Raw genomic sequence first — 72,089 nt, 5'->3', positions numbered from 1 at the left:
GAAAGACTTTTTAAGCGTAATTCCAAGGGTTGAAATTAAAAAAGGAAAAAATGAAGAGATTTGACTGCATTAAGGAATTAATAAAAGCCAACACATATCCACATTCAAAAATTCTCCATGGAAAATATTATAACCAATGTTAAAAATGGAAATTAGAAAAATAATCTATAAAACAGATCGTTTCTAGTCTGCAATCATGTGAAATTCACTCCATTGCCATTGTTTGTCACATGCATTTCAGGTGAAATCTCAGTAAATATGTATTGCTATGTTTATTTGTATAGCTTTGTGCCTATCCAGCACTCATTTGGACCCATTTATAATAAATTTATCAATGAATTGTTCAGAATCAATAATGACTGATAAACAGTAGTCATTAATGTGAGACAAATTTAAGGCTACTTCCTCCCATTCCAGCTCCCACTGGAGTGCATTATTATTTCTGAGAGAAAGCACTGGCTGTAGACAGAAATAGAAATAGAAAAATTGTACTCCACTCAGTGAACAATATTCTACCAAGACACCTTACATGAATGGAATGCTTCAAGAGACACACCTTATGGGGCCTTCATGTTTTACTTCCTAAGAGACTCTTCTTTTCCTGTCAGGTAATGATCCCATCTTTTGAGCTTTGGATCATTAAATTTTCTGTGTTCTGTATCTTAAATTCACTAAAGAATTTCTTTTCTTCCCCCTCCTTGTGTGTAAATGACTCTATATTGATTGGTTGAAAAGTGAAAACTCCTGTCATTCCTTTAAACATTTTTCATGCAGTTTAAACATGAATTGATGGTTCAGTATTTTGTAAGTATGAGAAAACACATTTTTTGAACCTGAAATAACTGCATTATGAAGATGCTGAAATATGTTATTCTGCTTTCATAAATATAAGCAGATTTAACATTAAGACAGTTTTTGAGAATAATCTTTCATTGTACAATAATAACATTTTTTTAAATGAATGATGGGGCTATATATATATTTTTTTTTAGTGTTTGGCACTTCAATTTTATTATTATTATACTTATTTTTAGTATTTTACTTTTTAAAATTTTTAAATCAAAGCAAAACAATATAGTACCAAATACCATAGGGAAAGTCATGAGCATTGAAATAAATTTCTTGGACTGTTTCCAAAATTTCAGATGATATTGAGACTTTGGAGATCTTTGTGACAGCCTCTTCTTACCTGTGATTATTAAAAGAAACAAAAAACAAAAAAACAAAACTTAGCCCCTCTTGAACTGAGTCCATGTTTTGTTGGGTAGATTAGGTTTAGGAAACATGTTATAAGAGTCAAAACTTATCATTTCTTTAAATTAATAATGTAACTGTAACTTGAAAACTAGGGAATTGAATAAAATAGTCCAGCGGCAGATAGATGGACAAATCAGACCCAGCACAAAATTATGACACTTATTAGGAAAGATGCTTATTAAGTAGGAGAATCAGCTCCTCTCATACCTTTCTTTCTTCTATTTCAATAAAAGCTTTATGGTTAAGAACCTCCTCCTCATCACAAATTTTATATGACTCAATGTAACAATAAAACAGTAATAAAAATTACTTTCTAATTACTGCAAAAAACCCAGAGCAAACAGGCAGGGAAATGGCTTCATTATTGCCTAATTTAAACCATAGAGCTTCAGTAGTCCCTGTGGTTCTAAGTTCAAATCCCAGTTCAGTGCACCAAGGGAACATTAACAGGTTAAGGACGTAGTGTTTTTGTTTTATCAACTCCATTTACGGACTGGCCAGCTCCACTTTAGCACTGTCTGTTACCAATGATCTCTTCCCAGTCCGTCTTAAGTTAGCAATCTCCCTTGTACCTAAATGGATAGGTCAACAATCTATGTGACAATTTTCATTGTTATAAATGGCAATTTCATGTAGTTCCACCTAATAATGAGAATGCAGACAACAGAGGAATTTTTCATTTTTAAGATTTTGTTTATTTTAGAGAGAAAGAGGGAACATGGAAAAGGGGAGAAGAGGAGGGAGAGGGAGAATCTCAAGCAGACTCCACACTGAGTGCCCAGTCTGACGCTGAGCTGTATCTCAGGAACCTGAGACCAAGAATTGGACATTTAACTGGCTGAGCCACCCAGGTGACCCAGGTGAATTTTTTTCTTAAATGTTGTCATTCTGATAGATATAAATACATCCATTAGACAAATCCACATAGGATACTGGGTTTTCCTTGAATTTCCTTTTCCAAATGACTGGGTTTATAAAGCGCTGATACAAAATTTGAGGTAAAAAGAACCTTGGAAAATATACACTTTACAAAATGCTTCTGAGTAAAATTTCTCTTTCAATTTTTGTAAAAAACCCTAGGACCTCAGTATTATCTTCTGCATTTTCTAGCTGAACTAAGATTCAACTTTATTCAGATTTCTTTGTCCATGCTCACACCTGCTGAACTGTACTGCTATCATGTGCAAACCCATTGAGATAGACTTCTAATCTTAACTTCATTTCCTAGATGAAAAAAAAACAAACAAAACAAAACTAAAATCAAAAGAGGTTACACCCTTAACCCAGGTCACATTTTCTACTCTGCTCCAGTTCTCTTCACAGCTGGGTCTAAAATAGATTAAAATGTCAGAGCAGTGTTCTTTCCCATAAATACGTATTTAGCTCAAAATAGTCTTCTATTTATTCTTTCAATCACATCAGATGATAGTATCTTAATTATATGCAATTTTGTGGTTCCTATTTGTCAACTAGGGCTCTTTAATGTTACAAGGAGTCAAAAGCAATAAGAACAATGGAAAAGGTTTAAATAAACAAAAAAAAAATTGAATTGAGTCCCTCATCAAATTTTGAAGTCCATAGATAGGACAAGCTCCGTGTTTGTCTTGATTTAATGGTTACAAGTTGACGAAGACCTAATTTCTTTCTCTTTCCAAGTAGGGCAGATTTTTTTGTTTGTTTGTTTGTTTTGTTTTTTTCTCCTAAGGCTGGATTCTCACATATGGTAACAATACGAGGCTTTAAATTCATGACTTCTATTAGCTCTTTCTGATGATCAAGGAATATCATTTCACTAGAGTCTCAACAAATCTTCTTTCATGGTTCACTTTAATTGGGTCAATGCTAATTGCTGATCAATTCTTATAGCCCCAGTACTCTGTATGTTAAATGGCTTAGTCCTGATTAGGTTAGTTCAGATTCTAACTAAAGGCCCTAGTGTGATCTGATTGAAGCAATCAACGTTCAGCTAAGGAACTGGGTCAATGTTATTCCCATCCCCACCCACCAAACAAACAAAACCAAAGAGTGATGCTTAACAGGAAAGGAACAGAAGGATTGTTGTTGAGATGTAAAATGCCAGCAAAGCCATGGCCCAGGAAATTCACAATGTGACAGTGATCCTTTCCAAAGGAGGCACCCTGGGTAACTTCTGGAATCTTTGTGTTATTGTTCTTATGTTTTAACCTTTTATTTTATTTATTTTTCAAGATTTTATTTATTTATTTATTTATTTATTTATTTATTTATTTATTTATGTGTGTGAGAGAGAGAGAAGAGAGAGCATGAGCAGGGAGGAGGGACTGAGACATAGGGAGAAGCAGGCTCCCTGCCCAAGCAGGCTCCCTGCCTGCTCAGATCATGACCTGAGCAGAAGGCAGACACTCAACCGACTGAGCTACCCAAGCACCCTCTATGTTTTAAGCTTTTAACTGTGAAATATAGTTTACACACTGAGAAGTCCTTTAAATATAAATGTATGACATTATTAATCATTGTAAGTAGAACATTGGTATAACCTTTATCTAGGTCAAATAAAAACACACTGTCAGACCTGAAGATGTTTCCCATGGGCACCATCATAACCACAAATCCTTTCGACTTCCCTGAAGGTTACCATTATTACACGTTATGGTAACCTTGTCCTTGCTTTACTTAACACTTCTACTGTCTACCACCTTAGTGTGACTATAACTTAGATTTTCCCATTTGTAGCACTTTGCAGAAATCAAATTGTACAGTGTGGGGACTGGCTCTGAAAGTCTGTAAAATTCCTTCATGCTGTTGTGGGTGTGTTTTCATTCCAGTGAGTAAAGCTATCACATTTGATCTTTACATTTTACTGTTAATGAACATTCATGTTAGCTACCATGAACATTCTTGAATGTGTCTCATGGGACACACTTGACTTCATTTCGGTCAGATATATGCCTCTAGATTTGGGTAATGAAAAATATATCTGTTTAGCCTATTAGATACCGCCAAAGGGTTTCCCAAAGTAATCTAACCATTTTATTGTCCTGCTAGCAATCATGGAGTTTCTTTTCTTCCATACCCATTGCTAAATCCTGATACTGTCGGGTGAATTTCAGCTGTTCTGGTTGTAGCTTTATTGTGTATATTCCTGGTTAGAAAAAGATCTGTTGGTCTTTTCTCTGTTCTTTTCTGTTAAGTGACTGTGATGTACTTTGCATGATCTTTTTCTCAATTAGATTATCTGATTTCTTTTGTACTTAGAGGTTTCATATATTCTGATATGAGTTACTTGACGATTTTTTTTGTATTGCAAATATCTTCTCCTGTTCTTTCATTTTCATTTTCTTTATGCTTCCTTTGACAAAGAGTTCTTAATAATGTAGTCAAATCTACCAGTCTTTTAACTTATACTTACTGATTTTTGTGTTCTACAAAACTACCTATGATAGATCAAAAACTCTTTAAATTATTTAAGTTTTACTGCTTTATTTTTTTCTTTGACATATATAGTTACAACAAACAGAATTGCTACTTGTGTATGTATTGTGATGCAATATTATTTTATATATCATTTTCTATTTATCTTTACATATTATCTCCAATGCCACAGCACCAGTTTATGGGGGAAAATCTGTTTTGGCTATTTTAGATAATGCTGCAATAAATATGCAGGTTCTCTTCAAACTAGTGATTTTGTTTCTTTTGGGAATATACTGAAAAATGGAATTGGATCATATTGAAGTTCTGTTTTTAATTATTTGAGCAAAGTCCATGTTTTCCATAATGACGTAGCAATTTATATTCCCACTAAGAGAGCACAAAGGTTCCTTTTCTCCACAACCTTGCCAACACTTACCTCTCATCTTTTTGACAATAGCTATTCTAACAAGTGTGAGGTGACTTCTTATTTTGGTTTCGATTTGCATTTCCCTGATGATTAGTGATGTCGAGCACCTTCTCATGTACTTGCTGGCCATTTAAATATTTTCTTTGAAATAATGCTTACTCAAGTTCATTGCAGCATATTTATAATAGCCAAGACATGGAAACAACCTAAGTGTCCATTGATGGATGAACTGATGAAGAAAATGTGGTATGCATACAGACCACGGAATATTATTCAGACATAAAATGTAGGGACATCCTGCCAATTGTGACAACATGGATGGAACCTGAAGGCACTTTGAGTCAGACAAAGAGAGATCAAATAATGTACGATCTCACTTTATGTGAAGTCTAAAAAAACAAAAAAAAGAAGAACTCATACAAAGAGAGAACAGGCTGGTGGTTGCCAGAGTGGGGGGAATTGGAGGAGGATGGAATGGGTAAAGGTGGCCAAAAGGCTCAAACTTCCATGGGGTGCCTGGGTGACTGAGTCAGTTAAATGTTAGACTTCTTGATTTTGGCTCAGATCATGATCTTGGGGTTGTGAGATGAAGCCCCTAAGGGACCCACCGTAGATGGGGAGCCTCCTTGGGATTTTCTCTCTTCCTCCCTCCCCACCCCTGCTCCTGCTCTCCTGCTCTTTATCTCTCTCTGGATGGGGGCAGGGAAGTGGGGCGGGGGTGGGGTGCGAAGCACAAAGTTCCATTCCTAAGATAATTAAGTTCTGGGACTTTAATGCACACTGTGGTGACTATAGTTAACATTATTGTGTTTTCTGTTTGAAAGTTGATAAGAGATTAGATCTTAAAAGACCTCATTGTGAAAGAAAAAACTTGCAACCTGTGAGGTGATGGAAGGATGTCAGCTAAGTTTACTGTGGTAACTATGTTTATAGCTATATATACAATGTTATATGTTAAATATATTTCTATAAATCTGAAAGAAGGGCACCTGGGGGACTCAGTCAGTCAAGTGTCTGCCTTTGGCTCAGGTCATGATTTCAGAGTCCTGGGATTGAGTCCCCCAGCAGGGATTCTGCTTCCGCCTTCCTTCCGTCCCTTCCCCCAACTTGTGTTCTCCCACTCTCTCTCAAATAAATAAATATTTTAAAAAACTGAAAAAACTCTATTTTCCAATCTGCAATGCTAATAGTTCATAACTTTATATTCATATATGTGTGGATCTGTTTGGAGATCCTCAATTCTGTCCTGCTCATTTGTTTTTCCCTCGTTTGTTAGTTGGCCACTTTAAAGACTACAATTGTATAATAGGATTTGATATTGGGAACACCGAGTCTTCCCATCTAAGTTTCTATCAAAGGTAACATAGGTCTTCTTGGCCCACAGTGTTTTCACCATGGTTTGTAATCAGCTCATAAGACTCTACCATAAAACCTAAAAAAAAAAAAAGAGTCTACCATAAAACCTCTAATGATCGAAGATACATTGAATCTATAGGTCATTTGGGGGAATATTTTCTTCATTATAATACTTGGAATTTCACTGCATGAATGTGGTTCATTTTTCTTTTTTCTTAGGTCTTCTTTAATTTGAAAGAATTAAGTGTTATTTGGTAGTTTCCTTCATACTTTATACCCAACTTAAAAAACTATTAGTATGGCTTTGATGTGTTGAAGCTATTGAAATACTATGCTTCTTGAATTCTCATTTTTGCATTTTGCTGCTAGCATATCCGTATGATTTATAAATTGTCCCTGTATCCAGTAGTTTTGCAAAACTCACTAATTTTGTTCACTCATCTGTAGATGATTTTATCAGTGCATTAGATGTGTCTCCTTAGGAATTTCACATTTTTTCCCCCTGTGGAAGAAATCAGAGATGATTACCTGATTTCTTCCCTTTCACTATTCATTCATCTACCCCTTCACTCACTCACTAATTCATTGTTTTATTGTACTGGCAAAATCCTCAAACACAACTAGAGCTCAAGTATTGTAGCCAAACATCCTTGCCTTGTTCTGTGTCTCAAATGAAAAGTTTTCAACATTTCACCATTAAGGAGGATAACTGTTTGAGGTATTTCTATGTGTGTTGATCACATTAAGAATATTCCTTTCTGTTCCCAAATTGCTAAGATGTTTTACTATGAGCGGATGTTTATTTTTTTACCAAATATGTTTTATGCTTCTATCAGATAGTCATAAGATTGTTCTTTTTATTTTGTTTATGTGAAGAATTACACTTTTTGATTTATTACCTTTTTTTAGGTAGATATCCTCTTTATTGGATTTTTCCTCCCCCCAGAAGTAATAATCAAAACAGTAAACAACTGGCGCAGCAGAGGCACCAATAAATCAGAATGGACAAAGTCTATACACATGTAGGGCAGAACTGGCATGTCAGCACACCTCCACCTGTTAAGTACCATAACCTGTACCTGGGCCTGTGGTCACACCTCCTTGTTTATGACTTTCTTTCTTTGCTTTTTTTTTTTGCATATACTACCTTTTTTAAAAAAAGATTTTATTTATTTATTTGAGAGAGAGAATGAAAGAGAGAGAGAGCCTGATGAGAGAGGGAGAAGCAGGCTCCCTGCTGGGCAGGGAGCCCAATGTAGGACTCAATCCTGGGACTTTAGGATCACGACCTAAACTGAAGGCAGTACCTTAACCAATTGAGCCACCCAGGCACCCTGCATCTACTACTTATAATCCAACCTTTCATGCCAGCATGCCAGGTATAGACTGCTGAACTCACTCACACTAATTTTTTTTTTTTTTTGATAATATTTGTTTAGAATTTTTGCACTTAAGTTTATAATGGTGGACTTTCATTTTTTTAAATATATACTTTCCTTTTAAAATTTTCATGAAGCAAAGTGAAGATAATATGAATAAGTGAAGATAATATTTAAATGCTTTCCTATTATTAGAGGTGATTGTGTAATTTGCAGATACTTTGTCTTTGAGTGTTTGGTAGAACTTTTTAGGGAAGCCACTGGAAACTAGAAATTGTGTGTGGGGTGTGTGTGTGTGTGTGTGTGTGCGTGTGTGTGTGTGCGTGTGTGTGTATGCAGGTATATATGTATGTAAAGGTTTTTGATGAACCTGAATAATTCAAATGAACAATTATAAGCAAATGCAAGTTTGCTATGTTTTTGCAAGTCTGTCTTGGTCTTGATAAATTACATTTTTAAAGAAATTTGTATATTTCATAAATATTTTAATTCATTGGAATAAACACATAAGTTTGTTCATATTGTCATCTTATTATTTATAATGGCTGCATGATCTGAAATGATGTATTCATATTCATTTCAGACATTGTTTTTTTGCATTTCATTCTGCTTTCTTTGGGTTTTTTTCTCCTCTAACATTTTGAGATTTTTGTAGCTTGTTTCTTATTCTAATATATGTATATAAGGTTATAAATATCCCTCTAAATGCTATTTAGCTGTACCACTCTTTTTGATAGTGACATCTCTCTTAGCATTCATTTTAATTTTCTTTGACCTGATGGTTATTTAGAGCTATACATTTTAATTTTAAAACACCTGTATTTCTTTATGTTATTTATTCTAATTTAATTAAATTGTGATCCAAGAAGTTACTGCTATGGTTTCAATCTTTTCAATATTTTGAAACTAGTTTTATTCTCTAATAAAATATTCAGATATTTTACATGTGCTTGAATAGAATGTATATTTTATATTTATAGGTTCATTTGTGGGTTCATAAACATCTATACGTTTTTATTAGGGGAAGTTGACTGCATTGCTTAAATTTCATATATTTCAGCACTATTTTTGACAGCTTACTTAATCAGGTGCTAAAAGAGGGAATATAAATTGCTGATATAATTCTGGATTTGTTTTTACCTGCTTGTATTTGGTCAATTTTATGTTTTATATAGTTTAAGTCCTCGTTTTTAGGTGCATACTACTTCAGATTTGCAAAATACTTCTGCTGAATCCATTATGATAAATAAAACAATTCCATTCTTAATCTCTGATATGCTTTCAACTTAATTTATTTTTTTTTAATGAATATTTGTATTTTCCTGTAGTTGGAGTTTAAATGATGTATATCTTTCATTTTTCTTTGACTTTCAAACTTCCCGCTACCTTATGATTTAGGCATATTTCATTATAATAGCATAGAGCAGTTTATTTTATTTTATTTAGTCTAACGCCTTCCTTTTCATTAGAACTTTGAGTCCACTTTACATTCAATGTAAATATTTAGATAATTTTTTTAAAATCTACCATTTTACTCTCCATCTCTTCTTACCTCTTCCGGGTTCCTTTTTTCTCTCTTTTCTTTTTTCTTCTTTTTTTTTATTGACTTCTTTTGGTTAATTTTTTTTCTTTCCTTTTTAAAAATTTAAAATCAATTTAGTTAATATTTACTGTACTGTAGTTTCTTACCTTAGTTAGGAAACTTAGTTCCTTAGTTTCTTAGTTAGGAAACCTTCCTTAACTTAGGAAACTAACCCTTAGTTAGTTTCCTATAGTTAAGAGTCTCTTATGGTTTGTCTTCCTCTCTGATTTCATCTTATCTTATTTTTCTTCCCTTCCCCTATGTTCATCTGTTTTGTTTCTTAAATTCCAGACGTGAATGAAATCATATGCTATTTGTCTTTCTTTGACTGACTTATTTTGCTTAACATAACACACTCTAGTTTTATCCATGTCATTGCAAAAGGTAAGATTTCCTTCTTTCTGGTGGCTGAGTAATATTCCATCCTTATCCATTCAACTGTTATCCATTTTTATGGGTATGAAATCTTTATCCATTCAACTGTCAATGGACATCTGGCTCTTTCCCTGTTCTGGCTATGGTGGACATTGCTGCTAGAAACATTGGTGTGCATGTGCCCCTTCGAATCACTATGTTTGTGTCCTCTGGATAAAAATCTAGTAGTGTGATTGCTGTATCAAGGGTAGTTCTCTTTTTAACTTTTTGAGGAACCTCCATACTGTTTTCCACAGTGGCTGCGCCAGTTTGCATTCCCAGGTTTAAGAAGGTTCCCCTTTCTCCACATCCTTGCTAACAACTGTTGTTTCCTGACTTGTTAATTTTAGCCGCTCTGACTCACGTGAGGTGGTTATCTCATTGTGGTTTTGGTTTGTATTTCCCTGATGCTGAGTGATGTTGATCTTTTGGCCAATTTTTGTATTTTGATGTCTCCTCTTGTACTCTGTGAGAAAGAAAGAAACCTCCCCCTTTATTTTAGGATGCAACAGCTAAAGGACTGGACCTTCAGTGATACCATCCCCTCTCTCCACCTGACCTCTCCCTTCCCAGTGTGAGACCCTGCCCAGGTGAAGCCCTGTTCTGGATGATTGGAGGAAGCTGCAGGCCAGGAGGCAACATGGGGAGATCCCCCTCCACCTTAGGAAGCAGGGAGTGGGCCTAAAAATTATCTTTTCCTCTTAGCCCACCTTGCAGGGGGGCCAGGGGAAGGTCTGCCCCCTCTTTCCTTCCTAAGTGAGTGACATGGTTTAGTAAACCTGTCTTCATTTTGGAAAATATTTGTGAATAAGTAGTTTCATATGAAAAAAATTTTAAAAAAGAGATATAGATTTACAGTTGACCCTAGAACAACATTAGGGTGGGAAATGTTGAAACCCATGTGTTCAAAAATCTGTCTATAACTTTTTACTCCCCCAAAACTTAACTACTAATAGCTTACTTTGGACCAGAAGCCCTTATCAATAACATAAATGGTCAATTAATACAAATTTTTTTGTTATGTGTATTATATACTGTGTTCTAACAAGAAAGTAAGTTACAGAAAGAAATGTTAAGAAAATCGTAAGGAAGAGAAAATACATTTGCTGTACTATACTCATTTATAAAAATATTGTATATGAGTGGACACACACAGTTCAAACCTACATTTTTCAGGGTCAACTGTACGTACATCTACATTTATGGCTATCATCCGATACATATCTACATACTGTATATACAGACATAGATATACTCATAAACCCACATATATCTATAAATACACATATTTGTGTATGCATACATATATTTCCTCACAAGACATTTTGCCTTCATTTTTAAGTATTTAATGAGTCACAATTTATATATATTTATATGTGCATTTACATTTTTTAATTACAATAATATTTTTCTATTTTGATTATACTTAATTGTATTCCTGAATTTCTTGCCTTTAATCTGAAATTGTATTTTTCTCCCTTAAAAATTATGTTTTGGGGAGCACCTGGGTGGCTCTGTGGGTTAAAGCCTCTGCCTTTGGCTCAGGTCATGATCCCAGGGTCCTGGGATAGGCCCTGCATCAGACTCTCTGCTCAGCGGGGAGTCTGCTTCCCTTCCTCTCTCTCTGCCTGCCTCTCTGCCAGTTTGTGATCTCTGTCTGCCAAATAAATAAATAAAATCTTAAAAAAAATTATGTTTTTGTATATCTTTTAGTATAAATGCAGTGGTTAATATTTTCCTAGTGTTTTTTTTTTTTTTTCCTCCTGAAAATGTCTTTATTTTACTTTCATTCTAGAAGTCTATTTTGTCCACGGTATTTATTTCTAGGTTGGCAATTATCTTCTTCTCACTGTAAAGATATTGTTAACTGTATTTTGGCCTCAACTATTTCTGTGGGAAGTCATTTTTGGTAATGATTGTTCCCTTTAAGCTCTTCTATACTTTATCTTTGGCTTCTTTAAAGATTTTTTTCTTAGTAATTTATGTCTTACAGTTATACTATAAGTGTCTCTAGATGTGCTTTTTTATGTATTTTAATCATGCTGGAGTACTTAGGGGTACTTGAATCTCTAGAACAGTATCTTGTGACCAGTTTCTTTTTTTTTTTTTAAGATTTTATTTATTTATTTGACAGACAGAGATCACAAAGTAGGCAGAGAGGCAGGCAGAGAGAGAGGAAGGGAAGCAGGCTCCCTGCTGAGCAGAGAGCCCGATGCGGGACTCGATCCCAGGACCCTGAGATCATGACCTGAGCCGAAGGCAGCGGCTTAACCCACTGAGCCACCCAGGCGCCCTCTTGTGACCAGTTTCAAATGCTGTTTCTCATGTCTACAATAACAAAATATGGAAAGAGTCCAGATGTCCATCAACAGACAAATGGATAAAGAACATGTGGTTTGTGTATATGTGTGTGTGTGTGTATACACACATACATACACACATATGAATATATGTATATTATATATACATATATCTACATATATACATACACAATGGACTATTACCCGGCCATCAGAAAGAATGAAATCTTGCCATTTGCAACAACATGGATAGAGCTAAAGGGTATGATGCTAAGCAGAGTCAGTCAGAGAATGACAAATAGCATATGAAATACTCAAATGTGAAATGTAAGAAACAAAACTGATGGGCATAGGGGAAGGGGAAAAAATAAGATAAAATGAAATCAGAGAGGGAGACAAACCATGAGAGACTCTTAACTATTGGAAACAAATTGAAGGTTGCTGGAAGAGAGGTGAATGGTGGATGGAGTAGCTGGGTGATGGGCATTGAGCAGGGCACGTGATATGATGAGCACTGGGTGTTATATGCAACCGATGAATCACCAAATTCTACCCCTGAAACTAATGATACAGTATATGTTAATTAAATTGATTTTTTTAAAGATTTTATTTATTTATTTGACAGAGAGAGATCACAAGTAGACAGAGAGGCAGGCAGAGAGAGGGAGGGAAGCAGGCTCCCCGCTGAGCAGAGAGCCCGATGTGGGACTCGATCCCAGGACCCTGAGATCATGACCTGAGCCAAAGGCAGCAGCTTAAACCACTGAGCCACCCAGGCGCCCAATTAAATTGAATTTAAATAAAAACCTAAACAAAAAACAAAACAAAGCAAACAAACAAAACAAATGCTGCTTCTCCCCTCATTCTCTCTGGCCTCCCAGTGAGACTCAGTCCAACTAAACAAAAGTCAGTTTTTCTCACCTTTTTCCTTTTGTTGGTTCTTTTACAATAAATCATCTTTTTTCCCCCTAGTAGTCCTTTAATCTGAATATTTTTTTTGGATCTATTTAGTTATTAATTTTCAGCTACATTTTCTATCTGTAGTCAACCCTACATTCTGAAATCATAGTATAAATTATTGCAAATTTTTTGTAGACTTTTAACATATATATTTGTCTGTTCTTGTACTCTTTTCCAATAAATTACTTGAATTTTTTTTCTATATTTGAACTTATAGTAGCAATAATTTTAATATAAAAATGTACAGGTAACATAGTTTGCCTAATTATTTAAAATTATGTTCTTTACAACTCCAGTATTAGAGGCTTTGTTAGTCTATTTCTATGGCAGATCCACTTTGGTTGATTGGCATTTGTCTCTCTTTTGTTCTGGTTATTTTTAATTGTGTGCCATTTATATAAGTTGCTTATAGAAATTGCTTGTAGAAGTAACTTTAAGGCCTAGGTTGATGTTATAGAAAATAATCTTTGAAAGGGAAATTCTGCATTTCTTCTAGGTTTATGGTTATCAAAACATTAAGTAAAACTTTATTTCACTTTTAGTCATTGATGGAGCTTTTCTCGGTTAGATGATTTGAAGTTTGAATATAGTCTTGGCAAATGCTTGCTTCACTTTTAGCTCTTCCTTATCAGACTATTCAAACCTTTGGCATTTTACCTCAAAATACATAAACACCCATCTCCTTCTGCTGGCAGACCCCAAAATGTACATTCGTATCTCTAGTACTTTATGCCAACAGACACTGCACAGTTCCTCAGGTGTTTTCATGGAAAAATAGTCTTTCCAGATGCTGAGCTCACCATTCTGAAGGTTTGCTTTCTCTTGTTTCTTGACTCAGTAGTTCATCCCCAATTTGTTAACTGTCTGATGCTTTTGATTCTTCTGTGCACGTCTTATTTTTATTTTTTCAGTATATTAACCTGAACCAAAAAGTGTGTGTGTGTGTGTGTGTGTGTGTGTGTGCACAGAAGATATATACTATAGAAATTGACTCAACGTGATTATGGAAGTGAGAAATCCCAAATCCTCAGTTGGCAAGCTGGAGACCCAGTAGAGCTGATGGTGTAAGTTTCAGTCCAAGTCTGAGTTCCAAGGCAGAAGAGGACTGACATCCCAACTCTAAAACAGAGAGAAAGAATTCTTTACTTGAAGGAGAGAGACACAGTGAGAGAGGGAACACAAACAGGGTGAGTGGGAGAGGGAGAAGGAGGCTTCCCATGCAGCATGTGGAGCTTTGACCCCAGAACCCTGGGATCATGACCTGAGCTAAAGGCAGATGCTTAACGCTTAATGACTGAGTCACCCAGGTGCCCCAGAGAGAAAGAATTCCTTACTAATCTTTTATTCTATTCCGCCACCAAAGCATTAGATGAGGCCCATCCTTCTGCTTTATTTGATCTACTGATTCAAATGTTAATCTCATCCAGAAACACTCTCATAGACACACCCAAAATAATGTTTAGTGAAATATTTGGGCATTCCATGGTCCAGCCACATTGCCACATAAAGTTAACCACCACACCAAGGTTTCCAAGTTGTCCTGAGGGGGAGTTTGTCTAAATTACCTCATCTGTCATTACTAGAGTTGGAAGTCTTTACAGAATCCTTTAAAAATATGGATACACTCAGGGGTGCCTCAGTAGCTCAGTCATTAAAGGCTGGACTCTTGATTTCAGCTCAGGTCATGAGCCCAGGGTCCTGGAATGAAGCCCCACATGGGGGTATGGTGTACCCTGCTGAGTGGGGAGTCTGCTTCTCCCTCTTCCTCTCTCCCTCCGCCTTCTCATGCTCTCTCTCACTCACTCTCTTAAATAAATAAATAAATAAATAAATAAAATATCGATATGCTCTGTTTTCAGGAATTTATTTTATGGACTGAGACACACTGATAGAACCATGGCAATCTCCAACCATCCAGCATAAATGAAATAAAAATGTCATTGAATTCTACCCTTTAAATGCTCCATGAAATAAACATCTTTTTTCTCTTTCAAAGCTCCCCTGAGACTAAAGAATTCTCAAACTATGATCTATAAATCCTATTTGTAACATTTCTGCTTAAACAGATCATTATTGATTCATAATCTTTGAAGGCTGACAGTACGGCAGAGCTCCTTGTAAAAGAAGAAGTATATTTCAGTACATATTTTTTTCCTTAAAAATGCACTATGCTTTTAAGTTTCATCTACCTAATAATGTTTCTAACAAATATAGGTGATTTTGATGTACTTTATTCAGAGGTAACATTGTCCTTTAACGACTAACCTTAAAAAATAATTTGTACTTTGATCTTGGAGGCAGGAGTCCTTGATCTTGACCTATCAGTTATTATGAACATCCACTGTTTTTATCACTTGCCACCTAAATCCTTTTTACTCTCTGTTCTGTGTCTATGCACTCAGAAACTTTGAAAAGTAAGTCAAATTTAAGGTCATGAAATTACAGTTAAAGTTTATCACTAATGATGAGAAGGTAAATAGACATCTAATTTGCATTCTTTAAATATTAATGTGTAGTGGAACTAAGTTCTATAGCTTCAAAATGAATAATAAATCGACTTTCACATAATATTTTAGTCAACCTTTGTAAAATATCTCATCATGTAATTATAAATTGTTAGCCATGTAACACTCATTATAATTTACCATGGGAATACTTCTTCCCTGAGTGTCACTTTAAGACTTTAGGAAAAAAAAGTATACTATCAAGAAATAAATTTTTCCATATATTTGAAATATGTACACAAATACTTAAAATATGGATATTTACTGTATTCCCAGATAGACACACATCTTCAATAGAAAATACATATTTTAAATAATACTCTGCAGAGTATTTTCCCTGCAGTATGCTTTATCAGTAATTTTCAATGGGAGCAAAGTAGCTTATCTGCCTTTGAGAATCACTGCCATTTGGTATATGTGGGTCCTATCCCACACTTTTTTAGTACTGATAAAGAAAAAAAAAAAGATTTGGACCATTGTTCTATAATTACACAGTTACACTTCTGGGGACTTAAGTCCTGAAGTTTGAGTTGATCAAGAGGTGTTTCATTTAAAATCAGATCACAATCTGACTTGAGCGTACAAAGTCACAAATACATATATGGGTACATATTTTCTTGAATCATTTCAGCAGTAAGTGAGAAATGAAATAGTGTTGCAAGGTTGCATGAATTGGTTGCAAGCAGCATCTATCCTTATGACCTGGCTGATCTTCTGTGCAGAAGCAAGTGTGTAGGCTGAGGAGACTGGGTGGCACACCACCTCACCTGGCTGACCAGAAGAACCCTGTCGTAATTGCTACACTGACTCTGTAGGCTCCAGCTACATTTACCTCAAGGGAAATTTTTTCTGGAAGTGTTGGTTCACCCTGAAATTTCATCACAGAAATCAAACTGATCTAAGCTTTACCATTTGGAACAGGCTACCTTGCTTCACATATTGCGTTTCTAATTAAAGTACTGATGGTGATTTATAAAGACACTAAGAACTTTAGTGGGAGACTTCTTTGTGTAGTAAATGCCACTTTTATTCTATGGGAAACACTGATTTAATTCTTAGTGGGACAAAAAAGACCATACAAATGTCAAGATGTTACCCTGAGGTAAAACATTTGTTTCCATTTCTTCCAGATTACTGCCTCATGGATCTTTCACATAGAAAATCTGTACCTGTGCATTACATACCCACTTACCATTTGTGGAATTTTTGTGTACATTTTGAAGATATTTCTGAGCATGCCCTAACTATGTATCTGTATTTTTATTCTCTAAGAATTATTCATTGTTTCCACTCACCTTTAAGTAACCAGTAACTGATTGCTAAGTAGTCAACTGGCATTTTATTAGTTTTAATTAAAGTGATTTGATAAAACCATGTAAAAGTGCCTCATAAAATTCTTTAATAAAGATGGCTCCATGATTTCAACTGAAAATTAGAACATTCCTAACAACCATTCCCATCACCCACCCTCACTCCCTACTAAACAATAAATTAGCTATCCAGTGTAGCTGTGCCCAGAAACCAGATATATCTCTATGGAGCAGAAGCCTAGGGCTGGAGTTAGAGGCCACCTGGACACTGGGACTGACATAGGAATTTCAAGAACAGTTCACGTCTTTGGAAAAGATGGGTTGCAAAATGGGGAAGAGAATCAGAAATCCCTGTGTAAAGGAGGAAGCTGGAGCAGGTCCCTCAGTCTGTGAATGAAGGCTGGAAATGATGGCGACCAAACTTTGGCACACCCCTGGATGAGAAACCACTATCATGAAGGTAGTATAACACAGGGAAGATTTACACAGCCCTCAGATTGACAGGCCAATTCAAGGGGTGACAGGTCTCTGTTACCATCATGTTATCTGGTGCTTTACTGGTGGCTCTGAAAGTCTGGATAAAGGTAATGCAAAACTCCGAAGAAATGAAGACGTGAACAAAACAAGAAAAGAAAAGTTCCACTCAAGGTTATAACCGATTAAAATTTAGAGACAAACTCATATTATATGAAAGTCAACTACACACACATATATATGTGTATATAAATATACACATTAGTTATATACATTAGTTATGTATGTTATGTAAGTAGATATATATACATTAGTTATTTATATTAGGTAATATTTCATATAGAAACCATATCTATATCTATTTTATTTTATTTTTTAAAGATTTTATTTATTTATTTGACAGACAGAGAGCACAAGTAGGCAGAGACGCAGGCAGAGAGAGAGAGGGAGCAGGCTCCCTGCTGAGCAGAGAGCCCAATGTGGGGCTTGATCCCAAGACCCTGAGATCATGACCTGAGCCAAAGTCAGAGGTTTAACCCACTGAGCCACCCAGGCGCCCCTCTATATCTATTTTATATGCAAAATCCAAACCAAGAGAAATTGTTCCCAAGGAAAAACAACTAATGGACATAGAATATGACTCTAAAATCATGTTTACAATCTTTAAGAAAATCAAGGCAAGAGCAACTTCCATTAAAAAAGTAAAATAAGAAAAAGAAAAAGAAAAAAAGGACAACGGAATGACAACAGCAGCATAGTTTAAAAATCTTTCCAGATCCCTACGCACTATGTTAGGCCAGACAGCTTCACTATGTACAAGATAGTAAAGTCTAAGACCCAGGAAAGCTGCCTACAACAGTATGCTTTGATAGGGTAGCCTTGTGATCCCCAAATCACAGGAAGGTGGAGACAAACCTGGGATAACATGAGTCGTTTCTGCAACTCTGAGCAGAGAAGTGGGTGGAAAGTAAAGTGACTTCTAATGTTCCTGTGAGCCAGAAGACTTAACATCCAGTAACAGTTAATGTCCAAAAGTGAAACATGAGAAGATGAGGAAGGCAGAGAAACTGGCCATGAATTACGCAGGCTCCAGTGTGCAGGTGAGTGAAGGATTCTATGGACAGTTGGTGCTGGGGCAGTCTGGGCCCCCAAAGCTCTAAAATGATCAAGTTAAATATTCCACAAGGAAAAGCCCATGGGGAGGTGAACTTTCTGTGAGTGGAATCCATATAAAAGGGACAGAAATCGTATGGGCAAAAGAGAAAAAAGGATCCAGACAAAAGTTGGGAAGAAAACTGTGTTTGAATATTTCAAAAAAGTTTGAAGCCACATTTTTGGTACCTGTTATTGTGACAATAAAAGGAAATTCCAGAATCTAGAACTATAAGGTGGTGAAACCAGAAAAGTTGCCAAGATCCACGTCCTTTTCTAAGAATAGAGGAAGTCACCTCACTTAAACATGAACAAGTGAAAATATTATAGTTGGATCCCACAAAAGTTTCATCTAAAATATATGAAGAATAGAGAGTATAAGAGTTCCAAAAAATGACAGTGCTTTACCAGAAAGACAAGACTTCAAAGCAGAGGCAAACTGTAACCTAATATGTCAGAGTGAGTTAGAATAAATTATACAAACAGTAACATGTATGAAAGCAAAGCCCATCTTAGAAATACTCAGAAATGAGAAGATTGAAGAAAAGAGAGATTTGAAAAACAACTAAGGAAGATTTTCTAATGAAATAAGTAAAAACCATTTTTTGAATAAGGATTTAACTAGATGGAACAAGAGTGAATTAACACGAGGGTTAATGCCATAAGATGAATAAGACATATATAAAAATGATTTGACAGGAAGCAATAGCAATGCAAGATAGCATGTGAGTGAAGGGACATACTAAGAAAAGAAGGAAAGCAATGGAATGGGACAAGAGGCAAAAACTATAATCCAAGGAAAGTCTGCTGACATAGATATGACTTGGAAGTAAGCGTGTATTGAAAGAACACATGTCATACTTGGGAAAATCAACTCTGAGTCGCCAATACTGATGCATATTTTGGTAAAATTTTTGAATTCTAAGGTAAAAGGGAGAACTCAAATCATCTCAGGAAAAAGTCTAAATTGCTTTTAATTTGAGTGACCAGATAATTTATTACCCAACCCAGGAGATGGAGAGTAAGAGGAATGAACACACAGGGCAATTGTTGTAAAGCAGGAATGTCCTGGAAGAAAGGAACATTTGATCCTCCTGTTCAGAAAAGAGAGAAAATGGAATCGACATCAGATTTTTTGACAGCTATAGTTTGTGCCCCAAGAATATAGCATAGTGAATTTCCTTCATCAAGGAAATAAAATAATAACTAAAGATTTCATATCCAGTCAGATTGACTTCAAAATGCCAAAATAAACATGAACTGAGGAAGTATTTTTCCCTTGACTCACTTCTGATATACCAAAAGATCTATACAGAAGAGACAAAACAAAATAGTTCACATAGACTACAAAAAAAAAAAGAAGCCAAACGAAGCATTTGATCAGATAAACATGGATTTTGCTTATTTAAGTCACCAATTCCAAAGATTTTCAGATAGCTAACAAAGTGAAATCTGACATTTCACCATGTATAAGAGACATTCGACTCATAAAACAGTACTTAGAAAGCTTAAATATAAAAGCATGACAAATATAAGCCAAGACTAGGTAAATGAACAGTAAAGCAGGAGTTTCATACTTGATAGTAGAATTCAGACCAGGAACACCTGAAAAAGCAAAGGTCACTTTATAAAGCTGAAAGGTGGGGCACCTGGGTGGCTCAGTGGGTTAAAGCCTCTGTCTTCGGCTCAGGTCATGATCTCAGGGTCCTCGGATCGAGCCCCACATCAGGCTCTCTGCTCAGCAGGGAGCCTGCTTCCCTTCCTCTCTCTGCCTGCTTCTCTGCCTACTTGTAATCTCTGTCAAATAAAAAATAAATAAATAAAAATAAAGCTGAAAGGTATAGTTCACAACGAAACTATGACAATTACTATCTTAGTCACTATCGCTCTCATACCTTACCTGCAACACCGTTCTTCGCGGAGAGAATACGGAGCTACACATGCTAGGACGAATAGAATCGAATTAACAATACAAGAAATTAACACGTCTCTCAGTCCAATACAGATCAAGGAATAGAGATCTAAACAACGTAATGGACAATGCAGGTTTTATAAATACGTATCAAAGCTGCAATACAAATAGAGAATATCTGTCCTTTCTAAGTTTACGGTAACGATTACCCTAGTTTTGACTGCAAAGAAAACCTTAATGAATTCTAAAGGATGCAAATAATCCAAAGAACATTCTCTGACCAACATAGAGTATGATAATCAATTTTAAATAAAAGGCCTTTTTCTTAGAAATTAAGGGGGGGGGGACTATTAAATCTATTGTGGGAGAGTTCCCACCTCGCAGGTACGCTGCAGGCTGTCCACCCGCTTGGCGCAGGGACGAGAGAGCGTCCGAGGGTCCGTGCAGTGCCTGGGGGAGTGGGAAGGGGAGATGTTGTGAGCCTTGTGCCCTCCCGCCAGCGCTCCAGCCTGTCCCGGAGCAGCAGGAGGGGCACTGCCCGAAGGCTCAGAGGATGGAGGTGTCCCTGAAGGGTTACCCACACTTCAAAGCACTTCTAGTGCCCTTGCCTACGCAGATGGTGACGATCGACTGGAAGATGTTTAGTATCCTTACCAACTCCGCGTTGCTCCTTCTGCCCGCAGCATGAACCACCAAGTTCGCATGGTCCGGACAGAGCTTTTCAGTGCCCCGCTTGTGGGGTAAGAGACAGTGGTATTCAGGACCTAAAAAAAAAAAGCACATGCTCCTGGGTTCAGGAATTAACCCATTTCAGTGTGACCGCTGTGGGGAAAACTTCGCCTTGGAAAACACAGCTTTGTAAGCAACTGCTCTGTTCAAATGCCGGTAATTGGCCAGGTATCCTCCACCCAGAACTGTGAAAGCACTTTCCCCTTGGTCTCTTGGTGGGCTGGCAGAGAAAGAGGAAAAAGAGCCAGAGCAGCCAAAGACCTGTGTTTTTGCCAAGGCAATCTGAGATGACCCCCCGCAACCGCCCAATCAGAGCTGTCTTCTATAAGCATTGAGTGATTTCATGATTTGGCTTCATTTCTGGTTTTTGGAAAGTGCCTCTGCTTGGTCTTAAATTTAATTTAAATTAAATTAAAAATTTTAAACAAAAAAGAGTTTGGGAGAGAGTTTTTCATGGCTGAGAGACTGTTTCTGTAAGTTCACAGTAACATATTGTTGAAACATAATTGAAACTAGAGGAGACTTCAGGAGAACCAGGGGACTTAACCCATACATCAGTTTCTTACTCCATTGTTACAAGTAGGCTGAGGAGATCCGTGGATAAAGAGGAATTCAGATGATTATTGACCTTCCTGAGATGGAAGAGTTGAACACAACTAATTACAGCACAGAATTCGACAGATGGTCTAAACAGGTGTTTACTCCCATACACAGGGCATTGTACAATATTTTGTAATGCCTGATGGTTTTGGAAATACTTATGGTAAACTGTCTTAAAAATTATTAGGGGAGGTACTTCTGAAACCCAATGCATTCTTTTTTTGTGTGTTAACTGTCATTTCTGTTATTTTTCATGGCTAAAATTGGCTATTGGGATAGGCATTTCCTCAACTGTTTTAGGACCACTACAAATAATCTTTCTTCTGTGAAAGAAGGCAGAGAATCATGATCAAGAATAGTCAGGCTGTGCATGAAATGTGACAGGGAGAGGAAAATGAAGTACATACATTCTGCTTTACAGGAACTCTTGCAATACTGCTTTTCTGACTGAAACTGTGGTTTACCTGGTCTTTGGATGGTAATGCTTAACTAATTAGGTCATTGCCCAAATTGTTTTTCTCTTGCCCCATGAACAATACTTTCTCTTACAAATACTGGCATGTCTTATGAAGGAAAAATTTTGGATCTTTTCTATATTTTATGTATAGTTTTATGTATTGTTGGAGATGTTTTAATTGTGCTGACTTAGACAAAATAATCCTCTATTAAGGCTAAAACCCAAACAAACACAAATCCAAAATATATTCTAGGGGAAATAGAATTCAATTATCACAGAAGAAATAGAGAAAATGTTTTACGAGCTCCTTCATAAAACCCAGCATGATTCATTTGCTTTCACAGGGAAGTGTTTTATATGGATTTTCCTCATGTCTGTGGTAGATGCGTTGCTGGAAAAATGAACTGGTTTCTCTTCAACATGCTATTAGTCCTGGACAGTACCTAATATTATTCCTTTGTTTAATAATTTCCAGTTTTTTTTAACACTGAAAAATTTAACTTTTCTCATTTCTGTTTTTGTGAATTTGTTTAAGCTTTGATTCTCTAAGTGGCCATGTCTCTACAGTAAAATTTGGAAATTACTCTATTCTTCAGTGCCCCAGTGACTGAAAAGTATAAATAGGTTTAGTGTATGGATGTGAGGTTCTAGGTGACCCATGATATTTGAGAAAATATTTCCCATAGAAGAATTTTCATGCATCCTGCATAACAGTAAAATGTCTCCAGAATATACATGTATGTAAAAACTCCCATGATTATCCATTTTTGTTATCAATAAATGATATTTTTTTTAAAGATTTTATTTATTTATTTGACAGAGAGATCACAAGCAGGCAGAGAGGCAGGCAGAGAGAGAGGAGGAAGCAGGCTCCCTGCTGAGCAGAGAGCCCGATGCGGGGCTCGATCCCAGGACTCTGAGATCATGACCTGAGCCGAAGGCAGCGGCTTAACCCACTGAGCCACCCAGGCGCCCCTCAATAAATGATATTTTGAAGCATTTCTTATACAATGGATTTTCAAGGTCTGCATATAGATATGTTATTGGGGAGATATATTTTTGCTTGGAACTTTTCTAGGAATTTACTATTTTGGAAAATTGTGTCAATAACTGCATATTTGAACCACCAACTCAAGAGATCCGTGTTAGCCTTCATTTTTTGTTGTCACATTTGTGATTATATATTACTATATTTTTGAAAACTTCTTTCATAAAGTTTAAGTTTGACATTCTATGAATAATTGAATTTATTTTTATATCTTTGTCCACAGTTCTTCCTATGCCAAAACATTGGTTTTAATGAAGCAAGGAAACTGTCAAGATTAAGTAAATATTTTGTATTTAAAATATTTAAAATATTAAGTAAAATATTAAGTAAATATTTTGCCCACATTTATCAAAAATTTTTGAAAAGGCTTATCTTGCTTCTGACACACAGAGGGAAACTATTGAATATTATCTTTGAAATGTTTGAAAGTCTTCTAATCAGCAAAACAAAAGCATCAATTTTATGTAAAAAATAGCAAGAAGTAATAACTCTGATAAGCCATGGAATACTGGAGGAAAATTAACCTTACTAAATGTGAAAAGGGTTATTAATACATTAATAAAAAATTCAAGTGAAGTTATATCTCTGTCCAATCAAGCAATGATACTGTTTTTAAGAAGAATCAATGAGATGTTAAAACATTTTACAAATAACCATGTAACAGACTATAGTACAACAAATTTTTATTACAACTCATTGAAATCATCCTATGTTACAAATGAAATTTAACTAATAGCATATATAAGTTGTCTAAGGAATGAAAAATTCACAGAGGAAATGTTATTTTAATGTAATTATTTATGATGGATACAATGGGGTTGCTAGTATACACAGTCCTTACAAATTATTTCATAGAAAAATAATTCCTTTAACAAATGTCATTGTTTCTATAACAGAGGAAACCACAGTTATAATTGGTGTACAACATGGATTTACAGAACCTTGGGAGATAACATCAAATATTTTACTTATTTATGTCATAAAAGATCTTAGTAAAATACTTGACAAATCATGGAATGACATGACATGAGTGCTATCAATTAATACAACATCAATCCTTTAAATGACAGATTATTTGGTAAAGTCCAGCAACAATGAGGAAGATATTAACATCTCTTACATAGAAGTAAGATGGGTCTGTAAAGGAAATTGCTTAAATATATAATGTTTATTATAACAATGACATTTTATGCCCTTAGTTAAAAATTAAGGATGCTATTTTCACTTCTAGTTAGAATGTATAAAATGTTAATAATTGTCACTTTTAACAAAAAGAGAAAGAAAGATTAATGGATAAAATAAAGTCATACATTTTTTTAAAGATTTTATTTATTTATTTGACAGACAGAAATCACAAGTAGGCAGAGAGGCAGGCAGAGAGAGAGAGAGGGGGGAAGCAGGCTCCCCGCTGAGCAGAGAGCCCAATGCGGGGCTCAATCCCAGGACCCTGGGATCATGACCGAAGCTGAAGGCAGAGGCTTTAACCTACTGAGCCACCCAGGCGCCCCAAGTCATACATTTTTTATGACACTATTGAAACACTGTGGGTGCAAGAAAGTTTTGGTTGATTAAATAGAGAGAAGTACAAATCCTTCACATGTTAGCAGAGAACCATGGCATCATCGATAGATTAGGTATACAGAAAAGTGGGTCTGTCATCCACTGGAGATTGGAAGATTTGCAGGACAGAGAAGACATAAATCAAGCTTTGAGTGGCAGCATAAGCTAGAGGGATAGGTTGATATCTAGAGCGCCCCAAAAGGGAAAATAAATAGCTTAAACACAATGTTTCTCTGCCACTCTCTTGTCAGACTGTAACCAAGGAAGCAGTAGTGAAGAAGTAGTAAATCAAAGAGAATTTATGTAATGTTGTGTATTCTCCATGTGCTTGGATTCTGGGGTCCTGACAAAACTGAATACAAAGTTGAAGAAAAACTATCTGAAACTGGAACAATTCCCTCTCGGCTCAAACCGTAGAAGATCAAAAGTTTAGCCTTTTGGTGATGCTGGCATAGAGTTTAAAGACTTCGTTCAGTTTAAATGTACTCAATAAAAGTGTGGCCAGTTTCAGATCAGATTAATCATGGAGGAATCAAAATAGTCAACTCCTTATCATAACTGCCAGCTACAGAACAAGGCTTGTGATTTCTGTGAACACAATAAGTACAATTTAAAAATGTACTCCATTCTGCACTTTTTAAATCTTTAAATAAAATCTGGAATAAAAAAATTAAAATAAATAGAAAGAAAATAAGCAGAAATAAAATAAACACATAAAATAAACAGAAAGAAAACAAGCAAATTCTGAGTATCTAGTCATCGGAATTAATGCAAATTAAAGGATTTTAAAATAAGTATTAATTTTTTTAAATATAGGAAGGAATAGGTGAAGAAATACAGAATTTTATAAGAGAAATGAAAACTCTAAAAAGGATCAAATAGAAGTCAGAAAATAATAAAATACCTACAACTGCATCAGAACTGTTGGAGCCTTAGAGATTTGGCAGAAATTGCCTGTGAAACCATCTGTAGTTCTATGGTGAAATTTTCTATGTCATCCAGACATCAGTTCTTTAGGCTTTCTACCTCTAATGGGTTAATTGTCTTAGTCTGTATTTCAATAAGAAATTATTCCCTTCCCAGAGAGGGAGGCAAACCATAAGAGACCCTGAATGATAGAGAACAGAGGGTTGCTGGAGGGCAGGGGGATAAGGGAGGGGCTAAATCAGTGATGAGCATTAAGGAGGGCATTTGTGATGAACACTGGGTGTTATAGTATGTGTAAGTGATGAATCACTAAATTTTGTTCCTGAAACAAATACTACACTACATGTTAACTAACTTGAATTTAAATTAAAAAAAAAAATCCCTTCCAATGTGATGTTCACACTTATGTGCATAGAAGTCTTCAAAATGTCTTGATCTAAAAATATATATATATTCTTCTGTATCAATGGTTATTTGCCCTTCTTGCTTATTTCTTATTTTGTATTTTTGTGCTTTGGTAAGATATTTTTAGAAATTAACCAGGTTAGGCAGTGACCTATATATTTAATCATACTTTTCAAACACCAGGATTTTGATTCATTCGTTATCAGGTTTACTCTTTTTCTATTATCTGTCACTTTGGTTTTCCCTTTTACTATTTTCCATCTTGTGCCTTTTTCTGGTGTACTTTGTTGTTCCTTTTCTAGGTTTTTGGGCTGGGAGTTTAATTCACTTATATTCATTTACTTTTTTTCTTTACTTGCAAAAGTGTATAGTGCCATCAAATTTCCTCTGGTCAATGCTTTTAATATATCCTATAGGTGCTGACATATTTATTTTCCATTATCATTTTTTGTTAGAAATTCAATCACTTTAATACAAACATTGTTTAATAGAGGGTAACCATTGATATTTTTAAGCAAAAATTATAAATATGTGCTATGGTTTACTTGGAAGTAAACCATCTATGATTGTAGCACAAATAATGGGAGGACATATAAATGGAATTATAATATTTTAAGATTTATTCAGTCTGCAAAGAGTGATATGATATTAATTCACAGCAGATTGTGATAATTTAAGGGTGGTTGTACAATTTCTATAGTACTAATACATAAGCAAAGAAAAAACCCAAAGTGATACAGCTAAAAAGTAATAGAGTATATAAAAAGAATATGAAAATAAGCATTTGAATAATCAAAACAAAGCTGTAAAGGAGAAAATAAAATAAATGGTAAACAAACCACAAATTCAACCACATATATAATTGCATTACATATAGTTGGACTAAACAACTAAAAAACAATTAAAAGTCTAATTAAGAAGGTAGAGATTAGGGAGGAGTCAAGATGGCGGAGAAGTAGCAGGCTGAGACTACTTCGGGTAGCGGGAGATCAGCTAAATAGCTTATCTAAAGATTGCAAACACCTACAAATCCAACGGGAGATTGAAGAGAAGAAGAACAGCAATTCCAGAAACAGAAAATCAACCACTTTCTGCAAGGTAGGACTGGCGGAGAAGTGAATCCAAAGCGCCGGGAAGATAGACCGCGGGGCGAGGGGCCGGCTCCCGGCGAGCGGCGGAGCAACGGAGCAAAATCAGGACTTTTAAAAGTCTGTTCCGCTGAGGGAATCGCTCCAGAGGCTTAACTGGGGTGAAGCCCAGGCGGGGTAAGCGCGGCCTCAGGTCCCGCAGGGTCACAGAAGGATCGGGGGTGTCTCAGTGTCGCAGAGCTTACCGGTATTAGAACGGGGAAGCCGGCTGCAGAGACAGAGCCGAGGAGTGACTCTCAGCTCAGGGTTGAACCTTGAACCGGTCGCAGGCTCGGTCAGCTCGGAGCGCGGCCGGAGGCCAGGGTGACGAGAGTCATTTGGCACTGTTCTCTGAGGGCGCACTGAGGAGTGGGGCCCCGGGCTCTCGGCTCCTCCGGGCCGGAGACCGGGAGGCCGCCATCTTTATTCCCGTCCTCCGGACTCTACGGAAAGCGCTCAGGGAACAAAAGCTCCCGAAAGCGAACCCGAGCGGATGACTCAGCGCGGCCCCGGGTAAGGGCGGTGCAACTCCGCTTGGGGCAAAGACGCTGGAGAATCACTACAACGGGCCCCTCCCCCAGAAGATCTACGGGAAACCCAGCCAGGACCAAGTTCACCTACCAAGGAGAACGGCGGAATTCCAGAGGAGAAGAAAGCAAAGCACGGAAATCATGGCTTTCTCCCCATGATTTTTTAGCCTTGCAGTTAATTTAATTTTTTTTTCTTTTTCAATTTTTTTTTTCTTTTTCTCTTCTTCTGCTAAATTTTTTTTAACTTTTACCATTTTCTTTTTTTCAACGTTTTTTAAATAGTTTATCTAATATATATATATTTTTTCCTCTTTTTATATTTATTTCTTTATCGGCTTTCTTTTTTTAATAGTTTTTTTTTTCTTTCTTTCTGAGCCCCTTTTTATCCCCTTTCTCCCCCCTCACAATTCAGGATCTCTTCTGATTTGGCTAAAGCATATTTTCCTGGGGTTGTTGCCACCCTTTTAGTATTTTACTTGCTCCTTCATAAACTCTTATCTGGACAAAATGACAAGGCGGAAAAATTCACAACAAAAAAAAGAACAAGAGGCAGTACCAAAGGCTAGGGACCTAATCAATACAGACATTGGTAATATGTCAGATATAGAGTTCAGAATGATGATTCTCAAGGTTCTAGCCGGGCTTGAAAAAGGCATGGAAGATATTAAAGCATCCCTCTTGGGAGATATAAAAGCCCTTTCTGGAGAAATAAAAGAACTAAAATCTAACCAAGTTGAAATAAAAAAAGCTATTAATGAGGTGCAATAAAAAATGGAGGCTCTCACTGCTAGGATAAATGAGGCAGAAGAAAGAATTAGCGATATAGAAGACCAAATGACAGAGAATAAAGAAGCTGAGCAAAAGAGGGACAAATAGCTACTGGACCATGAGGGGAGAATTCGAGAGATAAGTGACAGCATAAGACGAAACAACATTAGAATAATTGGGATTCCAGAAGAAGAGGAAACAGAGAGGGGAGCAGAAGGTATATTGGAGAGAATTATTGGAGAGAATTTCCCCAATATGGCAAAGGGAACAAGCATCAAAATCCAGGAGGTTCAGAGAACCCCCCTTAAAATCAATAAGAATAGGTCTACACCCCGTCACCTAATAGTGAAATTGACAAGTCTTAGTGACAAAGAAAAGATCCTGAAAGCAGCCCGGGAAAAGAAGTCTGTAACGTACAATGGTAAAAATATTAGATTGGCAGCAGACTTATCCACAGAGACCTGGCAGGCCAGAAAGAGCTGGCATGATATATTCAGAGTACTAAATGAGAAAAACATGCAGCCAAGAATACTATATCCAGCTAGGCTATCTTTGAAAATAGAAGGAGAGATTAAAAGCTTCCAGGACAAACAAAAACTGAAAGAATTTGCAAATACCAAAACAGCTCTACAGGAAATATTGAAAGGGGTCCTCTAAGCAAAGAGAGACCCTAAAAGTAGTAGATCAGAAAGAAACAGAGACAATATACAATAACAGTCACCTTACAGGCAATACAATGGCACTAAATTCATATCTCTCAATACTTACCCTGAATGTTAATGGGCTAAACGCCCCAATCAAAAGACACAGGGTATCAGAATGGATAAAAAAACAAAACCCATCTATGTGTTGCCTACAAGAAACTCATCTTACACCCGAAGACACCTCCAGGTTTAAAGTGAGGGGGTGGAAAAGAATTTACCATGCTAATGGACATCAGAAGAAAGCAGGAGTGGCAATCCTTATATCAGATCAATTAGATTTTAAGCCAAAGACTATAATAAGAGATGAGGAAGGACACTATATCATACTCAAAGGAACTGTCCAACAAGAAGATCTAACAATTTTAAATATCTATGCCCCTAACGTGGGAGCAGCCAACTATATAAACCAATTAATAACAAAATCAAAGAAACACATCGACAAGAATACAATAATAGTAGGGGATTTTAACACTCCCCTCACTGAAATGGACAGATCATCCAAGCAAAAGATCAACAAGGAAATCAAGGCCTTAAATGACACACTGGACCAGATGGACATCACAGATATATTCAGAACATTTCATCCCAAAGCAACAGAATACACATTCTTCTCTAGTGCACATGGAACATTCTCCAGAATAGATCACATTCTTGGTCCTAAATCAAGTCTCAACCGGTATCAAAAGATTGGGATCATTCCCTGCATATTTTCAGACCACAATGCTCTAAAGCTAGAACTCAATCACAAGAGGAAATTTGGAAAGAACCCAAATACATGGAGACTAAACAGCATCCTTCTAAAGAATGAATGGGTCAACCAGGAAATGAAAGAAAAATTGAAAAAATTTATGGAAACAAATGATAATGAAAACACAACGGTTCAGAATTTGTGGGACACAACAAAGGCAAATATAGGAAAATATATAGCGGTACAGGCCTTTCTCAAGAAACAAGAAAGATCTCAGGTACACAACCTAACCCTACACCTAAAGGAGCTGGAGAAAGAACAAGAAAGAAACCCTAAACCCAGCAGGAGAAGAGAAATCATAAAGATCAGAGCAGAAATCAATGAAATAGAAACCAAAAAAACAATAGAACAAATCAACGAAACTAGGAGCTGGTTCTTTGAAAGAATTAATAAGATTGATAAACCCCTGGCCAGACTTATCAAAAAGAAAAGAGAAAGGACCCAAATAAATAAAATCATGAATGAAAGAGGAGAGATCACAACGAACACCAAAGAAATACAGACAATTATAAGAACATACTATGAGCAACTCTACGCCAACAAATTTGACAATCTGGAAGAAATGGATGCATTCCTAGAGACATATAAACTACCACAACTGAACCAGGAAGAAATAGAAAGCCTGAACAGACCCATAACCAGTAAGGAGATTGAAACAGTCATCAAAAATCTCCAAACAAACAAAAGCCCAGGGCCAGACGGCTTCCCGGGGGAATTCTACCAAACATTTAAAGAAGAACTAATTCCTATTCTCCTGAAACTGTTCCAAAAAATAGCAATAGAAGGAAAACTTCCAAACTCATTTTATGAGGCCAGCATCACCTTGATCCCAAAACCAGACAAGGATCCCAACAAAAAAGAGAACTACAGACCAATATCCTTGATGAACACAGATGCAAAAATTCTCGCCAAAATTCTAGCCAATAGGATTCAACAGTACGTTAAAAGGATTATTCACCACGACCAAGTGGGATTTATTCCAGGGCTGCAAGGCTGGTTCAACATCCGCAAATCAATCAATGTGATACAACACATTAATAAAAGAAAGAACAAGAACCATATGATACTCTCCATAGATGCTGAAAAAGCATTTGACAAAGTACAGCATCCCTTCCTGATCAAAACTCTTCAAAGTGTAGGGATAGACGGCACATACCTCAATATTATCAAAGCCATCTATGAAAAACCCACTGCAAATATCATTCTCAATGGAGAAAAACTGAAAGCTTTTCCGCTAAGGTCAGGAACACGGCAGGGATGTCCGTTATCACCACTGCTATTCAACATAGTACTAGAAGTCCTAGCCTCAGCAATCAGACAACAAAAGGAAATTAAAGGCATCCAAATCGGCAAAGAAGAATTCAAACTATCACTCTTCGCAGATGATATGATACTCTATGTGGAAAACCCAAAACCCTCCACTCCAAAACTGCTAGAACTTGTACAGGAATTCAGTAAAGTGTCAGGATATAAAATCAATGCACAGAAATCAGTTGCATTTCTCTACACCAACAACAAGACAGAAGAAAGAGAAATTAAGGAGTCCATCCCATTTACAATTGCACCCAAAACTATAAGATACCTAGGAATAAACCTAACCAAAGAGACTAAGAATCTATACTCAGAAAACTATAAAGTACTCATGAAAGAAATTGAGGAAGACACAAAGAAATGGAAAAATGTTCCATGTTCCTGGATTGGAAGAATAAATATTGTGAAAATGTCTATGCTACCTAAAGCAATCTACACATTTAATGCAATTCCTATCAAAGTACCATCCATTTTTTTCAAAGAAATGGAACAAATAATCCTAAAATTTATATGGAACCAGAAAAGACCTCGAATAGCCAAAGGAATATTGAAAAAGAAAGCCAAAGTTGGTGGCATTACAATTCCGGACTTCAAGCTCTATTACAAAGCTGTCATCATCAAGACAGCATGGTACTGGCACAAAAACAGACACATAGATCAATGGAACAGAATAGAGAGCCCAGAAATGGACCCTCAACTCTATGGTCAACTCATCTTCGACAAAGCAGGAAAGAATGTCCAATGGAACAAAGACAGCCTCTTCAATAAATGGTGTTGGGAAAATTGGACAGCCACATGCAGAAAAATGAAATTGGATCATTTCCTTACACCACACACGAAAATAGACTCAAAATGGATGAAGGATCTCAATGTGAGAAAGGAATCCATCAAAATCCTCGAGGAGAACACAGGCAGCAACCTCTTCGACGTCAGCCGCAGCAACATCTTCCTAGGAACATCACCAAAGGCAAGGGAAGCAAGGGCAAAAATGAACTTTTGGGATTTTATCAAGATCAAAAGCTTTTGCACAGCAAAGGAAACAGTGAACAAAACCAAAAGACAACTGACAGAATGGGAGAAGATATTTGCAAATGACATATCAGATAAAGAGCTAGTGTCCAAAATCTATAAAGAACTTAGCAAACTCAACACCCAAAGAACAAATAATCCAATCAAGAAATGGGCAGAGGACATGAACAGACATTTCTGCAAAGAAGACATCCAGATGGCCAACAGACACATGAAAAAGTGCTCCATATCACTCGGCATCAGGGAAATACAAATCAAAACCACCATGAGATATCACCTCACACCAGTCAGAATGGCTAAAATGAACAAGTCAGGAAATGACAGATGCTGGCGAGGATGCGGAGAAAGGGGAACCCTCCTACACTGTTGGTGGGAATGCAAGCTGGTGCAACCACTCTGGAAAACAGCATGGAGGTTCCTCAAAATGTTGAAAATAGAACTACCCTATGACCCAGCAATTGCACTGCTGGGTATTTACCCTAAAGATACGAACATAGTGATCCGAAGGGGCACGTGCACCCGAATGTTTATGGCAGCAATGTCTACAATAGACAAACTATGGAAAGAACCTAGATGTCCATCTACAGACGAATGGATAAAGAAGAAGTGGTATATATACACAATGGAATACTATGCAGCCATCAAAAGAAATGAAATCTTGCCATTTGCGACGACGTGGATGGAACTAGAGGGTATCATGCTTAGCGAAATAAGTCAATCGGAGAAAGACAACTATCATATGATCTCCCTGATATGAGGGAGAGGAGATGCAACATGGGGGGTCGAGGGGGTAGGAGAAGAGTAAATGAAACAAGATGGGATTGGGAGGGAGACAAACCATAAGTGACTCTTAATCTCACAAAACAAACTGAGGGTTGATGGGGGGAGGGGGTTGGGAGAGGGGGTGGGGTTATGGATATCGGGGAGGGTATGTGCTATGGTGAGTGTTGTGAAGTGTGTAAACCTGGCGATTCACAGACCTGTACCCCTGGGGATAAAAATATATGTTTATAAAGCTGTAAAAAAAAAAGAGAGAAAGAAAGAAAGAAAGGATGAATCCCCAAGTTTTGTAGCAACATGGACGGGAGTGGAAGAGATTATGCTGAGTGAAATAAGTCAAGCAGAGAGAGTCAATTATCATAGGGTTTCACTTATTTGTGGAGCATAACAAATAGCATGGAGGACAAGGGGAGATGGAGAGGAGAAGGGAGTTGAGGGAAATTGGAAGGGGAGGTGAACCATGAGAGACTATGGACTCTGAAAAACGATCTGAGAATTTTGAAGGGGTGGGGGGTGGGAGGTTGGGGGCACCAGGTGGTGGGTATTGTAGAGGGCACGGATTGCATGGAGCACTGGGTGTGGTGCAAAAATAATGAATACTGTTATGCTGAAAAAAATAAAAAAATTAAAAAAAAAGAAAAAAAGAAGGTAGAGATTAAAAAAAAAAAAGAAGGTAGAGATTGCCAATCTGGGTTTAAAAAAAAAAAAAACCAGCAAGTCTTAAGTAATTCTATTTAAAGGAGAAAGACCTGATACATGAGGATACAGGCTGAAAGTGAAAGTTAAGTGATTGAAAAATATAGACCATGTAAACTTCTAGCATAAAAAAAGCTGGCGTGCTAATATCAGAAATAATCATTTCAAAATAAAGAGGAGCACTTTATAACGATGAAAGGGTTGATATAGCAAAGAAACATAATTCTAAATAAGTATGTACCTAGGAAACTCACTTCAAATTAAATGAAACCAAATCACATCCTTTTACAATTATTTACAAAGATACTACTTATTATAACATTTCTTAGTTACATATTTGGTTGAAAACAGTTTCAGTACAGTTGTGCAGTTAATGCAGAAACAAAAAAATCTATTTGGGGTCCTTATGGAATATTTAGAACTAGTATTAAGTTACCATCAATGAATACAAGAATCTCTTTCATTTTATTAGTAACTGTAAAATCAAAATTATGTTATTTTCAGCATATATATTTTTATAGTTATTGAGGTGGAATGAAAAAATCCGTTTTGAAAATTAAATGTTATTATTATTTTTTTTAATTTTAGGGTTGCCTATTGCTCTTCACGCTTATCCTGGTATCATCCATAAGGTTTCATGTTAAATTGTATATCACCTCTTTTCTCCCCATCACCTATTTAAGATATCATCCCCAAGATTAAATGTATCTGGATATATGTGATAGGCTCACAAAATATAACAAAAAATTTCCTCATATTCTTTTACAATCACACCTCAAAACACGTTAAAGAAATTTATTTTGATATTATATATATATGTATTTAATAAAATATTTAAAAACATATTTAAAAATGTCTTTAATAAAATCTTTAATATGTACATATTAAAGATTTTATTTATTTATTTGGCAGACAGAGATCACAAGTAGGCAGAGAGGCAGGCGGAGAGAGAGGAGGAAGCAGGCTCCCTGCCAAGCTGAGAGCCCGATGCACGACTCGATCCCAGGACCCTGAGATCATGACCTGAGCTGAAGGCAGAAGCTTTAACCCACTGAGCCACCCAGGTGCCCTTTGATATTATATTTTAAATAAGGTCCAGATCATATGCAAGAACATTTTGTTTTCTCATTTTTGAAACTAATTGGTCCTGGCTTGTTATTCTTACTTAAGTTAAGGTGATTTACCTCTTATCATATGCAAAAATGAATGGCTTATTCTTACTTATTCTCAAACTAATTTTTATTCTAATATCTAATATTTATTTGTTTGTTTATTATTTATTGAGAGTGCATGCCTATGCAAGTGGCAGGGGGTGGGACAAAGGGTGAGAAGGAATCTTGGAGAACAGGCTCCATGCCCAGGGCAGAACCCACTGTGGGGCTGGATCTCATGACTCTGAGAGCATGACCTGAGGTAAAACCAAGAGTTGGGTGCTGAACTGACTGAGCCCCTCAGGTGCCCTTCCAGTGTCTAATTTAAAATCTGTCTGCTCATTCATTTCTCTTTAATTTTTGCAAAAATTTGATGTATGGTTATTTTACTTCACTTAAATCTAAACTTACTCATTATAGATATAAACTTCTGACTGTAATTTCTTCTAGTTTTGAAATACATATTTTTTCCCGTAAAGTATTTCCTCTAAGACCTTACATTATAATAAGGCCACTGTAAATTATTTTAGAACTTTATGTGTAAATGATTTATTAGTAAATTCTATTTAAATTTCAAGGATAAATGTTATGGTGTATTGAGTCTAATAAAGTTGACCTTTAATTTAGACTTTCTATCTAGCAAAACTTACGGCTGAGTTGTCATAGTTCTAAATTTTATTTTCATAAATTTCCTAAATATAGTTCTCTAATCCTCTACTATCACATATTTCAGTTTCTTTTTTTCTCCTTCTATATATTTTAATTATTTTTAATGCTTATTGAAGTATATTATGACTCACCATTAAACAGTTTCATGTGAACAACATAATGATTCCACAATTTTATACATTACTCAGAACTCCATTAAATAAGTATAGTCACCATCTGTTATGAAATGACATTATGACTATCTTATTGATCATATTCCCTATATTGTACTTTTCAGCTTCAGGACTTATTTATTTTGTAACTACAAGTTTATACTTCTTATGCCCTGTATCTATTTCACCTATCTCCTGACCCACCTTCTTCTAGTAACCATCGTTTTATTTTCTGTATTTTTGAGTTTTTTTCTCTCTTTTTCTTTGTTCATTTGTTTCTTTTTAAAATCTCACACATGAGTGAAATCATATGGTATTTGTCTTTTTCTACCTTATTTATTTTATTTAGTATTATTTCCTCTAGATCCATCCATGTTGTTGCAAATGGCAAGATTTTGCTCTTTTTTATGGATGAAAAATATCCTAAGGAATATATATATATATATATGATATTATATATATGTATGATGAAGAATATAGAATGGATAAAGAAGATATATATCTTCTTTATCCATTCATCTATTGATGGACACATGGGTCACTTCCGTATCTTGATGACTGTAAATAATGTTGCAAGAAACATAAGGGTGAATTTATCTTTTCAAATTGATGTTTTTGTTTTTTTTTGTGTAAATACCCAGTAGTAGAATTACTATATCATATGGTATTTATCTAACTCTCTACTATCACATATTTCAGCCTATGTATTTAATATAGTGGAAAAGGAGTAGATGAAAAGCCACAACATCCCTTTCTTGTCTGATTGATTAGAAGAGCGGGAGTGTCCCTTGGAACAATCAGACGTGTGGTTGGTTGCTGGGAGACCTGTTTCTGCCACCTATCCTATTAAAGTTTGCAGTAGATGATAGAACCAACAGACATTTTTGGTGAAATCAGAGTCGAGATAATTAACTCTTCATTCCAGATAATTACAACACCAAGTAATAAATCTGAGGGATAGTGTTTTAGAGATACCCTGGATTTTCTTGACCGTGACCTTAACATGGGGTGGGCAACCATGCTGCTGAGAAGAGTCTAAAATTAGCTGAGAGAAAGAGTTGATGCTAAAATGTGGTCTTGACCAGAAGATACAGAAAATAGCAAGAAGCTTATTAGATGGAGTTCACCTGAATGTCAGCAGAAACTCAGGTGCAGAAGAACTAGCTACTTCATGAGTGCAGCTGGGCTAGGCAAAGATCGGAAGGCACAACTGTACATGGCACAATTGTTCATTGTGTGAGGTAAAATTACAAGACGACCATCAACCAGATGCATTCTTTGGTTCAATCTTATTACACAGGACTCCCAGAACTGAGATGTCTTTTGGAGAAAAGAAAAGCAAGAAATGAGAAATACCTAATAATGGAATTAACATGGAGTAACTCTAAAAACTCTTTTACTATAATTTGCTATTATGCAGAAATCAAGATTCAAACTAAAACTTCAGTAAAGTTTTAGAAGAAAACAGTTACATAATTTTTGTATTCCCAAAATTCTAGTCTAGGAATTAATTCTTATATTAGAATAAAAATCATCTCACTGGCATATGTGCTTCTTTCTGGGTTAAAGGGGGACTCCTTTTAAAACCATTTTCATTGGATAACACAGCAATTTGATAGTGAGCATCTCAAGAGATCAGAGGACTCTCCAGAAGAGGCATGATAAAGGAAGGGCCAAAAAGTTATGTAAAGGCTAATAAAGAGCCAGGAACTCTAATCTTCCTCAGTCTGTGTTACTCTTCTTAAAACTGGGTTGTCATTGCATAGAGAGTCAAATCCAATGGGAAACAGGTCAACAAATATTATTTCATATGCATATGACATATTACATATATTTGCTGTATTTCATAGCAAATCATTCCTCATTTATGATCATTTTAATCTAATTTTTCAAAGTTTTGCTCAACAATATGGCTCGTAGGAATATTTTGAAATGTTGGCTTTCTAAGATAGCTAATTTTTTCTTATCAGATTGCACACATATATCCCATGCATTTGAATATATAAATATGTAATATACAAGTTGGAACTAGCAAATACAATTAATAGAGCTAATGGTAGTGTACATTATGTGAAAGGAAAACTAATTTCACGTTTACCTCCCTAGATGAAAGCCTAAGACAGGAAGGTCATCTTCTCAAATTCCTATTCACTTTCCTTGTGCTCTCGTTCCTCGATTATATATGATATTATAATAATAATGATGGATTTAAAAATCTTATCTGAAAAAGGCTTTTTACATCTCTTTGTGAACTATCTCTCATGACATTATGAAAAAATTAAAATACGGAGGAATCACCCAGGGATCTTGTTACAAGGTGGATTTCTGGTTTCCAGACGTAGAGATTCTAATTCAGTGGACCACCTACTGCTCATGTTGCTGGTGTGCAGACCAGCCGTTGAAGAATACTGGTCCAGTTCACAGACTACATTTTATTCCTAAATGGTTCTCTCTACCTCTGACGGAACATGAACTTGGATTTCACTTTTGCTCATAGCTTTAGTAACCTCTAAGAACTGACTTCGTAAATTATGTCTCTCTTTAAAACTCTCCCTCTTTTAGCTCTTTCCTCTAAGATTGAAAACATCTTATTGTTTAACAACAATAACAATATCCCATTTCCCTCATCCCACCTTCCTTTCTTGCTGCTGCTTCCCTCTGACTGCCCCATCTCTATGTTTCTCAACGAATCTTCATACAGACATAGTCTGCTCATTGACCTCCTACCTCTCATTGCCTGATAACTCAAGACACTAAATTTGCCATAATTCACTTTGCAGTGCAATAACTGACAAAATCATCTGATGCTCAACACCTTGCCAAGTGCAATGGGGTCTTGCTGTTCTTATCTTACTATTCCTAAGTTTGACTAAGTTATTATTTATACTATGGGCCACTCACTTGTTGAAACTCTATTCTCTTGATGCCATTATTAGCCTCTCTCATAGTTATTCTTACCCTTTAAGTTCTCACTTTTCTGCCTTTCCCACAAAATCCTCCACCTCCTCCTTTGTGGATAACACATCAAATTCTTCAGCATTGTCTTTAGCTCATCCTTTTCCTAACTTAATGCTGTCTGACTTTTGCTTTTGTCCCGACATCCTTCCTGAGTTTTGGACTCAGATGCAGAAATGTTACTCTGGATTTCCATAAAAAGCTTAAGCATATTTAATAATTTCCTTTCCACCCCCTGTTCTCCTGTCTCAATGTATAGATCCATTTCATCCTAACTCTAATCACGAAAGCGAGATAAATGGCATTCGGCTTCCCACCATCCCCATGTCTGGGCTCTCTTAGTTCTTTAATGCTTCCCTCCTCAGTCCTGTTCTCACCCACTTTATGTTTACTGTTGAGTGGGCATCATCTCTCCTTTGGACAATTACTGTGTCCTTCTAATTGCATTCTCTGCCTCTTCTCTTGACTTCTCAGTTTTACCTATCACATCATAGACAGGTGAATTATCTATAATAGAAAGCATGATCACTTACTAAAATTCATCAAGGATCCACCTACCTTATATATATTAGTCTGACAAATGTTGAAATGACACTATTTCTCTAGGTGCATTTGTGAATACATCTTACTTTGCCCCCTACCTATGAGTAAGAGTGAACAAACACTGTTGTATTTTACCACTAACCCTCTGATTACTTAGAATATACTTTGCTTCATTTCTTCTTATTAAAATTTTTGGTAGAGAAAAACTTACCAAATTATGTAACAGAAACATACATCAACAATTACTTTTTCCTTTAGATTTTTTAAAATTGGAGCTATGTTAGATTTTTAAATTAGGTAGTGTTCATTTGGGGCACATGGGTGGCTCAGTCTTTAAGCATCTAACTTCGGCTCTGGTCGTGATCCCAGGGTGCTGGGATCGAGCCCCTCATTGGGCTCCCTGCTTGGCAGGAAGCCTGCTTCTCCTTCTCCCACTCTCCCTGCTTGTGTTCCCTCTCTCACTGTGTCTCTCTCAGTCAAATGAATAAATAAAATCTTAAAAAAATAAAAAGAATAATTAGATAGTGTTCATTCCACTTCTGCTTCTTACTTCCATTGTGATAGTAAGTAATTGTTAACCTTTGCCTGCCTGGTTTTATACCTTTAAAATGAACATGATCATTGTGAAATTTCAGAATGATGTAAGAATTAAATAAAGTATATTTTGTAAAGTACTTGGAAAAGGTGCTTGACATATGGAAGATGCTCAGTAAAAGTTGGCTTTAATTATTTTTTGCCTTAATTATTATTATTATTAATAATTTTATCAAATTGTATTTCTTTATTCATGAAATGGGCTCTCTCATTTTTTTGCTTCATCTTTTATGTATTTCAATAATGTTTTTATCATTTTTTTCACAAAATTACTTTTCTAAATAGACTTTTTTGATAGAAAAGGTAAAACATCTTACAGGCATGTTTATTTTCCTAAGTGGCTACTGCTTTTACAATGCCATTGGTATTCCCATTTTTTAAATTTATCCAGCAAATCAGCATGCTCTACAATTTGTAGAGTCCTTTAGATTTTCTGGATAGATAAAGTAAAATTTTAAAGCAAGGAAAAATTAGCTTTTATTTTCAAATCTTTGTTACTTTTTTTCTTACTTCATTGCTTATCTTGAATTTTTAGTAAAATAAGGTGATAAGATGCTGTCCTTGGCCAAACTTCAGTCAGGTTGTTTTTGACAAGGTGTTGACCTTGGTCACTGTCCTTGTCCAACACGCACAGCTTAGTTTTAGCAAGAACACTGCTGCTCCTTGAGATAGAATCTACCTCCCTCTTAAGTGATTAGTCTCAATATCTAGTCAAATTCCTTAACCTTCCTTCCTCTTACTTGGTCATCCTGGCACTCCTCAGCAAGAATCCCCTCCAACATTTGATGTCTCCTCTTTTTAGTAATTTTCCATACACTGAACCACACCCCCATTCCTACTATAAATCCTCAGCTGTCTTACTGTATTCAAAATTGAGCCCTGTTCTGTACAGGGGTCTCTTTTCCCATATTGAAAGTTTTGAATAAAATCAGTCTTTATCCTTTTAAGAAGAGTTTGGAGCTGGTTCTGTTTGGTAATAGAACTCTAAGTGTTATAATGGTTATGACTGGTTTCCACCTGAATTTAACTGGAATACTTCTAAAATGGAATACTAAGTGTGAAATTTACTCTAGGTTTTTGTAAAAAGTATTTTTCACTTAGAATTTTTTACCTTTTTTTCCTCTGCTCAGAACTTTTATCACTGGTATGCATTAAATATCTCAGATTATTTCATCATTAATGTTTGTTAATTTTATTTTTTATCTATTTTCTTGTATTCTCCTAATAATGTTTTTTCAAAATGAATTTTAACCATTAAATCCATTAATGGGATGATTCACATGAATAGATTTATAATGTTGAAATACTGTCTGCACACCTGAAGCCAAATTTGCCTAGTAATTTTTTTTGCACGTTTAAATTTGCTATCTTTTTTTTTTAAGGATTTTTGCATCTATGCTTATAAATTAGATTGAGCCATACTTTTCTATTTTTTGTCTCTATTTGTCTTATTTTGGTATTGATGTTACAATACCTTCATAAAATGAAATAGATAATTGCATTCCTTTTCAATTCTCTGAATCATCTTGCAATTATTTCTTCCTCATCTTTCTTGAGGTTGACAGAACTTATTTATAAAATCACATCTGTAACTAGATCTTTTTGGTGAAAAATTAGGGGTGACAGCAATTTAATTTCTCTATTTCATTGTTTTACTTAAACATTCTACTTATTTAAAAATACTTTTTAAAAATAAATACTTTTAATTTGTAAATTTCTAAAGATTCTTTTCATAACAAAATAATTTCAAAATAATAAAAAATAAAATGTTGGCATAATTTGTTCAAAGTATTCTTTAATAATTAACAGTATTCTAGATATAGTCATGCCCTAGTTTTATTTATTATAGTGTTTGGTTAGGCTTTTCTATTCTTATTTAATTATTTCAGTCTATACTTTGTCCTGTGACTGCTCCTGCTGCTGTTTTTGCTGTTGTCTTTCGAACCAGTTTTGGTTTGTAGAGGATGAGGAACATTGCAGTTTTCTACTTTGTATCCATTCCCCTTCAACATTTCCAAGGGAGCCGGAATTTGTCCGGTTGTCTATTCTTTTCCATGCAGTGGGACTCAGAGACACTGGCCTTAGCCTCATCTACAAGGATGGACCTTGTAAGAAGAGAGTCAATTCTGTCTTCCCAGAGAGAGATTAATTCTAAAATAAGTATGTGAACATTTGGCCCAAAGTGATGCTAGTTGATATTTGAAAGGGGTTTGAGCACATTCTTTTTCGTTTGTTTGTAAGAGCTCGTAAAAGCTGTGTTTTTCTTCTTTAGGATTTGTCCTGCACAAATGAAAGGGTTCTGGGAATACTGCGGCATCTACCTGTCTAAAGATAAAACCAAAACATGGATGGGAAGAACCAAGAGATCAGGAGAAAAGGCCCCGAAGTCACTAGAAGCAGCAGCCTTGAATCCCATTTCAACTCCGCCTTTATGTGCAAGTGTGATGATTTAATATTATGTCTCAGTGTGGTATTTGGTCAAACACCAGAAGCTGCTGAGAAGTATTTTTTAGATGTGACTAACATTTAAAACATTTTACTTTAGCCGAAAGAGATTATTTTCCGTAATATGGCTGGACTTTATCTAATTAACGAAAAGCTTTAAGAGCAAAGACTGAGGTTTCTCAGAGAAGAAAGAATTCTACTTCCAGACTGCCATGCAGAAACTCTGCATGAGTTTCCAGTCTTTGAATTTAGGACTGAAATCAACTTCTACCTGAATCCTCAGGCTGCCAGATTGCTCAAGATTCAGACTTGCCACCAGCCCCTACAACTGTATGAGTCACTTCTTTAAATATCTTGCTCTTCTTCTCTCTCTTGTTTCTAATATATATATCTAATTTATAACCATATCTATATTATATATAGAGAGCAGAATACATAAACTGTAGCATTATCACTGGATTTAAAGGATATTTTTAAGCTAAGACCATTATTTAGAGTCTTAGGTTTTTGGTTTCAGTGAAGCTTTATTAGCCACTACGGATATTGAAAAACAATATATAGGAAAGCACATCCAGAATAATAGGGTTAGTTACCTCTGAAAATTTTCTCTTCCATAAAAGCATGAGAACGCTGGTAAAAAGTATTAAATTTAACTTTTACAGAATTCTGTAAATTAACCAAAGCTTGGAAATAATCCAAAGAATATTTATTCAAGAAAAATAACTGAATCTCAGTAAGATTGAGTTTTGTGAAATGTTAAATTGCCCTTTCCTTCTTCTGCTGTCCCTAGCTCCAAGGGAGCCTTACAAACCAACAGTCTTGTAATAATGGTAGCCATGAAAACCAGCAGCCAATACCTGTTGGAGAGAGAAGAATAGGTTTGGAGCTTTCCCAACCGCCCAAATAATTGTTATTACTTCATGTATCTGGCAGTTACTTGAAATACATCACACCAGGCTTATTTGTATTAGAAGTGATTTTGAGTTTGTTCAATTCTTTTTCATGGCATGTTTGGAAAAAAATCAGTGTTGATGGTTTAACATTGCAGCTGCCTCAGGTGGTGATGTAGCTGGGGCAAACAAGAAACTCACTGAAAAACTTAAAAGGAAAAGCTGTGGCATGAGATAAACATAAAGAGCTTTGAAAAGTTTTGACATATTCTTGGGAATCTAGAAAACATTCATGCCCAGGACTGGGCACATGCTGAAAAGAAATCTGAGACTGTCCTAATCTTGTTCCTCTGGCTGATCTGGAGGCTGTGTGCAACTGGGACGTGAAGAACAAGGCAGTGTTGTAATCTGTCTGTCAGAGCATTGAATGCATGCCACACAAGCCTTCAGCACAAATTGGGAGTCCTATTATTCTAAGAAAATCAATATCTGATCATTAGTTGATCACTGACCTAACTGAAGAGTCTCCAGTGGCTATACATGACGAAGAGTATAGACTTTGCAGAATTAGTATGAGAAAGTCACTAGATAAACAAGTTACAATAACAACAACATGAAAAAAAAGCAACAATAGCAATGACAATAAACTCTGAGAAGAGGAGAATCTGATTTACAGATTTGTCCAACTTAGAAAAATATATAAGATATGCAAAGAAGGAGGAAAGTATGGTCAACACACACACAAAAAATAAGTCAGTGCATATGGTCCCTAAGTAACTCAAACATTGAACTCACTAGCAAGAATTGTAAGTTAGCTATTTTAAACATGTTTTAATAACTAAATAACTAAAAGAACCATGGCTATAGAATGAATGGAGAGTATCTGAACGATATCTCACTAATAGAGAATACTAATACAAACGCAAATTGTAAAAATAAACCAAACAAATATTCTGGAGTTGAAGAGTACAATATATGAGATACAGTCTCTTCTGAATAGCAAAAGAGTTGGTGAACGTGAAGGAGGGTTAACTGAGATTATCTGCTCTGAAGACCAGAAGATAAAAAAATGAAGAAAAAAATTAAAAAAAAAATAAAGCTTGGAAATATACAAAGCACCATTGAACATATCCACATACAAATTGTGGGAGTTCCAGAAGGGCGATAGAGGAAGAATACTTGAGGAAATAGTGGCCAAAAGTTCTCAAATGTGATGAACACTATTACTCTACCCATACAAAAAAACTAAAAATATATTTCCAAGTAGAACAAAATCAAAGAGATTCAGTTCTAGACACATCATAATAAAACCATCAAAAGCCAAAAATCAAGTAAAGAATCTTGAAAACAGCAAGGACAATGAGACTCTTTCTATACAAGGATCCGTAGTAGGATTAACAGATTATTTATCATAAGAACCCATGGAGGGAGGGGTGCCTAGTGTCTCAGTCGGTTAAGCATGTGACTTCCACCCAGGTCATGATTGCAGAGTCCTGGAATCAAACCCCACATCAGGCTTTCTGTTCAGCTGGGAGCCTGCTTCTCTTCTCCCTCGGCCTGCCCCTCTGTCTATGAATCTGCCTACTTGTGCTCTCTCTATCATAAAAATAAATAAAAAATATATATTTTTTTAAAGAAGAAGCCATGGAGGAAAAAAAAAAAGAAAAAAAAAAAACAGTAGGATGGCATATTTAAAGAGCTGAAAGAAAATGACCAACAATGAAAAATTTAATATCCAGCAAGTCTGTGCTTCAAAGATGAAATAGAAGATAAAACAATCCCAGATAAACAAAAACTGAGAGGATTTGTCTCAGATTTGGCTTATAAGAAATAATATAGGGAGTTTTTCAAGCTGAAATAAAAGAACATTAGATAGTAATTTAAACCCATATAAAGAAATAATAATACCAGGGCGTGGTGAATGTGTGGAGATATAAGGGCAGATACTTGCCTGGAGAAGGCATGGAAGCTCTGAGCTCTGGACCAATGCATCTGGCTGTTCCTGAGTTACATCTTCTGTGCAGTAAATCAGTGATCTAAAATATGGCTACATACGTCTTTGTAAGTAGGAGAACTTCTTCATAATGAATGGAAGAACCCAGATTCTCAGTATAGTGAGCTCACTGAAAAGTACATTAAAGATGGAAAGATGGTGCCAGTTGAGATAACCATCAGCTAAGAGGGAAATGGGTCAGACAATGGCTGCCAATGCTCAGAAGAATAAATTCTTAATTGATAAGATTCCAAGAAATCAAGACAACCTCCAAGGTTAGAAGAAGACCATGAATGGGAAGGCAGATATGTCTTTCATTCTGTTTTTTGACTGTAATGATGAAATCTGTATTGAAATACGTTTTGAGAGGGGAAAGAGGTAGAAGTGATGACAACAGAGAGCTTCGAAAAAAGGAGTCAGCCCTAGTTTTAGTCAACAAAGCCGATTATTGACTTATATGAAGAAATGAGGAAAGTCAAGAGAATAGATGCCTCTAAATCTGTTGATAAAGTTTTTCATGTAATTATGAAGATTTTTGACAAAAAAGGCTAACTGTAAACATGAAAGCATCCTCAAAATCATGCTTGAATATTGCTTTGATAGCTGTGTTACCACCCCTTTTTAAAACAATTTTAGATCTTTCATAATTACATCTCAATTAAAAGCTGGAAAGCATGTAATAAGAGAAATTAAATTTTTTTTATCCCAGTTTTTTTTGGCTATAGGAGTAGACAGTGAATTCAGGCCTAACTTTCTCTTATCTATGGTGCTCACAAAACAAAGAAGGATATCAGCTAGTTCTTGGTTTTCACTCGGAAAGCATATCCTCCTTACAGTTTGTGCCTTCTATGAGTGAAACTTTTTAGTATGTGTGTATATCCCTTTAATCATTACAACATGTTAGGATTAGGAATTACCCACTTCCCCATTTTCTTGCAGGTTTTAAATTTCCAAACTGTTAAGTGAATTTGTGGACCAAATTCCAAAGGAACTTTTTGTATAGTTGGTTCTTGCAAAATGTGTTTGGTAAACAAACTCATAAAATGAATTTCTAGAAGTGCTTTAGTACTTACCTATAGAAAGGTAAGAAAACTCAGGTTTTGTTTTATTACAACTTATACAAAGTTGTGAGACAGCACATCTTCTTTGCCCTTCTTTTGCCTCTTTTTTTTTTTTTTTTTTTTTTTTTGCTTCTTTTGCCCTTCTTTGAGGTCACTGGGGGTTCAGAAGAACCTGGCAGTTTTGTCAGTTTTATTCTGACATAAATCTGAGGGTAAGGGGCAAGATCACATCTAACAGCATGTGTTCCTGTGTTCTGTTATGTAGTGTTATTAATGATTAAACTGATCTTAAAATTCCCAGCAATGGAACTTGAAATGAATGTACTAGATTTATGGCCAGTGATTTGGTTAGCATTTTAGTAACATTCATTCAAAGTGTTTTTGTTTGTTTTATAGACTAAATGTAGAGTTGGTATGAAATAAAAACATCTAATTATTAATTTTCCATTGTGTTTTATTTTTTTGAATACTTTTTTCAGTTATTTATTTCAAGAGATTTAAAAATAATTGCAGAAAAATAATAAGTATTCTTTATAAATGCTAGGAAAAAAAAGAAATAATAACACCATAAAGGTAACTACAAAAAATAGTTTAAATGCATTTTTGTTTATGATGGTCTTTTCTGCCAATTTAAGAGACAGCTGCATAAAACAATAAATATAAAACCATGTTGATGGATTTATTATGTAAAAAATGTAATTTTTATAACAATAACAGCACAAGGGGAAAAAGAGGGGATGGGGCTACATAGGAAAAGATTATTTAATAATGAAATAAAATTTGTATTAATCTAAACTATGTAAATTTAAATTAAGATGTTTACTGAAACCTCAAGGTCAACCACTAAGAAAAAACTAAAAATTACATTGTAAAACAATGGCAAGGAGATTAAAATGGTACACTAGAAAGTATTTAACACAATAAAAAATAGTAATGGAGGAATAAAGAACAACAACAACAAAACCCAATAAGATATATACAAAGTAAATAACAGTGGCAGTCATGAATACTACCTAATCAGTAATTACATTAAATATAAATCAATGAATCCTTCCAATCAAAAGGCAGATAGATTAAAAAATAAACATGACTCAATTATATGTTGCCTGCAAGATTACACATTTTATGTTCAAAGACACAAATTGGTTACAAGTAAGAGAATAGAAAAGATATACCATGCAAACAAAAACAAAAGAGAGCTGGAATAGTTATATTAAGAAGAGAAAATAGACTTTAAGATTAAAAACTGTTGCTAGGAAAAAAGGATATATTATGATGATAAAAATGTCAATCCATGGGGTGCTTAGGTGACTCAGTGGGTTAAAGCCTCTGCCTTGGGCTCAGGTCATGATCCCAGCACCCTGAGATCCAGCCCTGCATAGGGCTTTCAGCTCAGCAGGAAGCCTGCTTACCCCTCTCTCTGCCTGCCTCTCTTCCTACTTGTGATCTCTGTCTGTCCAAAAAAATAAAATCAATCTATGGGGTGCCTGGGTGGCTCAGTGGGTTAAAGTCTGAGGCTCAGGTCATGGTCCCACAGTCCTGGGATTGAGCCCTGCATCAGGCTCTCTGCTCAGCAGGAAGCCTGCTTCCCCACCGCCCTCCACCTCCCCCTGTGCCTACTTGTGATCTCTGTCAAGTAAATAAATAAAATCTTAAAAAAAAAGTCAACCCATAAGAAAGACATAATAATTATAAATATCTATGTATCTAAAAATCAAGACCCAAAATATACAGAATGAAAACTGATAGAAATGACGGGAAAAAGAAACAATTTAATAGTAATAGTAGAGAATTAAATTTCCCACTTTCAATAATGGTTAAAACAGTTAGACACCAATCAACAAGGAAGATCTGAACAGCCATATAAATTATTTAGTCCTAACAAATATCTGTAGAACACTCCACCCCAAAATAGCAGACTATACATTTTTTTTCAATCTTATGTAGAACCTTACCAAGTATAGATTATATGTTAGGCCACAAAACAAGTCTCAATAAATTTAAAATTATTAAAATCACATAGAGTATCTTACCATGATGAAATAAAAGTAGGAACTAAAAACATTTGAAAAATGAGAAATTATAAAGATACATGGGAATGTAAAAATACAGCCCTAAATAACTAATGGGTCAAAGAATAAGTTGCATAAGGAGTTAGAAAAAATATTTTGAGATAATTGTAAATGAAAACAAGATATATCAAAATTTATGTGATGAGCTAGTGCAGTGTGAAGAGAGAAATGTTTAGCAGACCTATATTTTAAAAACTCTAGACATCAATAACCCAACATTTTATTTTCAAAAACTAACAAAAAATAAAGCAAGCAGAAGGAAGGTAGCAATAAAGATTAGAATGGAAATAAAATAAAATAAAATAAAATAATTGTAAAATGTACTATATCAACAAATCTGGCAAAACTTTACTTAGATTGGACCAAGAAAAAAGTGAGAAGACTGAAATCATTAAAATCAGGAATGAAATATAGAACATCATTACACACCTTACAGGAAAATAAAAACAGAATGAAATAGAATACTATGAATAATTGTATTTCAATAAATCATATGACCCAGATGAAACAGACAAATTGCCAAGAGTATATAAACAACCATAACTGAGTCAAAAGGGAATAGAAAAATCTGAATAGACTGACAACAGATAGAGAACCATCTACCAATCACTCCTGTGAATATCTACACAAACTCCCCCACCCCCCTCCATAATAGAAAATTGAACCCAGGACTATGCAAAAAATGATTTTAAATCATGATCCAGGTGAGATTTATACCAGGAATGAAAAATTATTTCAACAGAGGAAAGTCAACCAATGTAATAGACCATATTAATGGAATTAAGAGGAAAAAAAATCTTGATCATCTTAATGTAGAAAAAACATTTGAGAACTGCCAAGACCCTTCATGATAGAACATTCTACAAACTAGGAAACGAGGGGAACTTCCTAAACCTGATAATGTATATCCATAAAAAACCACACAGCTAATGTCATGCATAATGGTGGAATATTGAATGCTTGTCCCCTAAATTTAGGATCAAAGACAAGAATGTCTGATCTTCCTATTTATATTCAACATTATACCAAAGATATTAGCCAGGGCAATTATGCAAAAAGAAATAAAATACATTAAAATTTGGAAAGGAAGTAAAACTATCTCTATTTGCAGATGAGCTGATCATGTATTTATAGTATCTTAGGGATAACACTAACATTATTAGAATTCATACATTCATCAAGGTTGCAAAATACATTATTGATATACCAAAAAGTTGCATTTCTATGTTTTAGCAATAAACAATCCAAAAATAAAATTAAGTCATTTCATTTACAGTAATGTCCAAAAGGATAAAATATTTAGGAATAAATCTTAGTGTTATGAACTGAAAACTACAAGACATTGTTGAAAGAAATTAAAGTAAATCTGAATAAAGGGAAAGATATCCACATTTATTGATTAAAAAACTTCAAACTATTAAGGATGGTGATACTTCCCAAACTGATCTAAAGATTCAGTATACCCCTATCAAAATCCAATTGCCACTTTTGCAGAAAATGCTAAGCTGATCCTAAAATTCATATGGAGTTGCAAGAGGTCAAGTGTAGTAACAACAAAGTTGAAAAAGAAGAACAAAGTTGAGTCATTAATACTTATGACTTAAAAATTTACTATGAAGCCAGATAATTAAAACAGTATGATACTAGTATAAGGATAGACATATAAATCAATGAAATAAAATTGAGATTTCAAAAGGAAACTCTTACATTTATAATCAATTAATTTTTGAAGAGTTTCTAGAAAAAAAAATGGGGAAGATCTTTTCCAAAACCAGTGTTGGGACAACTGTATATCTACAAGAAAGAATGAAGATGGATCCCTACTTGAAATGACATACAAAAATGAACTCAAAATGGATCATTGACTTAAATGTAAGAATTAAAATAAAATCTTTGGAAGAAAATACAGGAGTAAATCTTTTAGACTTGGATTAGGCAATTTTGTCTTAGATATGATACCAAAATTACAAGTGACAAAACAAAATATGGAGAAACTGAACTTCACCAAAATTAACAATTTTGTGCTTCAAAAGATACAGTTGGTGAAGTGCATGTCAACCCCTGGAAAGGAGGGGATATTTGTTAGTCATATACATGAGATAAAAGACTTGTATTCAGAATCTATAAATAATACAGCAGTGTTTACAGCACAGCAATGAAAAGACAAACAACCCAACTAAAATAAATGGACCAAATATCTGAAAAGACATTTACCCAAAAAAGATCTTTTAAAAAATCCAATGGTAAATGTGGATGTCAATGAACCCTTTTGTATGCCTAAAACTACCTTAATATTTTCATTCGTCAATATTTACTTTATTTAGTGTAGATTTCTGGATTGTTACTTGACCCTATTATTTGAAAAATGTTATTCCAGAAACTTCCAACATCTGTATATACTGATGTGAATACAGTGTGGCTCAGTCAGTTAAGCTGATTTCAGCTCAGGTCCTGGTCTCAGCAGGGGGTGGGTAGGCAGGAGGGGGTGGTCCTGAGATGGAGCTGGGAGTCAGGCTTAGTGCTCAGCAGAGAGTCTGTTTGAGATTCTCTCTCCCTCCCCCTCTATCCCTCTCCCACTCCACTTGTGTGATGTCCTCATTGTGAAGTTTGTTCCTATTTAAGTGACCTATAATACCGCCTCAGGATTTTTAATAAATTTCATTTTGCTTGCTATTGTTCATTGTCACTAGATGAGTCCAGGTATGAATTTGATTGTATTTACCTTTTTCAGACATAGAATGCTTTATTCTACCTTAGAATATATGTCTTCCCTCAATTAAAAAAAAAAATCCTGGTTTTTATTTTCAATGTTGTCTCCTCAAATGTCTTAATTTTGTTTAAAACAAAACAAAAAACTAGAGTTCTATCTCCTTAACCTGCACGGTTTATTCAGTTTGAATGACTAATTCCCCCCCATGTGGTTGTGAAAATTCCAACCACTGAGCTCTTTCTGTTTTTCATATACCTCTGAGAGTTTGGCTTCAATTCCTACTTTTTTCCACTATTGATTTATGATATATTTTAGTTTTTATCTGACAACTGAAAATTTGCTTCATTTCTTTAATATTCACATATTTGTATTACTGTGTGTATGTAAATTATTGCATTTTATACTAAATATCAGTGCAACTGGTGTGTAAGCACTGTGGAGAGGAGAAATTTTTGCATGATCTCTATCCACCATATTGATTTTTCATTGTTTCCCCTCGAGTACTTCTATGCACCTTTCAAGACTCAGTTATCTTTTGATTTCACCATAATAGCCATCTCTGGGGAAACAGACTATTTCTGAGCTCCTCCTATGTGTTCCCATGAGTCATTATGTGTACATCTAATAGTATATTATATCTACACCACAATCTATTACTTTAGCTTGTCTGCACTGCCAAGTTACATTTTGCCAAGCATTAAAAATAAATTTCAAGTATTCTTAAATGTTCTCTTTACTGAACACAAAGAACTCCATCTGATTTATATATATTTTAAGTTCCTAAAATAACTAATACTAAATAGGTAACAAGTAATATTACAGAGATTCTATTGTAGAGAAAAATTAAGATGTTAAAATTATAATGCCATATCTCCACAATAATCTTTGTTTTCCTGTAGGCAATCAATCTCTCAGGGGTGTAGGTAAAAGATCGCTCTTGAAGGATGGCCTCAGCTTCCAGACCAATTTAACTTCAAAGCTTCTGATATTGGTTATTTCTCAGGGGTTGTGATTTTTTTCTCTATCGCAACCACAGTTGGTCTAAAGGTAATAATTTCCTGGGCAGGAATCCAATTTTGTAACTATCTCTGTCAGCATGCCGATTTTGTATTGTGCCTTATAAGACTCAGTAGGATCCATCAACATAAGCTCAGATAGCTCTACCACAATACTTAAATGTGTTCTTAAACTAAGGCATTAGAGACAAAGTTAACAACTGGAAATACCTACAGTAAATTTCTGAGATAAGCATTTTGAAATTTACTGGCAAAGATAATTATTTATATATATCATGCAGGTTTGGTTTTTATTTTACCTGCTGAATGTCTTCACAAAGGACCATTACTCTCTTTTCTACTCTACTGATATTCTTATTAATTTCATTTCACTCTCTAGGTTGGATTCTTCCCTTGGTTTCATGGTCATTAATAAGGATGAATAAAGTAGAGTAGGTAGATTTAAATTGGAAAAATTTAAATTGGAAAAAAGAATTTCCAAGTTTAAGGAGGTGGTATATTTAAATACCCATATATAATCAAGGGGAGTGAAAAGAAGATAAAGTGGTAGAAAAGAGTAAGGTGAAAGACTTCAGTAAGGTATTAACACTGAAGAAATCTGGCTTGGGTCCCAAAAAGACCACCAGTGATGAAAGCCAACACAAAATGTGAACTCAATAATAGGTAGCATCAGTAATATTTAGAAATATTTATTTCCAAAGATTTAAATGTTTTAGTTTCTGTTGAACACATATTTACCTTGCTATAGCAGGAGGTTTTATGCTATATCTAAGCAGAGACACATGGATAATCTTAAGGAAACATTTCATGGATAAGATGGAATGAAATTCTATTTTCTTACAGACTGGAGATAGGCCTATACATCTTATTTTTATCCTTTTCTTATTTCTGGGCCAAATATCAATATAAAACATTGCACATTAATGAGGTTAAGCTGGTATCCTTTACACCACAATTTAAAAAAATTAAAATGATGTGAAAACTGAATGTTATGTTAGAAATTTACAAGCAAAGGTTTGATTTAAGCTTCTTATAAATTTTTGAAATAAACATAACATACTAATGTGATTGTTTATATGTCCATTTTTCTTTTTCTTGTGAAAAGAGTATAGGTGATATACACTATGGGTGTACATGCATATTTGCCAGATGCTATAATTCAAGATTTTGCTCTGCAGTGAGGCTCAAGGAAACTAGACTCTCTTTGACTGAAGTGAACAACATACACATAAAATCTTCAGTCTTGGATGTTTTTTATAATTTCATAAGCCATATTTGGATGTTGTGGCTGATCATGAAATGAAATTTAAAAATTAAATTATTTTTAAAATAAAGTTAGTATAGTATAGTAACCATTAACCATATAGTAACCATTAACAGCTTATTAAACCAGAATTTTAGGGTAAGCAATTACAATTTTATTTCCAAATGCAAGTATTTGAAGATAAAGTACATTTGATCCATATTATAAGGCAAACATTGAAAGGAAACAAATCGACAAATCAGTTTTCATGGTCAAAGTGATCTAATGTATAGTTGATACAATTCATGAGTTCCTCTCAAATGAGAAAGATATCAAGTATATCGACTCTTTATCAGTCTAGAGATATAAGTTGTTAATAATAAAGGAAATTTCCATTTTCTATATAGCATCTAATGATAAAAATAACATATATTTCTCATATCTTCACATTTCTTAAACTTAAATCAAATAACTTGACTAAAAGGATGTATACCCAGACCAAATAAAACATATATTCAACTTTTCTTCCATCTCAGGGAAGACTGGAGGTCTCTGAAACATTTCTTTACCACAGAACATGGGATTAGGAGTCTAAGAAGACCCAGTTGGCTGGAGTTCATGAGACAAAGGACTAAAGAGAAGAGAGCTACATGGAAGGCTCTCTGGAGATCTGTGGAGGGTCATTTTTGGACATTATTTAGGTAATACTGATCAATGTGTGAGGAAACCACTTCCAAGGCTGGGAGAGACCAGCTGAAAAGATCATCTGTAAGACTGTCTGAAGTTCACATAGGGCCCCAAATAGTGTAAGCATCACTGGCAAAAACTTTATGTAGGCAGTGGGACACACTCTAGAGCCATTAATATTTATTATTTGTAGGTATTGATAGAGATCAAAGAATCACAACTACTTGATGAAAACAAGTAATATGAAAACTAGAAAAAAGATTAAACACATGCAATGTGCTAAATGAAGAAACAGAAGAATAAATTAAAATCAAGAATTTATATCTAGAGAGGCAAAGCAAAAAAGAAATGAAGAAGTTATCACATCTATAAAACAAGAACAGGCTGTTACAAGAAATAATAATCAATCTTTCAAAATATGTATGTAATTGCTAAAAAAATCAGTGAAATAGAAATGCTATTCAACTATTAGCATAAGATGCATTCTTGAAGACTGGTAACACAGGAGTAGTATAATGTGAGGAAACAGTTTCAAGAATAATTGAAAAGAGTTTTATTGATTTATGTGCATCAAATACTCCTGTTAAAAAACAATGAGAAAATTCTGGTATAATGATAAAGACATACAGCTGTTACTTTTCACCTAAAGCTAATGTGAAATAAAATACAATTACTGTTGAAATTAGAAAACATTAAAATTGCAAACCAAGTGTGCAAAGCTGCTAAAAGCAGTGGGGATTGAAGAGGAAGTTCTGTAAAAGCAATCACAAGTAAACATGGTGGCAGCCAGTAAAGAATGCTTCTTGGAGGCAAGGTACACAGAGAGGTAGCATCTAAATTTCTCATTTATAATAAGAGAGTGAGGTCCAATATCTGGCGGTAGAAGTTCCCTTGAACCCAGTTTGGTTCCAAAGAGCATAGGAAATAGAGCTAAATGACTCACAGCCAAGTCATATTTGCAAAAGTGTGTTAGTAGCTGTGCCCTAGTGGAAGAATTGAAGATTCACAATGTGGCTGTAGCTGCCTCTCTGCATTTAGCAGATCTGAATACATTCCTATACTAACTAGCTCTTTTGCACTGACTAGGTGTGGGCCATGTGAAAACTTAACTTCTATTTTGGTATTATGAACTCTTAGAATGCCACCTTCCCAGCATGGTCACATCCTCAACAGACAAGATGAAGGACCAGAAGCAGAAAAGTGGCATTAGGCTATGTAAACACGAGAGAGGATCTACTATAAATAATCTGTTCTGTGGTAAGTATGTAGTACTAGACTGAGTATCCAGAAACACAGTAGGACATTAGTAGAAATTAGAACACAGAAGTCTTGGTGGTAACCCAGATATTGTGGACAGTGTAATTGCATCCCAACAACCTTTGAGGAGCGCAATGTGATTTAGATGGATTGATCCCTTCCCTAGCCTCCTCTTTCCATCACAGTCATTGGTGTAGGGATAAGTGTCCAACCCACATTTAAGACCATCAGCATGTAGTCTGGACATCCTGAATGTTTCAGGGTTGGCATATGCCTTTCGTTTGGAGTCGAGCTAGGGGTTTTTGTGCAGGTGTTGAACATAGGATCCCAGGAATTGTTCACATTCATTTATAGCCATGTAAGGCAATCTGGAAATAAAACTGCTAATTTAGAAGGCAGAACAGAAAGAAAAGAAGTTGTTCCTCAGTTATGTCACTGATCTGATGTACAAAATCTAATCTGACTGGCATTACAGGAGTCAGAACTTACTCCATTTAGCTTTACATTGGTTTCCTGTGACTTAAGATCAGAGGTATCTTGCCAGAGCAGTTTCCCAGATGTACAGCCAGCCTAGAGGTTGATGGTTTCTGAGTCTAGTTGGCAATAGAAATACTAAACGATAACCTAAAATGATGACTCAGTCACTGATTTTGGCATCTATAAGGGTGATGTGACTTTAAATTACATCCATTCCAGACTTCATGCTGGAGGTAAACAAAGAAAGGAAATTGCTGATGTACCAATGGCTACATAATTCAAGATTGTCTTAGAACTAGGTGGTGAGCAGCTGCAAAGTGAGAGAGGGAAAAAAATAACAAGATTTTTAAAAAAATAGCAACTACGGTCTTTGGTTGAGGTTATGTCTCTATTCCAAAATGAGAAAGCTGAGTACTAGAGATTTTATTTAACTTTCTCAGGGTTATTTACTGGAAAAGTAGATCAAGGATTTAAATTCATGTCTACCAATCCCAAAAGATAACACTTCGCCTTCTGCATAATTTGTTCTCTAAAACCAGGAATATTCAAGCACCCGTGAGCAAACATATTTCAAGGCTGCATAGAACCAAACCTCTCATCCATTATCTACCCCTTCTTTTTCCAACTGTGAGAATCTATGTTTCTATTGAAGATTTCAACATGTTCTCTGAAATAGCCTGTTGTCAAATACTTACTGATTCCAGTTTTCTTTACTGAAATACAAGGAAGAAAGCAGAGGTAGGATGGTGTGATTGCGAAGGTAGATGGGTCAGTTTGGAGTGCTCCGGTACCTTGTTGTCATTGACACATACACTGCTCTCATGTTTTGTTGGTGTTGTTCTTTTTCTTCTTTGCCTTTTCTTGGATCCTTTACCTTCCTCTATACATGCTATTAACACCAGATATTGTCAAATCTGATTTTCTTGTTTGGAAGTTGAGTTTTTTGTTTATTAGAACTGCTGCCAGCACAGCAAAATTCAGTGTCATCTTTCACATCTGAATCGCCCATATGCAATTTGGACAGCATGTGGATTATGCTTAGTGTAGACTGTGACATGAATTCAGTTCCTTTGAAGTTAATTGTCAGCTCTTACAGCTATAGTGACTGCAGAATAGTCAGCAAAATGCCGCAATCACCATCATTAAGAAATTTTGAATGACTGCCTGTAGATGCAGCATAAAGCTTATTGATGTGGGGGGAAAATGATCATTTCAGAATACTGAACATTTATCATGGTACTATTGCCAAGTTCCTAATTATATCTTAAGACATGGCTTTGTGAAAGAAACTGCATAGAACTGAATCTACTGTCAAATTCCACTGATGTTGGTAACAAGAACTGACAGAGCAGCATTAAAGGCAACGTGCACACCCCCGTTCATTGTTGTTACTAATAATGCAATAAACTCGATTATTAAGTAACTCACAGATAAAATGACTAAAGAGAGAGCAGAGAAATTTTGAATTGCAGTAACCAACTAGGAAGAAAACTGTCAGTATGGGGGTAAGAGTTCTATCCATTACATAATGGCAATACTGTCTACAGACATAACAGTGAGTAGAGAGAAGCTGAGCTGAAGGCAAGGTTCTTGTCAGAGCTACAGCACCTGTTCAGAAAACACAGCAGTAATTGTGAGGCCCAGTAAAAGCAAAAGAATTAGGTGACAATACTGTAAGTTTTACAAATAAAAACCTTGTTCTATAAAAATTTCAAATCATAGAGAACAAAATGCACTTTCTTAACTTATAAATGCCATAAATTTTATTTGCATGCTGGTAGTCAAATACACGATGGGCTTGTGTCCTATGGTTTTGGTTATTTCCTGACACTTCCAACAAGTAATATATACTAAACCCAGTGGTTTCTATTTGTTCAGGATTTCCTTTGTCTCATCTATACTTGTACTTTTTGATCTTTTGACCCTATTACTGAGGTTGATGTGGTAATGAGCTGAGAATTGTTTGTGTCTATATGTAAATTCCATTTTTTTTTAAACTAGCAGTATTCTATTTTCAGTGCTTATTCAGAGCTCAATAGGGTCAGTTCATTCATTTAAATATCTCAAACTATTTGTGAGTTAAATGCTGCTATCCACCTAATTGCCAGGTGAGAATAATGACAACCAGGTTAACAATTTATGAAAACATAGAAGAATAATGAGTGGGAGATCTGTAGATTTAAGCCTACATCTACTACATGCAAATCTTATGACCTGCCTCAACTCTGCACGCAGCCTTCCAGCAAGAGAGCCTTCACATTCTTCCTTCTAGACACTAAAAAAAAAAAAAAAAGAAAAAAGAAAAAAGTATCAGTGCACAGAATTTCGAGGAAGGAGATATAAGAATCAAATAATTTACATTTTTATCATTTCATTTTACTTTGTGAATTAACTGATAAAATTGCAGGGCAATCTATAAAAATAAGAAATACTAATATCTTTAATCTTTACAAGCATAATAGGAAAATTCTATAATCCTATAATAAACATTTATCTTCTTATTATATATCTTTCTCCTTTTGACAAAAGTTGATATTGCCCTGTTTTAGGAGGTGGTGGTCTATGATAAAATACTGCAATTTAAGGAAAGGAAAATCCAGGCTGAGGCAGAAAAGCTTACTTTTGAAATTATATCTCACAAGGCAAGTATGAATCAAATTGCAGTAAAACCCAGAGTAAAAAATGTGAAGAACAAATGTCAAACTGTAGGACTAAAATTAGCTATACAGTGGATAACTTGGGAAATTCTCCGAATGGAAACTGAAACATGCAGAGAATTAAAGAAAAAAAATAACTAAAAACAGATTCAGTTTCCAGTTTAAGGGTCCAATGTAGGGTCCAGACTCCAAAACTTCTGCTTTCTCATAAATTAACTGCTATCATTCCATTATTTTAATTTGCTGCTGGTTCTTTCCTGTCATCAAGTAAACCCGTAGACTTTATTTAAATTTAAAATGTAACCAAAACGATCTCTATGGATCACATCACCAATGCTGGTCAATGACCAGTACTTCCCCCCCACCAAACAATGACTCTTCAATTCATGACATCTTTGGCATTGCCGAACACCTTTGCTAAAGACATCCATTACCTTGATGTCCTTAATTAAAAACAACACTTTTAAGGTTGTGTTATGCTTGGCTTCCCTACAGCACTTGACATTCTGAGGCATTCAGTTGTTTTAATTTTTTTTTTTTTTTAATTTGTTGAAGTATGGTTGATAGTGATTTAACAATTACATACATCAGGCTGAGTATAGCTAACATCTGTCACCACACAAAGTTATTACAATGTTACTGACTCTATTCCTTATGCTGTCCTCTTTATCCCTTTATTTTACAACTGGAAGGGTGTACCATACCTCTCGATCCACTTCACCTATTCTACCCATCCCTCAGCCTCTTCTGCCTGGCAACCACTAGTGTGTTCTCTGTACTTATGAGTCAGTTTCTCTTTTTGTTGTTCTTGTACTTTTTGTTCATTCCTTTTGTTTTTCAGATTCCACATATAAGCAAAACCATATGGTGTTTGTCTTTCTGTCTGATTTATTATGCTTAGCATAATATGCTCTAGGTCTGTCCACGTTGTCACAACTGGCAAGATTTTATTCTTTTCATGGCTGAGTAATATTTCATTGTGTATACATACCATACTCTATCAATGAACGCTTAGGTTGCTTCCCAAAGTTAGTAGTTTGAAATGTGTAGTGTCTCTCACAATTCTATAGTTTTACTAGCTATAGGTTATTTATATTCTTTCCACAGTAAAATACATACAACTGCTTCCAACATTCACAGATTCTCATTTCACTGCATCCTCAGGTGCAGGTGACAGGTGGTGACAGATTGGGGGTTGGGGGTAGAACATCCAAGATGGCTGACTCATAGTATGCAGTAGGTGCTGGTCCCCACTGGGAGTTAAGCTAAGGGTCCTATCAGGGCACCTTGGTATCCATTCACTTGAACAAACCACGTGGCTTAGACCTCTCATTTCATGACTGGGTTCCAAAGGGAGCATTCCAAGAAGTGAAGAAGGAATTTGCAGATTTCCTGAAGTCTCTGACTTGGAAGCTACATTTCATCAGCCTCACTGTCAAATGAAAGACCACTAATATTTCAAGATGTATTTTAATTATCCATTATCTGGGAAGCCTTTTTAATTCATCTATTAGATAATGGCTTTCTTTTCATTTTAATTAAATTATAATGTTCTTCATGACCAGCATAGTACTTGTATAATATTCATTTCTATCTTCACTGGAATGCAAACAAGCTGAGAAAAAGACTGCTTTATCCATCTTTTTTTTTTTTTACCAAGTGCCTATCATTGTGTCTTTTTATTAGTCCTTAATAAGTAATTATCGAATATTTGATGTTTTAAATTGTTGAAATTAAACATGACCTCAACATGGGTTTACAAAATTTAGTGAGAAATAAATTAACTTGATAAAAATAAACATTTTCTAAAAAAAATTTATATACTTTGAAATAGTTTTAGATTTACAGGAACATTATGAAGATGGCACAGAGAATTCCACTATAACGGACATAGGTTTACTTAGCATTAGCATCTTATATTAATAGGGTGTATTTGTTACAATTAAGAACCAATATCAATGCATTATTAATTAAAGTCTATACTTTATTCATATTATCCTACTTTTGACCTAATGTCCATTTTGTGCTACAGGATCCCATCCAAGATAGCACATTATATATGTAAGCTTCTCTTGGTTATGACAGTTTCTCAGACTATTCTTGTTTTCGACGATCTGGATAGTTTAGAAGAACTGGTCAGGTATTTGTAGAATGCCCTCCTAATTGTGATTCACCTAATGTTTGCTTCATGACCAGCCTTGGGTTTGTGTGTTTTGGGGTGGAGGATCCCAGAGATATAGTGCCATCATTATCACATTTTATCAAGCATACATACTGACGACATGACTCATCACTATTGATGTTAATCTTGCTCACCTGACTGAGGTAGAATTTTTCAGGTTTCTCCACTGGAATCTTTCCCTCTCTTTCCCCACTATTGTCCATGGGTCACTACATGTATTATGCTCTGTTTCTTTGTGGTAGAATATCTATATCAATTATTTTCAATTTTTTTGCATACAGGTCTGTCCATTGTCTCCAATTTAGGTATTTATTTAATTATTTGTATTTATCAGCATGGACTCATAGATAAATTGTAATACTATTTTAATTACTTTTTTGCACAAATTGTTCCAGTCTGAGCATTATTAGGAGCTTGGTTCTTGTCACCCTTTGACATACCTCCATTATTGTGGATTTTGGTTTTAAATAACTTCCTTACTTTCAGGCACTACAAGATGCTTCAGTCTCATCTTGTATATTTCTTCCCTTAATCTTGGAGTCAGTCATTTCTCCAAGGAGTGCTGATTCCCTTTATGAAACAATGGCATAGAAATCAAACCTGGGTACAAGATGTTGCTACTGGATGTCTTGGACCCTCTAGCTGATAGAGAAAAGATACATATACAAACCCGTCTGTACCAGCATGTCTATAAATATTTCTATATTTAAGTATATGTATCTATATTAAGCTGAACCTGAGTTCATACAGATGTCTCCAACTCTAGTCCATTACCATAAAATCACCGTACAATCCTCCACTGGCTTATTTGTGATATCCAACTTTAACAGTGAGAAACCTGGCTCCCACCATTGCCACCCATTTAGTTAATTGTTCAATTCCAGTATATGTGTGTGGTGGTCTCAGTTGCGAACCTGTACCCCGTATCCTGTCAGAAACAATTTTATCAACTAGAGTACAGTATGCTTTCTAATTTCCATTTACAAAATTATGTATAATTTCTTTTGCCTTTAGTCTTCTATTCCTTAATGTCCAGAGATAGGTCAGTACCTGCTCTCCCCTCCCTGTTCAGTGTGGCTGTTTTATATATATGTAATACATGTAGATCATTTTGTCATTTTCTGCATTCCATCTTGGGATCCCTGAACTCCTGACTTCTTAAAATTAGCATACAATAGGTTAATTATTATCATGTAACGTTCCATGAGTTTTTGACAAATACCCAATATGCTATGTTCACCATTACAGTATCATACAGAGTGGTTTCACTGCCCTAAGAATTCCCTGTCCTTCACCTATTCTACCCTCTCACCATAGCAATAGTTGGTCAGGCAGTTAACTGCAATGGAACAGTTCAGTCTCTCAGACTGTCTTCTCTAACCTGGTAATACACATTAAAGTTTCATCTATTTCTTTTGTAGGTTGATAGCTCATCTCTTTTTATCTCTGAATAATAATTCATTGTACATTGTTTCATAGTTGTTTATCTCTTTATAGGTTGAAGGACGTCTTGGTTGCTTCTAGTCTTTAGACATCATGAATAAAGCTGCTATTAACATTTACATGCAGGTTTCTACACAGACATACATTTCAAATCTGCAGATTAAATACCTAGGAACACAGTTGCTGGATCATATGGTAAGACTAAATTTTTTCATTGTAAGAAACTGCAGTATTAGCAAGATGACTTTAATATTTATTTTAACTACAGGTATTTTTATTACAAATTATAATAAAATGTATTATATTATAAATAAAATAGAAATATACTCTATGAATGTGTTCTATGATTATAATATAAAACTTAAATAAATCAGATAAATACAAAGAAGAAAATAAAGGTCACCCATAATCCATCATGTATAGTCACTCATAGTTTCATTCAATATTCTTTTTATTCACATTCTTAACTTTTTCTAAAAGTAACACACATGGTATTTTGGGCTCTTTAAACTTGTGTTGACTCACACAAATCTAATGCTTCCCACTAATAACAACCGAGGAACAAAAATCCCCAATATTAGGGCTAGGGGTGACCCTTCAATTTAATCTATAGTACATAGTAAATTTGTAGAAAATGATTAAGTTTTTCTGTCTTTAGCTCTTCATGATATGCATGGTAGGGTAACATTTTATAATTTCCATTTATCAAGTTATAATGAAATTATGTCAAATCATAAATTGCCTCAAATTAAAAAATCAAATGATCTTCTTTAATATCATCTTAATGGAATTAATAATTTTTCCATTTTTCAAGGACTTTTTATCTAAAAAGTCGATTTTGTAATCTAAATATTGGACTATATAACTTTTAGATAAGACTGTGTGTACATTGAAGATATTTTGGATAAATTATAAGGAGTGGGATGGCTGAGAAAAACAAGCTACATCAATAGTATATGAAAAAAATCTAAAAAGAGTGCTACTTGTTTTTACAAATGAATACTCCTTGATGGTTTCATTTTATTTATTTATTTATTTTTAAAGATTTTATTTATTTATTTGACAGACAGCGATCACAAGCAGACAGAGAGGCAGGTGACGGGGGCAGGGAGAAGCAGGCTCCCTGCTGAGCAGAGAGCCCGATGTGGGGCTCGATCCCAGGACCCTGGGATCATGACCTGAGCTGAAGGCAGAGGCTTTAACACACTGAGCCACTCAGGCACCCCTTGATGATTTCATTTTAATAGTTAATAGTCTATAATATATTTTCTAATGTTATTTCCTTTGTAGTTCATTTATGCTAATGTGCATATGTTGCTTTTCATAATTTCTTATAATTTGTTTCTAAATTAACAAACAAGATTCACTTCACTTTTTTTTAAATATTTTTTTCAAAGAAAAGCAACAAAAACCCAATAATTTAGAAGGCAGAGGTAGTTATGAAAATTAAAGAAATTAGAAGTAATTTGAAGTTAACATCACTAAAGTTACTATAAGAGCCACAGAATAAGCAAACATTGATAATTACACACTATCATAGTTTAATTTTTAGGGAACTGGACAATGATATTAAATAATATTGTGTGGGTTTATTTAGTCAAAGGAAAGTTAGATCATAATGAGGAAAAACAATAACTTCAAAATACTTTACCTTCTCTATCTTAAAGTGGTTCATTGGTGTTATTATAAAAAATAAAAGATTCAATAAAATATTGCACACAGATAAAATCCCATAGTAGACATAAATGGTCAAATAGTTTTTGTCTGAACGATATACCTTAAATATACATCAATGAAGTGTATTGAAGAATCCAAGGTTAGACATTTCTTACATATTCTGTATTCCAAATGTCCTGAATATTTCCAGTACTAATATGTTGTGAATAACTTATAAATTAAAAATACGACTGCTTTTAAAAATCAGGCTGGGGTGCCTGGTGACCAAGTCCTTATTTCTGCTTAGGTCATGATCTCATGGTGCTGGGATCAAGCCCCATGACAGGTTCTGTGCTCAGCAGGGAGTCTGCTTGAGATTCTCTCTCTCCCTCTCCCTCCCTCTCACTCTGCACCTCCCCCTGCTCATGAGCATGTCCTCTCTCTCTCTCTCTCTAAAAATAAATAAATAAATAAATCTTTAAAAATATTATTATGGCTTAAAAAGAATGCTAGCCAAGAGAGATGCTGGCTGTTCACTTTGGAAATGGCATATTTGATAGATCCATTATCGTTATTAACAACAGTTGGATGTGAAACATTTGACAACAGGGATGCATACTATTAAGGGAAGGAAAAGGTTAAAATTGTAACACATCTGCATCATTTTTGAATATGCAAAGTATATATTCTTTCTCGTTTTTTTTTAAAGATTTTATTTATTTGACCGAGAGAGATCACAAGTAGGCAGAGAGGCAGGAAGAGACAGAAGGGGAAGCAGGGTCCCTGCTGAGCAGAGAGCCTGATGCAGGGCTCCATCCCAGGACCCTGAGATCATGACCTGAGCTGAAGGCAGAGGCTTAACCCACTGAGCCACCCAGGGGCCCTTACATTCTCTTTTAACACCCAGAGAAGTATCATGATTCATTTTCACTTTCAAGTAGTATTTTAAAATTATGGTCTTCGAGAGAAAATATCAGAAACACCTATGTTACTGGCAAAGCATATAACATATGAACCCAATTACAAACAGGTAGTACAATATAAACAATATACGAGCCCAGTTATTTACCAAATTGCAATTTGTGAGGGTATGCTATGGATATTAGTGCTTTCAGTGAGCTTAACATTTTTTATGAGTTCTGCAGTTTGCTAAAGTATGTTTTCTTAGTTATAAGTTAGAAAATAAAGTTGTCAAGTATGACATATTGACACTCGTGGGCCAATCATTTGATCATATGCAAGAAAAGGGATTAGTGAGAGGTGAGTCTGACATCTGAGCTGTTTTCCCTTATACAGGTGACGTTTGAACTGATTCCCCATGTTTAATGGCATTTGAGATGATAAAGTAAGTAGAACTTTTGGCAGACTTGTGGGGTCCAGGACCCGCCAAGGTTGAAAAGTCCCAATAGACCTCCTAGGATTTCACTTGGGCATGGACTATTCAAAGGGCTAAACAGAGCAACCCACAGAGATATTATAGCAGTTTCTCTTATGTTGATTCACCTTCAGACTACTTGTCCACTGTTAGCACAAAGAATTTCTGAAGTAGAATAGCAAACAGAAATTACATAAACAGAATTATATGTCTAAACATTAAAAAATCAAATGCCTAGGAACTAGTCCAGCTAAAGTTATGCAAGACCTTATATGGGAAATAATAAAATATTATCAAGAGAAAAAAATAAATGCTTAAAAAATGGAAGTATATAACATGTTCATTAATCATAAGTATCTATATTTTAAAAAATCCAGTTATCCTCTATGATCTAAAAATTCAGTGTAATCATAATAAAAATGCTTAGCAAGCCATTTTGTGGAAATTTACAAGCTTCTTCTGAAGACATTTGGAAATACAAAGGGCCAAGATTAGTGAAGACAATGATCAAGACTTCCATTACCACAAAATCAACATGTACAATAAAGTTATAACTAAAATGGTGTGATATCAGTACCAAAATAAACCACAAAACACAATAAAGAATCCAGAAACCAACCCCCCAAATTGGGTGGAATGAGTTTTATGACAATGGCGACAAGTCAAGTGAATTTACAAGATCAAGATCAGAAGCATTTGTAATTTGCTCCCCAGCAGAAGCTTGTGAAATCCCAAAGCACCTGTTCTCTCCTAACCCCTTGCTGTACACTAGGATCCACTTTCATGTGTACGCACTCAGAGCACTGGAGAAAATATTTCCCCTTTAGAACATCCATGAGGAAATGAATGATTCTGCACCTGCCTTACATGATACATAAAAACTATACAGGGCTGAGTGTGGATCTAAATGTGAAATGTGAAATGAAGCTTAAAGGCGATAGCAGGTTGATCTTACTAATGGTGGGGTGGGAAAAGATTTCCTCAGAGTATACAAAAGGCACTCACTGTAGGGAAAAACCTGAAAAACTGGATGACATTCATCAAAAGAGATGATCTTCTCTTCGTAAGAATTCATCGTTAAGAAATTAAAAATTATGCCACCTACTGGGATAGATTGTTACTGGTTCATATAACCAACAAAGAAGTCATACCCAGAATATATCAAGAAAAATAAATCAATAAGGGAAAAAAAGACAAACAAAAGAATATGGGCAAATAACTTAAATAGTCACTTCACAAAAGTGGCAAGAAGTCATTATCTTTCATCAAGAAAATGTAAATTAAATCTTCTGTATTTGTACACAGCAAAATGGCTAAAATTATAAATACCAATAATACCAAATGTTTGTGAGAATATAAAACAAATGGAATGCTCACAGATTGCTGGTTGGAATGTAAACTGTACCAGCACATCGGAAAACTGTTTTCTATTGTCTAGATGAACATATGTTTTGATCTAAAGAGTATACTTCTTAATACATTCTCGACAGAATGTATATGTATGCGCACAAAAATATTCATAACAGCATTACATACCATAGTTCCAAACTGGGAGAAAATGATATTTTCTAATGGATAAAAATGTTTAATTCATTCCTCAAGTAGACTACTACCCAGCAAAGAGAATGAACAAGCTATAGATACCTGTAAAACATGATGAATCTGAAAAATTTTCAACAAAAACAGAAAGAAAATTATCAATATTTGTTGAAACTTAAAATCAATTATTTGCATCATAATCAATTATTTTTGGATGCGTAATACAAAATAGTTTAGAGTTGTTCTTTTTCCCTTACTGTAACTTGACTTTTTCATGTGCAAAATCAATGATGAGTGATTTCACCGAAGATACTCTGGGATCAACATTTTTGTATATTATATATACAACTGAAGATACTAACATGGCATTGGCTAGCATTTTTATGTGTTTAATAATTTTTCTGGCTGCTCACTTCTAAGCTATGGCCTATTATGTTTGAAGTAAAAAAGTTAAGGTAAATTTAATTAAATTAGAAACAAATTATAAGCACTTATGAAAAGTGACATATGCATATTGACATAAATGCATGGCAAAGCAAAGATCTACCACAGAAAATTAACTATCAGAATGATCCAAGAGAAATATTATTTGTAAAAACAAATTAACATTGTGTTTCCTTTTAAAAAATTCATATGCTGTAATTTTTCTCAATTGTTCCATTTCACATAGTTTATCTAAAAGACAAAGAATAATCTTTAGTGAAGAGGCAGCTTTAACTAAACAATATTCATTTTAACAATATGTAAAATAGTAAAATAATTTTTATAATACAAAAGATCTTAAAGAATGGAATAGTTATATAAGAACATCTGTTATTTTTATTAATCAATTTGGAAAATATATTTATTAATTTTAGGTAAATTTTTATAATTTTTAAAACAGAAAATTTCCCTATAATACACAGGAAAAAAAATCTTAATTGCTTTTCAGAAAAACGTGAAGACATCAACATTTAATTATTTTCTTTTTTTTTAATATTTTATTTATTTATTTGACAGACAGAGATCACAAGTAGGCAGGGGGGGGTTAGCAGGCTCCCCGCTGAGCAGAAAGCCCGATGTGGGGCTCGATCTCAGGACCCTGGGATCGTGACCTGAGCTGAAGGCAGAGGGTTTAACCCACTGAGCCACCCAGGCATCCCAAAACTTTGTTATTTTCTTTTTTTTTTTTTTAAGATTTTATTTATTTTATTTGACAGATAGAAATCAGAAGTAGGCAGAGAGGCAGGCAGAGAGAGAGAGAGGAGGAAGCAGGCTCCTTGCTGAGCAGAGAGCCCGATGCGGGGCTCGATCCTAGGACCCTGGGATCATGACCTGAGCCGAAGGCAGAGGCTTTAATCCACTGAGCCACCCAGGCGCCCCACTTTTGTTATTTTCTAATACAGAGTGAACACTAGAGACAAAACTAAAGAGTCACTCTGGCTACAAAATATTAGTTATGGTAGCTTTTGCTTTTATCATTGTTATTTTGTGAAACATATTAAAATTGTATTTCTTAACTTTAAATATGAGAAGAACAAAATTTGGAGTGCAGAAATGTCACGAGTATTCCCAAAAAGTAATTCAGTGTCGATAAAAATTGGGAATTCAAACAATTCATCAATCACAATTTAGTTGTGATTATCTGAGTCATGAAATTATGAATTTTTGTCTCTTTTTCCTTTGTTCATAGTTTCCAATTTTTCTACAATAAGTAGAATAAGAGAAATACAAAAATACATACTTCTAAAATAAATATTCAACTAATTCTACCCATCACACAGCTTCTTTTGTTGAATATTTAATCCCATATTTAATTCATGTTGTAATTTAACATCAACTTTCAACAATTATTTATTAAGAGCTAATAAAATAGACACAGTTATAGTGACTTGGGAATAATTATGAATAAAATATCGTTCCTTTCTCAACTTGTTTACTATGTCACACAGACAGGAATTTAATATAAATCTCAAGTATGTTGCTGGGTATGAAAAATGTTTTAATGCAATTAATGTGAAGTGAAAGTCATGATTTTTGATGGAAGAATAAAATCTGTATCTTCCCAGAGAATGGGGCAGTAAACCAAACCTTGAAAAATGAGTGTTCTTTCCACTGATGAGTGTGGGTAGAAATCTGTCCAAGCTGAGATAAGAATAATTTATTTTTCTGTTATTATAGTTAAAAGAGTTTTACTTACTACATCTGTGATCTTTTTGATGGAATGAAGGTGATGGGATTTTTATTTTCCACTCTTGCCACTATTGGGTAAAGTTCAATTCACCCTCCTTAAATCTGGTTGACTTGGTCTTCTTTCACCATTGGACTACAGCTAAAGCCAGAGCTGACTGAGCCTTTAGTAGATTTGCAGCCCCTATATCCACTTTTTGCAATGTGTCCTTTTGCAACCTAGCTATCCAGTGAAGAGCTAACCCACATCAAAGTCATATGCAGGAAACAAACAAATGCACATGACATGTGCCCATTTAAGTACATAGGTATACCCTAATCTATCATTTTAGAAATCTAAGTAATGATTGAATTTGGGAGGAAGAAAGATGAGATACCTTGGATCTTCTGGAGAGCTGCTGATCTTTTATGACTTTATCCAGGTGTTATATACATGGGTGATTCCTTTGGATACATCAATGAGCTGTACAATTGCAATTGTAAACTTTTCTATATGTGTTTTATATTCAGTAAATGTTTGTAGAAAATGGATCTTTTTTCATACCCATGCATAAAATTTTTGAAGGATTAGTCTCTTTAAAATAAATACATTTGTAATATAGTTGTCTGCAGGCATGTAATTATCAATAGCATTCTGAGTGCAAATTGGATTGGAGAAATTTAATTGATGATTGAATTTATCTTGAGCAAAGGGAGAAAGGAATTAACATTGAGAGCCTGTGGTGTAGCAGGCATTTTACTTGGAATACTAAATATGTCTTTTTGTTTATTTTTTATAATGATTTTAGAAGTCCTTTGGAGATGAAATTCAGCTTATTTTGACATATTCTGAGATTGTATGCAAAGAACAGTATTTTGTGCTTTAGTGATAGTATAGTTGTGGGTTATACCAATGTCAAGGCTGAGCTCTAGAAGTGTGATGCTGAATTAAACTGGAAACGGATGTCACAGGGTGGAGAAGGTGAAGGAAATGCAAGGTCAGTGCAGGCTGCATTGTTCATGTGTTGCAGTGAGGTCACCGCACTGTCCTCTATAGCTGACCTATAGATAAAAGTGAACTAACTGCCAAATTCACGCAAAAGAAGAAGAATGTGATGGTTACATAAGAAGATGCTACTGTATTTTTAAGCTAACATGGCTTTATGATTTTTTTTTTTCCTGTCCAGGGACCCTGTCTTCTGTTGTTACTTCCTCTATTTTTAACCACTCGACCACTCAGTCTTGGTATTCATTGTGGGTATCAGTAATCCCACGCCACCTTTAATTCTAAACTTGTTCATAGCACATTATGTTGCATTTTTCCTATAGCATATGAGTAAAGATGCCTGAGGTATTCTTGGGGTCTTCTGTTCTAGAAGCCCACTGAGATAGAGGAGTTGCCCCATCCCTCTACATAGTACATTCAGATTAATGGAAATACTGGACACAAGAGTTTTCTCATCTAGTGACCAAAGGAAGTCAGTGTGAATAGGATACTGGGGATGCTACCAGGCAATATATGCAGGTCAGGTGGTACTACAAACTTTCAATGTCAAAATCCTTACAAAAATCTTCACAGAAGGATGATCAGTTTGAATGAGGTTCATGTCTGATCTTCAGAATATTCCATCGACCCTTTCCAAACACTTGAGACTGAACCCATTTTGTAAACATGGTGGTCTTATAATGTGCTGACAGCCATTTCTTCTGGTTCAGGAGCATGCCCAGAACCTCAGTGAAGACAATAGCTGCAGTGATTGTAGCTGAATTAAATTACATTATGACCTAGCTATCCAGTGAAGAGCTAAGCCACATCAAAGTCAAATGCAGGACACAAACAAATGCATATGGTTAATTACATTACATTAAATTGTACAGAGAAGTAAACAGGATGTTCTTTTCTTTTAAAATATTTTATTTGGGGCGCCTGGGTGGCTCAGTGGGTTAAGCCGCTGCCTTCGGCTCAGGTCATGATCTCGGAGTCCTGGGATCGAGCCCCGCATCGGGCTCTCTGCTCTCTCGGGGAGCCTGCTTCCTCCTCTCTCTCTGCCTGCCTCTCTGCCTGCTTGTGATCTCTCTGTCAAAAAAAAAAAAAAAAAAAATAAATAAATAAAAAATAAATAAAATATTTTATTTATTTATTTGAGAGAGAGAGAGCATGTGCAGACGCGCTCATGCATGAGAGAGAGAGAGAGTGAGAGAAAACGTGAGAGCAAGCAGGAGCTGGGGACAGGGTCAGAGGAAAAAGGAGAAACAGACTCCCCACCAAGCAGGGAGCCAGATACAGGACTCTATCCCAGGACCCTGGGATCATGACCTGAGCTAAAGGCAGACACATAACCGACTGAGCCACCCAGCTCCCCAACAGGACATTCTTTAACTTCATATTCTACAGGTAAGTACAGTTCATTTTATCTTTATTTCTGTTCCTAGTCCTGAGAAGCAGGACTTGATTAGTTACCTTGACAGATCTGGGGATCATACAAATAGGCTCTTAGAGCAGCATGAGAACTGACCCTATAAAGTCTTGCACAGCCAAGAGAAATATGCAAAACCAATCACACTATTGATTCAATCACTGATTCAGAACATAGTATCAACAGGTGGCAACAAAATTTGGAGCATGAAAGAGAAAATACAATGAATGAACAATAAAACTGACCTCAGAATAAGCAGACAATTTAGAAAAATAAATAAATAAAACAATTTTCTACACAGTACTTTCAGATTTTGAAGTACTTTGTATCCTTATCAAAGGATTATGATGTGATAAAATTGGAATAGAGAGCATGAAAAGATTAAAAGTATTGATGCCAATATATTTTAAAACTAATTAAATGGGTCAAATAGAGGAACTAATTTAAAAGGTGCTATGGAAAGCAGAGTAAAACAATCAAGAGATAGAAAATATAAACCCACAAATTGGGATAGAATCTAGGAAATGAAGAGTTTGCCTATCAGCAGTCCAGAGGAAGAATTTAAAAAAGACACACATATATATGAGTATTGATTCACATCAGAGGAAACACTGCAGAACTTAATTGAGATCCGCTCTCTCCTTCTCCCTTTGCTCCTTCCACTTCTGTGCTCTCTTTCTTAAATAAATAAATAAAATCTTTTTAAAAAGAATCAGAGGTTGTGCCTGATTTTTTCTTTCAACATTTTAAATATCTCACTCATTTCTTGCTTGTTTTTTGAGGAAAGGTCCACTATAATAACCTTTACCCTTTTTCCTCTCTCTCTGTAAGGCAATCTATTTTTTTTTTTAAAACCCTGGCTTCTTTCAAGATTTTCTCAAACTTTAGTTTTCTGTAATTTAAAAATGATATGCCTAG

The 72,089-nt window shown here is 35.2% G+C and overlaps 1 pseudogene; it reads left to right on the top strand.

Annotated features, from left to right (window-relative positions):
• Nucleotides 1–21,122: 21,122 nt before the first annotated feature.
• LOC125081295 (UMP-CMP kinase-like) lies at nucleotides 21,123–45,783 on the top strand (annotated as a pseudogene).
• The last annotated feature ends 26,306 nt before the right edge of the window (nucleotides 45,784–72,089 follow it).

This window comes from Lutra lutra, chromosome 11 (assembly GCF_902655055.1).
Source record: "Lutra lutra chromosome 11, mLutLut1.2, whole genome shotgun sequence".
In the NCBI taxonomy this organism is placed as follows: Eukaryota; Metazoa; Chordata; class Mammalia; order Carnivora; family Mustelidae; genus Lutra; species Lutra lutra.
The sequence above is the reverse complement of the archived record's forward strand: the minus strand, read 5'-3'. Positions and strand labels throughout refer to the sequence as shown.